This window comes from Psittacula echo, assembly GCF_963264785.1.
Source record: "Psittacula echo genome assembly, chromosome: 2".
Lineage (NCBI taxonomy): Eukaryota > Metazoa > Chordata > Aves > Psittaciformes > Psittacidae > Psittacula > Psittacula echo.
In genome coordinates this window covers 44,176,694-44,248,782 of record NC_137737.1, presented here as the reverse complement: position 1 = coordinate 44,248,782, position 72,089 = coordinate 44,176,694, and the positions used below count along the sequence as shown (strand labels likewise).

Sequence of the window (72,089 nt, the reverse complement as noted above, 5' to 3'; positions counted from 1 at the left end):
TTGCTGGGATAAAAACATACATTTGGGATCAAACTCTGCTTCTTGCAGTAGAAGAGATTGTTTTGTTTGACTTGTCTCTTACGGAGGTCAAAGAAGGGCAGTTATTTTTTCACAAATCTAAATGGGTATCAAAAGATGGTTAAAATAGGAGAATAACCCCCAGAGCTCTGGCCTCTCTGCATAGGTGCAATTCTGTAATTCAGCTGAACTCATTCCAGAGCTATATTAACCTGAGTGCAGGTCAGCAGATGGCAAGCAGGACACAAGGGCAGAGTGGGACAGGAGAAGAGACCTGTTAAACCCTGAAATCGCAAGCGGCTCTCTGCCAGTGGCTGTTCAAAGTCTCTGGACACTGCAGGCAAGCCGGGGGCAGGCAGGGCTCTGCACCAGCACAGGCAGAAGCTGAATCAGGGCCTTGTGCATTGGTTTATTTTAGAAAGTCCAGGATGCCATTACTGGACAGCCTAAAAATAACTCTATCAAAATGGAAAAACAATCTGGGTTCAGCCATGTACAATCACAGACCTCTTCACACTTCAAACACCAGGACATGCTGTACAACGTGCAAAAACTAGCTCTTTGTGAGGGCTGAGGAGGGAGGGAGGGAGGAAGGTGCCAAAGGAGAGAGGACAGACCCTGAGCAGGAACCAGGTCCCCCCAGCAAACACAGCAGCAGGTAGATGCAAGGGCACTTCAGTCTGTGGAGCAAGCTGGCTTCTACCAGAACAAAAAACAGCTGCACCCCAATGACCAACAAAAAAGAGAAATCTGTAGAGAACGCAAACGGTAATTACATGTTTCTAGAGCTCTGGTTCTCCAAAAACTTACTCTGAAGGAAATCTGTTTTTAACTTCTGCAAGCAGTCCTGGCCAAACATCTTCCCTCCCCCTTCGCTACTCGCTAGAAATCCCCTTCATTACTCACACACAAACAAGGCTGTTGCCATAGAAGTCTTCTTGACTTGGTTAAAAAGTGATTCAAGAGGATCACCCGGTGGCTGAACCGGCTTATGCTGAGAGTAAGACAGAAGAAACCAGGCCCTCTCCAGTGGCTGGGGCTGCAGGGAGAGCCTCAGCTCTCCCGTTGCAGCTTGCCAATCTTGATCTCTGGTTTTGCTCAGAAAGTGAAGCTGAACAGGAAATTATTGTGCTGCGTGACACAGAGCAGTGTATTATGCAGTATTAGGAGGATCATGTTCATGAAATGTTATTTTTCCACTTTAACAGTTAAACCTTTGGACTAGTTTTTTTTAATGTAATTTTCGTTTTTTGCAGTCATTTATGTTTTAATGCTCTCCTCCTCCAAAGGATAGCATCCCCTCCTCTTGCACTAGTGCATAAACTCTGTGTCCCCACGACAGCCCAGGGGCCGAGGGAAGGGAAGGCAAGTCCTGACACACGCCAAGTGTGTGGTAGAAATCATCCCCATGTGCCTCTTCACTACTGACTGATGCCAGGCTTCTGGTCATGTGTGTGGTTTTGGGGACACAGCGTGAGGCGTAGGGGGGAGGCAAAGGGAAGGGGCCAAGTGGGCCTTTCCTCCAGTGGGCAGAGATGTGGTCTCACCTCCTGTATCTTTCAGAAATGGTCTGTAGCAAAGTGCTGGCATTGCAAGGGGCCGTGTGACCCAGAGAGTGCAGGATGGAATAATTCATCCATCTCCAGAGTAAGGCTAAAATAAAATATACACTGCTCAGCTCACTGTAAACATTAATAACCTTCCTTGTAGACTTTCTGATGAGCTTCCTCTAGCCACTGCTGTGTGCTGGAGCAGCAGTTTGGCATTGCCATTGCAGATACATGCCCTCTCTGGAACATTCACAAGATTAAAGGTCCATCTTGCCTCAGAGAAATTGCACTTCTTGCATGCTTGTTAGAGACAGGGGCTGCAGGCTCCAGAGGTGGCACGGCAGCAAGCCTGCCCTGCTGTTCCCAAACACCCCTTTGCCAACAAAGTAGCCAGGCATAGGATGCAGCATTCTGCCTTTAATGGAAAGCGAAGGATAGAGAGAAATCCGTGGGTTCTGCCCACAGGAAGCGGGCAAGGGTGACACAGAGGAAGGAGCCAGGTTTGTTGGAGCGGATGGGGATACCTGGAGAAGGCGGGAGGACAGCCACATCCTCACCAGCTCTCCTAGATAATGGCAACTGGCTGCTGAGCTCCAGCTGCACGGTCTGTGGTCTGATCCTGCCCTAGGCTAAGCACACTGCAGTACCCAAGGTGCTGGGTTACCCTCTGAGGAACAGGATGAAACCAATCTTTTTATTAGCTGTTGGTTAATTAATAGTAACCTACCGTACCCTGGGTGAGACAGAGGTGCTACAGGATTTGTTGCTTCTGGCTGTGTGACCAGAGGCTCTGCCACAGTGCAGGACATGACACAAGGAGGCACAGGAGGGTAGGACAGGCACTGGATATTGGCCTTTCCTATCCCAGGGGCTTTGTTTGGTAGCTTCAATAGTAGGCATGTTTTTCTGTTATTTTAAAACACACCCTGAAGTTCAATATAAACCACTGTCACAGGCCTGAAGTTGAAAAGGAAGACAGGGCTCACGGTGTATTGCGCATGTATATGGATATAATTACTGGGGGAGCATTAACAAAATAATGTCTCTCTGCTGACTTTACTGGGTCTCCAAAGACATTGTCTGAAAGAAGTATTTGACATCTTTAGAGTGCTAAGGCTAAGGATGTTTCTTATGTTCTTTGGAACCTGAACATGTGGGATGCGTACAATATATTTTTCCATTCTAATTAGCATTTTCATTGGCTAAACTGTGCCTGGCCCTGATACTTTTAAGAGATCCACTGATTCCACATGCCACAAGGGCCGCTGAGGAAAACATATGCTAAGACAGTGTAATTATGCAGGATCTTAAGCAGCTTCCAGCTAACCGGTGAATGGCGTAATACTAATCTAAAAGCTTTAACCAGTATTTGATGGAAAATTTAACTGTTGAAAGAGGAAGACAGAGAGTGGAAGGAGGACAGAGAGAAAAGAAAAAGCCCTGAACAGACTTTGCAGAGTAGAGGAGCAGCATAAAACCCACTGATTGAAAGCTGTTTGATGAGTTGAGTGCCATGATTTGAATAGAAGAACGGAAGAAGAAAACTAAACCTCTGCTTGAAAGTTGTTCCTTCTGCAGATGCAAGCTCAAAAGATCACCTGTCCACTTGGTATTTAATTTGCAATATTGATGTGCTAAGCTGCTCCCACACACAGTAAATCAAGGAGCAAAGAGCAGAAGGTAACTGCCAGCCCATACGGACAGTGACTCACTTCATTTATTATTCAGGGAAGTGTGTCCATTTTGCAAACAGAAGTGGCATTTTCCTTGCTCGATGGCACTAAGTGTCTTATTACAGCAGGACTGTCAGGGAAAGAGACTTATTGACAGCTTGGGTTTAAAAGTGCCCAGTACCCCGTGACTCAGTGAAAGCCAGCCTGATGCAGATATGGCCACTGATACCTCTTTAAAGGACACGAACATACTACAGCGATGCCAGAAGTTCTCGGGCATTATTTATCTGGAAACAATGTTCTGAAAGGGAAAATAAAAGTATTTTGACAAGCTGCCCATGCCAAATGTGAAGTGCTTTGCTGTCTGCTGCAAGCAGGCAGGGTAAGAATGAGGAGGTACACTTCCCAGGCCTGCTGTGAAGCAGCTGGGCTGTCAAACCCAGCTTTCTCCTCTGCTCAAGAGCTCAACAAACAGAAAGCAAGAGATACCTGTTCTATCACTCACAGCAGCACTTCTCCACCAGCAGCTTTCAAGCAGCTAATCAAAAAAACAAGCACAGACTGGTAAAACACTTGAAACATACCATTGCCTCTGCATGTCACTGTCATCCATCCTCACGTGCTCCAAAGTCTACAATCTGGCTTTTAGGTGAGGCACTGGAAAAGCTACTGCTGGTGAAGCTGAGCAGATCAGGCAGTGATGAAGCCCTGCAGGACAGCTCTGCCTTTCTCAGGCCAGAATCTTCGCACTTAATTTGCAAGGCCTCAGGACTGAGGCTTTCTGCTCTGTCTGAACTCTTCTTGACCTGCTTGCAGTTTTGGTTTACTTTGTTTTGCTTCATTCAGCTGTGGCAGCAAGTTCTCCAAGTGACCGCGAATGCAAAGCTTATTTGTTTTACTTCTGTATATCTTTGCATGCTACAACCATCTATAAGCTTTACAGAGATTGCAGTTTTTCTATGCAGAATGAGATACTTATGACTAATAGAATAGCATAGTGTAGGGGAGGACAGGTCTGCTACAACAGCTGTTGAGAAGCGGAGAGACAGGCCAAGGTGCAGAGAAGCACAGGCGTGGGACGATGAGAGATGTGGCACAGGCTGGCACGGGTGATCCCACAGCTATAAACATCTCTCCCATATCAGTTCAATAAAAGTGGAGCTAGACAAAAATGGTTTTAGGGTAAAAAGAAGAACAAAGAAATAGTACTCAACATATGTAAAAGGCACCACACATAGTAAATTCCAATGAAACATGGAGCTGCAGACCAGTAGAGAAGGATAAATGTGTAAAAACCCATGTTAGCTTATGAAAATTACTCCAAGTGGATCCTAGATCAAAGAAGGAAAACCCAACAACCTGAAATCCCATCCCCGGCAGTGTTTAAGGCCAGGCTGGACAATGCTTGGAGCAACCTGGTCTAGTGGAAGGTGTTCCTGCTTGTGTCAGGGGATTGGAACTGGATGATCTTTAAGGTCTCTTCCAACCCAAACCAGTCCATGATTCTATGATTCTACAAACATCAAGCTCCTCTTCACAAAGCACTTCAGATTCCCCCGCTTCACTGCAATAACCCCAGCCCCACCAGACTGAGACCATCCACCTCAAGGCACAGAGGATCACCCTGACAACAGGAAAAGAGGGAGAAATTACGTGTGTAAAATGATTTTAACTGCACTGTTATTCATTCTTTTTCTGTAACAGATCTAGACTTGCAGCGATTCTTGAATTACTGCTAAGGTTTCTGCCAGTGTAAGGTGAGCTTCCTTTTCACCTGTAAACAAGACTTTTAACATAAAAATTGCTGGAATTAATGAAATGAGGTGACATTGAAATGACCAAGAGGCCATGGATAGGAAAGAGCCTACTGACCTTCTGTTGGCTTGCTGTAGCTGTCACAATTCCTGTGACTGAACCACGGTACAGGATGACTTCTGGAGGTCAGACGAGGCACGTCTGTGAGCTGCACAGCACAGCGTGTTCCTGGGTGAGGGACAGCTATTTCGGCAGAGAGCGGCAGCAGCGGCATGCTTTTGCCCACTACAAGCAAATCACTGTCTTTCCCGGGAAAGGGAACAGGAATTGATCCCACCAAGGAAACAAGAATTCTGGGACAGATGAACTGCAACACACATTATTTATGTTAAAATACTGAAGATCAGGCCAGAAAATGCTATAGCCAAATTGATTTGGAAGGGCCAAGCTGGATTCATGAGAAGGAGGCTAGCAGAGGACAGTATGTGTATAATTTGTAACTTAACCCAGGCTGCAGTGGTATGCAGACACCAGCTGTCATACCCTCCATGGACGCATAGAAAACATTTAACATGATTTAACAGGACTATTTGGATCAAGTGATGCTGAAGTTTGTTTTTCACAAGACCTTTGCTGATAGTGTTTTCTTTATGGACCTTTCCCTGCCAAACTGTCACTAAAACTCAGCAGGATGCAATTTCTTCTCCATTTTCCCTGGGAAAAGAAAAGCACTGCAGTTCAGTGGGGCTCTTCATACTAGCAGGTATCAAGTCCCTAACAGTCTTTAATCAAGTTCTCTTTCTTTTTTTTCTTCACAAATGGGGAAAGGGATATTTGCAGCTTCTAGGTTAAAGCACCTGGGAAACACCAACCACAAAACCCCAGAGGCTTGGGAGGCCGGGGCAGGGGGTAACTTGTAATGCACTATCATGGAAACTGTATCAGCATAGAGCACCGACTAGCAGTTCTGTAATCAGAGTTTTTATGAACTCCAGGAGTTGCAATGTGCTTTGGATGGATGTACCTGGATGCTGGATCCAAGTCCGCCTAACCAGCTCAGTGGAATGAAACTTATGGATATCATCAGGCTTTGGATCAATAGAAGCACAAGACTCTTGCAACCCTTCAGACAGGCAATATTTTCAAAGGTCATTGCCAATTTTGCTATACCAGATTTTTAGTCTAATGTTCAGACCTATGGCACCTGCTTTACAGATACACAGAAAAACTGGTCTTTGCTCCAAAGACCTTACTCTTTAAACACATGGATCTCATACAGGCAATGCTGCTGCTAGAATTAATAGTCTACTAATCATGTTAGCTTTTACTTTTCAGCATATGCTGATGCCATATTTCTGCAGCTGAGTTATCTATAACATGATGAATAGTTTTGTCTGCTTCTAATTTTCAAGTAATACTGGGAAAATTTTAGATTTAATCGGCAGAACTTGACGTTATTCTATGGTTTTGTTCTTAGCATTGCTCTCACAATTCAAAAACATTCCCAGTGCCCCTCTTTCAAACTCTTAATAGCGATTGGGGTGGGTATATCCCAGATTTCCTGTCTCCATCATTAAGAGTGGGACTCACTCAAGAGGTGAGCCAGTTTCCCATTACTTACTGCAGAGCCTGAACTACCTGTGTCACCAGCCCAGCACCCAGGCTGCTGTCACAGTGTCCGACACAGCAGCTACCCTGTGGCTTGGACAGGGACCATGGAGCAGGAGCCTTTCTGAGCCTTTCTGGAAACCAGTCTAACTCTGGGACCCACTGCACTGCAATATTGCACTTCTAAAGCAGCTGGTGGTAGGGAGGGCAGGCACAGTGGCTCTCCTGTGCTGTCAGAGGGGTTGGGAGGGTCTAGTGCCCTGCAGCATGTTCACAGTCCTTGCGTGATTTGGACCACGCACTGTTAAAGGAAAGTGCTGGGGCATGTTTTCCTGTGGTATGTTCCCTTTCCCATCCTGGCACGATAAGTCATATTGCATGGTGAGTTCATTATGTTCCATGTTTGTTGATCTAAGCAAGGCAGAATGAGCTAAGACTGATTTTATTTGGCTGGAAAGGGCTGAACAGCAGCTAATATTAAACACCTCTCATGTGAAACAGGAACATTGGTACTGAAAGAATTATAATGACTTAATGTGAACATTAATAAAGTGTTCATGAATAATGCATTTTAAATTATTACCTCAATATTGGCTGGCTGGAATACCAACCTTAGTCCATATTTCTCTGACACTATTAACCTTGTCACTAATTTAGGGAATTAGAGGCACTAGAAATCCTAGCTGTGGGGGAATATGGATAGACTTCATAGTATAATCCTTGTCCCACTCACACACTGTTTTGCTTTTGCTCCTATAGCTCCTGTAAAAGAGGGTAACAGATAAAATGAAATCTATGGATGCAGTCCATAAAACAAAGCCTATACTGAGTCTATCTATGGCCTCTCCACACAATGACATGGGGCTTCCACCAGCCCAAGCCAATGCACTGTTCGTAGGAGCTTGTCAGAAGTGCAGGAGCCATTTTCCTGTAAGGCTGCAAGTACCTCCAGCAGGACCCCACTAGTTCCACATGTTGCTGGTGTGGCCAACAACTTCATTGTGTCTGACGGAGCAGACAGCAAATTCAGCCCATCTCCCTTTGACTGTGAGAGTCAAGATTAGGATTCTTTTGGATTAGGACTAGTATTCATCCCACTAGCCATAATTTTGCAAGCAGTGGATGGAGGAGGCAGGTAACACTGTAATACACAGGCTTGTAAAGTGACACACTGGGCTTCTCTTCGCTTTCCCTGTTGGCTGCTCAAGTAGCTGTATCCATTTCCAGTACCCAGCACACTCCCCATGCACCTCCTTCATGAAACTGCACCTCTAGCAAGTGTGCTACTAACACAGGGTACAGCTACACAAGCAGTTTACTCTGAATGAAGGTGTGAATTTACAATGTAAGTGTAGCTGCTAGTGGCAAGTTCTCAGAGGCAGCCTCTTGCCTTGGAGAAAATTTCCCTCTATGATTAGGCAACTTTTCACTTACTACAGTCTGTGAATGGGACCTTGCTGTGGAAAACAAGATGTGATATAAATGCACAACTCCACAGTCACTTGTTTGTATAGGTGTACCTTTAGAAATGAGAGTTGCAACCAGAGTAGACCTTGAAAAGAGCCCTGCTGCTGGCCAAACAATGCTTTCAAAGGACTTTCAAACACTGACTGCCTCATGTGGGATTTGTAAATTGTTTTGCTGTATGAATCACTGCAGCACCGGAGCCTGGGTCTGGAGCAGTTTATAGTTAAAAACACCATGCAGCTGTAATATAATAACAAAGCAGTTCCTCTGACTAAAACTGGCTGCAGTCCTGGGGGCTTTTCTCTTGCTTTCTCAGTCACACCCTTCCCTTAAATCTCCTCCTGGGTCATGCAGCTGACCCCAAGTCAAGGGCCTTTAATGGTTAGTCTAAACCAGCAAAATGAATTTCCAGACCAGAAGATTTAGGGTTTGATATATAGATAAAGAGTGAGCTTTAGTACCGTCTCATTTTTGACCCATGAGCAATGCCTGACCTTACTGATGTGCCCCCAGCTGGTTTTCGCAAACTGAGCTATCAGGGAAAATATTCATCCTCAGATTCCCAAGCATCATAAGTATTGTGTGGATGTCACCAGAAAGCCATGCTGAATGCACACCCACACGCTTCTCCTCTGCCAGACCCCAAACCACTGTGGCCTCTCAGGAGCTTAAACACCTGCAGACTTTTTAGTGCTCTTGGGTACATCTATAGGTGACGGCTGCTGGAGTTCTTCTAGCAGTACAAACACCCAGAGAAGGCAGCCAGCAAGCACCTTATGCGTGATCAGGTATAGCCACATCTTCCCAGCCTAGCAATGCTGTGCAGGACTGTGCTTTAATTAGGATTGGCATTGGGGTAGGGCAGCAGAAAGGACATGTTCTGTTTTCATCTGATTTCATCAGGGTTTTTTTGAAGACTGAGTTAAAGTAAGGGTATGCATAGAAATGCATTTTTGCAGTAACACAATTTGAAGTTTTGAGTTTATGAAAATGATCATTAAAAAAAAATCCTCTTTTTTTTAAGAAAACCTCAAAATCTGCAGAGAAATGTTACCCAAATTTCCCCATATTTTACCCAAACCAAGACTCCTGTTCAAGCCAAAAAACAAAGAAACAAAAGGAGTTACAAAGCTGGATCATTAACATTGTGTAGAAGCCCAGTTTCAGCTGTTTGTATTGGAAATGTTCATGCTTGCTTTTTCTTCTTTACCAGCTCTAATAAACCACATAACTTAGGGGAAGGAGATACTACAACACCCAAACTCTTTACAGTTCTCAGTGATCAATGATGTCTCTTTAGCAAGCCAGGTGTCTGGTTTTGTCATCTATCCAGATGTCACCCCACCATGCAGTCCACCAGGCAGTACACAAAAGTGCCTATGTGCTGCACTAGCTCTACCTAGACCGGCATCCGCTTTAAGTGATGAAAGTCCACAGGACCAGGTGTCTCTAGGCCAAGCATTCCAGTAAGTGAAATTTATTGTTTTAATATTCCTTTCTCCTATTTCTCCATCAAGGGATCTTCCATCACTAAATCAACATGACTCAGCCTGCTGCAAGAAGATAGAAAACAGGACAAATGCAAGCTGCCTGAAAATAAAATGGATCCAAAGAGGTCCTCTGCAACACTGAGCTTTATTAAGCGCCAAGATGACTCAAAAGAGCTACTTTGTGAGGTCAACAGAAGCAGGTAGCAAGAAAAGCTTGTAATTGGTGTCAATATGACAAGAATGGGTGAAAATCATCTTGGACTCCATATTTGAGATAGAAAACTGAGGTCCTTCACACAGCAGGAGCAGGCCACCAGTTCCCTCCAGTCATCACAATGCCCGAGGAGGGCAGGAAGGTTTGAGGGTGAGCATTTGCCTTGTGCTTTGCCCTCTTTCTATGTCCAAGGCCAGAAAGATAAAAGCATCTCCTGTCTCACTGTCCACTGGCAACTTCTCACTGCCAGAGAAAAATGAACTCTGCCACACCCTGTCTTACAGATGGCCCAAATCCATCACCCAAGGGACAGGTCACAAATAGCATCTTTAGCCTTCCCACATCAGCCATCCATGTGGGAGCACTAGATCCACCCTTCCCTGTATGTGGTCTGTCCAGCTCCTACAGGACACCTAGAAGTGTTCTATTTCTAATAATGCTGAAGGAAAGTAGTCTCTGATGGCATGGAGTGCACAAGAACATGGTAAAAACATGATCCAGAGGGTTTACAATCTAATTAAAGAGTTTAATTCTTTATACACACTGTAAAACTGAAAATCCAGGGTAGGTCCATTTGAAAACAAAGCAAACCAGATAAATGTGAGCTGTTTCACACTGAGCTATGGGTATATTTATGTGAAAGACTGAACAAATAAATTAGTGGTTTCTTTTCTGATAATGTCAATACTCCCAAGAACACTGGAGATCCCAGTGAAGTCATCTGGACGGGGTTGTAATGCAGTGCAGATGTGAAAGTGCTTGAAGGGAAAGAGGGAGTGTCCAAGATTTTCCTGAGACTCTCCTAACACTCTTATGACAGTGATCTACCTCAGTGTTGTTGTTGGCATGGCTCGCTCAGCAGCCATCACAGCCCAGCTACATAATTGAAGCTACAGGCCCAATTCATTAAAAGAAGATTTACTGGTGTTAAGAGGGTTTTGTTGTAGATCTTGTTTTCATAAATGGGGCTCTATCGTGCATTATGTGTGTGATTTACAGAGGAAAGAAAAAACTCTGAATTATGGGGAGAACTGCATGTGAGCAAGTTTCTTGGAGTGTGAATAGTTTAGTATGGAAACAAGATACAGATCTAGGGGAGAAGGAATTCATTCTCCTGCTATCTGCTAGTGCCCCAGGAGATTCACAGCAAGACACGACCACACTGGCATTGTTGCAGTGCTCTGTACACCACTTTGCTCCTGCTACTGTCCTGTGTGCTCCATCAGCTCCAGGGAAAGTGGCAAGTAGCAGGGGGGCCCCAGCTCCCACTGCTGTCTGCCTCCTATGTGTAGTTTCTCCTCCTGTCTCGGAGAGCTGCTCAGTCAAGTGATGAGGCCCTGCAGATGTTTTCTACACTTTGAGTGACTTTTCAGCCTGACTTGCAAATACAGCCCAGCCTGGTTAGCACGGGGAGCTGCAGCTATAGCGCAAGTGACTATGGGAGCTGTATTGCAAGGGACATGCTAGACATTGTAGGTATGGCATAATAAATGCTGTTTAGCAAATAGAGTAATATTAAGTAGTGTAGTCTTGGGCATGTCATGTCTCATTCTAAAATGGATGCCTAAAAAAACATGATTCCCAATTGCACCCCTCTTCCCACTGACTACAAAGGGAGTGAGGGTGACTGGCCCCAGTTGAGACAAAGTGCCTCCACAAGTTCTAATTAAGCCTAATTGCAAAGTTCAGGTGTAGGTTGCCCACTTGGCTGAATACAAACAGCATGGCTACGTACAGTGCTATTTAAAAGGCAGAAGCAACACAATAGCTGGATCCAGATGGGGAAATCCTAAGGACAGAGCAAAACTCTTCTCCTTCTTCCCTCTGCCCATGAAATAGTTTGCACTTGTTAGCCTATATGCCTTTATGAGTGCAAAACAACTGAGTAAAATATCCTGTTCCTTTATTGAACCCTTTAGACTTCTGTTATTTAAAAAGCAGCTACATCATTTAATCAAAAAAATTGTGGAAGCTTTTAATTTTTATGGGTTTTGTCTCTCAAAGTGTATTGTAGGCTATTGTATAATTAACAAACTTAGTGAGTTTATTAAGCACGGCTTAGTATCAGCCCCTATGGAGCTGCTCAAAATCCAAGACAGCCAGGAGTTAACAGACCTATAGTAGTCAACAAGGGAAATTGCTGTATGTTTTGATTTATGATGCTATAATTATTTTGTTCTTGCAATATCTGATATGCTGTAGTGACCTACGAGTGACACAGGGCTCTTCCAGAGGGTGTTGTGCACACAACCAAGCAATTTTCCTGGCCAGATCTTGTGCATACAAATTAATTTCTGGAAACATTCATCCACATCTTTACAAGTGATTCACTTCCTATAGGGATATCATAAAGGCCAAAAAACTTTGTAGGCATTTTAATAAAGAGAAAGTGTGAGGTGAAGCATTTACTGCCTTTAATTTAAGTTGTTCATGTTTCTCCAGCTATCAGGAGCTGGTTTCCGGAGCCTCTGCAGGTGTTCAAGTGCACATTGGAATTGTCAGTGTCTATTGTTTGTGCCAAGCAGTAGATTTTTAAGCAACATTTGGAAATGTTCACAGAAAAGAGGAATTTTGGACTTGTACAATGGGAGTGATTGTGCACAAAAGCTGAAGCTAAGTTTCACTTGCCCAGTGGGAGAACAAGGAGCAAAACCATTCTTATGAGTCATAAATTCAGTCAACTCAGTCAGTGTCCAAATACTGCATACTTAGATATAGACTTCTCCCAAATTGCTTTTGAGCAGGGAGTTATTCATTGAGTAAGTTTGATTAAGTAAAAACGTTCTAAATGGTCATAACCTGCTTGTGGCCAATTCACAAAAACCCCCCAAAATCCCAAACATATATATATATATAATATCAATCTTTATTTCAAGAAGTTTATTCTGTTCTAATCACATGGCAACACTCAGATATATGCAACCAGTCACACTCCACTTGCAAGCCATCAGCAAGAAGACACCAGGAAAATCAGCCTTGATGCTTCAAACCCATGTTTTTAATTTTCAGACCTCTAAAGAAGTATGTAGAAGAGAGGGAGTCTGCATTTCAAACACTAGCTGGCTGACAACAAGCAGTTAACTTGGACAATCCCTGTGGGAGTAATTTCAGAGACCCACAGATGATCGCTGAAGAACATAGTTTTAGATCAATCATATTTGACAACCCAATTTCAGGGCTGGGCTTGTTCTGTGTTGGAACTGTAAAGTTAGAAAGAGATTAAGAATCTTGCCTAATAGCTGGCATTCCAGACTGTCAGAGTCATGTTATCACACATAAAACTTCTATTAGATGAATGATACAAAGGTTGCTGAGTATTCAAATGCTAGGCAGTGCCAGAAATAAGGATATTATGCTCTGTTTTAGCACTTCAAATGATGTGATCCATGTTGTCCTCCTGTGGCAGTCATCACTGTAGTGTCTTTCCCTCACAGAAAACAACTATTATTTTCAAGACAGCCTGTGAGATTAACATTTCCATGACTGAAGATCCCATCTATACTTACCCATGACAGCCACAGCTTGCCAGAAAATGCATTGATCTGTTTGAAGTGTGTCTCACCTGATTTTTCAGGATTTTTAGACATAGCACCTTATCTGCCCAAAGCACAGCTTCCACTGGCTTTCAGTGACATGACCTACCTCTTCAAAGACTATTTGAACAATGTGCATTGTGTCACCTGGGGACAGAGAGACAAGCACAATCCAGACCCCAGACAATCTGGGATGGTAATGTCCTTCCTATCCCCAATGCTTCCTTTCTGCAGTGTGCTTTGTTTTTGCTCAAAGATGGACCCTGGGAGGTACTAAAGTCTGTAAATGTACATTGAAGACTCCTCTGGTGTTTCAAAGGCTGTTCTTTTGCTCCATATTCTGCATTATAGCCAGTTCTTCTGCCACATTGCAAGCTCTTTCTGGGAGAGTAAAAGCACTGTCACTCATTTCACCCCCTATCCGAAAAAGAGCACTCAAAAATTTCAGGCCTTGAATAAAAAAAAAAAAAAAAAAAAAGGCATTTTTCATTCTTAACTTGGATCTTGGAAGCAGCTTCAGCTGGATGGGGGGTTGGAACTTGATGATCTGAAGGTCCTTTCCAACCCTAACTATTCTATGATTCTGTGTCTGGCATGGAAAATCTCCTGGCCAAACCTTTTCAAAAGTTTGGCAAAATCATGAACAAGGAAGACTGGGGTCTTATAAAGGGGAAAACTGTTCAACACTAATAATAAGTAGAGCTGCTAGGTCTCTCAACAACAGATATAAAATCTGTAAGAGTTTCTCCACATAGGGTTCATAGCTAGTAAGCCAAGGACTGGTGTTTTATAAAGACCTAGAGGGACCACAGAGAATCCTCTACGTTTTCCTGTAGACATTCACTGAGATTAGACTGACACCAAGAGTTGTACTGAACTAAGTCCACAGCCAGAAAGGGATAGTGTCTCTTGGTTAAGTGAGCAGCCAGTCTGTTCAGATTGAATCACTAGATTTCTCTTCAACACTAACAACCTGCTGGACTAATTCACGGACTATAATTGATCACTTATTAAATCAAGGTGACAACAAATATTCATACAAATCAGCTTCTTTCTTCTTACAGATAGTTTATTCAGAAATGTTACTGCTCAATTGCAGAAAGCCCTGTGAAAGAAAAGTGTTAGTTTGACACTGACTTCCTGTGTGAGCATTGCCCCTCTTTACCTGTTTTCCTGAGGGCTAAAATGTGGGAACTGAAACAGTGACTCAAAAAGGGTTTTAATTTAGATACCTAACACAAGATAGATAGGCTTAACTACTTATAACCCAAAATATTGTTTCAGATTCTTTGCTTTACGCTCATCTCTATTCTTTTGGATTTAGTTTAGATACATGTGTTCCCTGAAGTCTCTTGCACTGCAGGAAAGAAGAGCTCCCTGAAGCCAGTTTGTGTAGATCTTTAAAATAATACTGGCTTACACATTAAAAGACAGACACAGCTGCAGTGAAGGGCATTAGGCTTTTGATCTTGAAAAAAAAAAAAGAACCTGGGCTTAAAGAACATTCATTTTATGCAAACAAATCTGTGCAGAAAAAACAGAGTACGAGAAATCTGTGCCCTTTAGAGACCTGGGAAAGCAGCTGGCCTGGCTCTGCAGGAAGTAGCCTGCAGGTGCTGGGAACTGGCCAGAGGACAAGACTCTCAGCTGCCAGACTCAAACCTGGCCTTTGCCTCAGCTGGAGCAGGAGGATGTGCTTGAGGAAGTGGGGCTCTTATGATAATTGTCCCTGGAGAGAAGTTCACCTCTCCTGGCTCCAAGTGCATTAAGGGAGCTGCTTGGCTTTTCACATCTATCAGATGCAGCTTTCTACCAGGCTGGATGTTGTGTTTGTCTTTTCTTGTGAAATAAGCCTTAATTTTGGAAATGTTTTTTCAGAGGTAGTGCCTGGCAGGCACTTCCCTCTCGGGCAGCCTGTGCTCTGACTTTGGTCAGCCCAGAAAGAAGTCAGATAAATGCTTGGAAGAGCTGCAGAGGGGAGTCTGATCTACTACTCATTTGAAGCAAGAGGAGCTTCTACCTGCAGGACTTGAAGCCTTTTCAGTTTATTTCTCATTTTTTGTCCTGCTGTCATGACTATGGATTTTCTCCCTCTTCAGTGTCTTTTATATGAACACCCTGCTTTATAAGCAGTATTAGAAGCTGAGAGGAGAAGTGGAGACAAAAGGACTGCAATTACCAGGTGTTTCTTCACACCCAGGCAGATCCAGATTGCTTGGCCTTCATCTCCCTCTTATAGTCTGTAACACCAAAGGGATCAGTATAGGTAAAGAATGCTGTGTGCGTGACTTGCAAAGGGTTGGCAATTCCAAGAACTGTGTAATGAGTTGAGGCTGACACAGCACTGGTAATGTGACAGCACAGCCTTGTCTTTTGTGTCACCACAAAGAATGAGATGGACCAGAACATCTGCCCATCTCCCAGCTAAGACAGGAAAAAAAAGATGTGTAGGGAGCTGGGAAAACAAGCATTTTAAGGAAAACAGGTAAGAAAGAATGAAAAACACACTCACAAAGACGTAGTGCTAGTACCACCTTTTCTTACCTTTGGATCTCTTCACTGTTTTATAAGATGGGAAGCACAAAAAAGCACATTGCCAAGTTCATCGAACCTGTTTACATCTGAATCAAGGGTGAAAAATTACCTTCATGCTACTGCACTCTTGAAATGTTCTTCTTCCTTCCTCCCAGCTCATCTTGTGACACATTTTAATATAAATGTCCCCTTCCGCACAACTGGGGTTCACTGAGTTCAAAGGTTGGAGGGAATCTAAGGTATACGTGGGATGGAGATGTATTTCAGGAAAAAATGGGTTAATTTGGCAACATCTCTTTCAAACTTTGAGAAAAATGTGTAAGTGATGGGTGAGGTTACACAACAGCCAGACAATTAATTGTTCAGTTCAGTGGGTGTTCCCAGTCATCCTGGGGCCCATCTCCCCATGAAAGAAGACAGTTTTCCTTTTCCAGCATCAATGCCTAAACCATTCCCAGCTATTCTTTAACCATCTTGACACAATCAACAATGAAAAACAAAACCAACTTCCATGGATTTTTGACCTCCATGGATTTTCATTTTACTCACTGCCCTCAAGCTGTTTTCCATACAAGTGTGAAATGTCAAATTTGCCTACACTGGGTCTGAAACCACAGGTCAGATAATTCAGTTGTAGTGTCAAAGTCAAATGGGATTACGAGTTACATATTTGGGACTGAGGTATAGGATGGTTGGCATGAAAACAGCTCTGGAGTTTGGGCTGCTAGGATTTGGCAAGTGGGAAGCAACTGTGGTTAATCCAATTTTGAAAACAGCCTCTCGTTGCTTTGCCTCCATGAGAACCCTCAGACCCCAGGTCTTTTGAAATATGAATGGAAAATAAAAGTGTCCACTCCCAGAAGAGTCCAGCAATCTGGAATATGTAAACCCAACCTCATAAATTGGGTATGTACCAGGCAGAGCTTAACAGCACCAGATCCCACCTATCCCATCTGTCTCCCACTCAACCCCAACCTATCTCTGGATGCTTCTGCAAAATCCTACTACCCTACCACAGCCTGATTGCGTTTCAGCTGTCTCACAGGCCCCTTTAATCATAGGGAAAAGGTGCCTGGAAAGCACACAAGCCCCTCTCCGCTGCACTCTTCTCCCACACTGCTCAGTAACCCCAAGGCCAGGGAAGCACTCGCAGGGTCAGGGTGGCGAATGGCCCCCTGACAGCTCTGCCTGTCGGCGCTGAGCCGCTTGGGCGGGCAGCAGCTTGGGCGGACACCTGCCGCAGGGTCTCTCCTCCGCCCGGTGCCAGGTCAGCTCCCCAGGGACTCTCAGTCTTCCTGCACCCTCACTCACGGGTGCGCCTTGGTGGGTTAATCCTCAGCACCCCGACCCCCAAGACCCTCGCTTCGCGGCTGGCGGCACCTGGCGGGGCCCGGCGCTGCCCTGATGCCGCGGCCGGCGGCGGCCCCACAGGCTCGGGGTCGCCCCAGGCAGCACCCCCACTGTGATGCTCCAGGCAGCAGCGCGCCCAGCAGGTGGCGCTGTTGCAGAGGCTGCCGCCAGCGGCCGGTAGCGGCTCCAGAGGGCCGGCGGAACGGGGCAACGGGGACCGCTGATCCGCCACCGGCCTGCGCAGCGCGGACGGGGCAGCGGGGAGCGAGCTCTGCCCGCAAGGCTGCAAGGGAAGCCTGAATTTACCTGTATTTCCTCCTCTGTGATACAGCCTTGTGAACCTGAGGGACAGTGAGGAGGCTGTGCAGAGCAGGGGTGCTACAGCGTGCGCAGTAGCCTCAGAGACTTGATAAAGCATGGCCTTTTCTCGTCACGTTTTGCCTTACATAAAGAACACTAATAAACCAACAAAAAAAATGGAGTGGAATTCACTGACGGACTTCTGTCTAACTTCTGTGGAAAGCAAACAAATGAACAACTACGGTGGTGAGGCACTGGAACAGGTTGCCCAAAGACGTGGTGAATGCTCCATCCCTGGCGGTGTTCAAGGCCAGGTTGGACAGAGCCTTGTTGACATGGCCTAGTGGAAGGTGTCTCTGCCCATGGCAGGGGGTTGGAAATGGATGATCTTAAGATCCTTCCCAACCCTAACTATTCTATGATTCTGTGGTGCAAGCTGGAGGACAGCCTTCCCACAAATGAGAGACCCACAGCCCCCTGGACACAAAATAGCACCTTCAGGGCATGGTAAACCCTGGTGTTTGCTCACAGGTTTTGGCTTAGGGTCAGGGCACATCTCAGGAGGGACCAGGGCAGCACTGTGCGGGGCAGCAATGGCAGCCAGCTCAGCGGTGTTGCAGTGGTATTGGTTCCATGGCACAATGGCTGTGCCTGTGAAGGGATCTGTGGGGAACGGGATGCAGCACCTCCTCATCTCCACTTGGCTGCTCCGTATGAGTAAGTGAGATCTGAATCCTGTTGAAGGGGGCAAGCAGGAGCAGAAAGGGCTGACTCCCTGAGGCCTGTGAATAGTTGTGCCCTGCTGTGCAAAAAGAGGGTAGATAGTGAAAGAGGGAACAAGTGCTTGACAAACACCACTCAAAGTTAAGGAGACAGTTCAATGTGATTTGTGTTTCTGCTAATGCCTCCACCCTCAAGGGTGAAGAGTCCTTGAGGAGAACATTGTGGTAGGAGGTCTGCTGATGCCTTCCCAGGGGTTTCCACTGAAGAGCACAGTCACACACAGTCAGAACAAGAACAGTGGTTACGAATCGCCTGTAAAGGGGGCACGCAAGCCAACAACCACAGTCCAGTGAGGTCTGTGGGCTGACAGACCAGAGGTCAGCTGCAGGCATTTTAAGCAAGTGACCCTCCTGAAAGGAGCTCGGCTTTCTTACTGCCCTGCCTGCATGTAATTGAGGTTTTCGTTTCCCTCGAACTCTGTTTCACTGCTCCATGGCTATTATGAACTCCTTCATCTATTTACGTGATTCAAATGTACCGACACTGCCTAAAAAATTCCTTAAGGCAGAGTTTTAGGAAACTGGCTAGAAGTCTTAGAAACTGAGTCACTGGGGATGGGTCGAACTTTGCTTTCTTTTTGAGCTGCCTGCTGTGTGTTTGTCAGATAGCAAGTGAGCTGAGTCTCAGAGTTCAAATGCCTTCCCTACTGCAGCAAGGTGGAGCATGGCACAGGATGCAGCTAATCACAGATAACAGCTGTGTGTATCAGGGGTCTCCCCTTCCCTCTCCATGCTGCTTGCTCTGCTCCCTGCCTCTCCCACTCAGGCTGAGTGGAGGGAGGCCGGGGTAGGATATGGTTTTCAGGCCCATTAACAGCTCTTCAGCCAGCTAATGTCTGTGTCACAGGGCATATCCTGCTGATTCAGCAGTAGAGGGCAGTCCCTGTCTCAGAGGGAAGGAGAATAGAACTAAATCTTTGCTTCAGGAGGCATGACTTACACCTTTTAACCCGCCTGGGGGAAATGTGGACCTCTGCTACAAAACTCTACTGCTTCGCTCACGTAACCAAACCCGTGTGATTTCTAAGCAGTGAGCAAAACTGTACAGATATATATGCAGTCACCAATATTTATCAACCACTGAATTACAGCTTCAGCTGGAAGAGACAACTGTGCTCTGCAGAGCTGTGCACACCAGGCTTTGGTGGTTGTGATGGGAGAAATATGGAGGTGAGCAGATAACAAAAATTAAAAATTACTTTGGTGCAGGTGAAGGGGGTTTCCAAAGAGCATTTCAGAAGGTTTGGAATGTATCTACAATTGTTTCATTATCCCCCTTCCCCCCAAATCATCTAAATCTGTTATCAAAAACATTATCCAGGGGTTATTAAAACACCAGCCGCACAGCCAGTAAACATTCAATAATAAAACCGCACAATGTTCTCCATGAACATCCCCTTATTACAAGAGTTGATGACATTCATTAATTTTGTTTTGCATTTCTCAAGGGGAATAAAAGATGATATTTACGTAAGGAATGTGTCTGTTTAAAATCCGGCCCAGGAGCTTGGTGGCCTCTGTTTGACTGTCCGGATTCACCTCCCCGCAGTGACTGTGATTTCTGGGGGGCAGAGGAAAAGGCCTTGTATTTCAGGCATGGTGCTGTTTTTCTTCAGGGGAAATTCAGCTGAAGTGGCTGAGTTATATTGAGAGCGGCTTAGGGTAAGGAGCGTGTTGCAAGAACATGGAGGTGTGTCTGCACTGAGAGGAAGGAGGAGAGGAAAAGTAATGCAGAGTGGAAAAAAAGTTTTGTGGATACTTTTCAGCCTCGGGCACTCAAGAGGAGGCTGAGAAGGGAAGGAAATAAGAAAAGCAGCATATCATGAAGTGAAGAGAGCGGTGACATTTTACAGCAGCCAAAGATCTCCACAGTGTTTGTACTCCTTTCATGTGGTGTTATCAGAGTTCTTTGTGAGAGTTTATTATCGTGTTCTCCCAGACAGCAAGCAGACAGCCATCCTGTGACCCACATCCTGAGTTTTACAGCCCTCCTTGTTCTGTGCCATCTGGGGTATTTATAGTGTGACCCACCACGGGGAGAGCAGAGGAGTTCCTTTATACTCTAAACATTCTACTACAATATTAACGAGAAACTGGAACAAATGACAAGCCTTCATGCTCACAGAATGTCATAACCCTGCTGCTTTAAATGACTGAAGCTGGCTAGGCTACTATGCTGTTTGCTCAGCGGGTTTCGACTTACTGTGTGCTGTTGTTACTACAGTGAAACTGAGGCTAAAGGCTGTACTTGGGGCAGTACATGGAAAGAGTCTAAATACTCCACAGGTGAAATGGAATAGGGAAGGAGTAAGAGGAGAACCTGAAGCTACCTGGTTAGGGCAACATCTGTCCACCCAGCCCTTCCAAAGGACGGGCTGTTAAATCCATGGCAAAGTGAGCTACAGCTAACTGATGTACACTGCTACAGAGCAGCAGTGTAGCACCTCAAAGAGATTTAAAGTGGTTTGGTTTGTTCATTTGTTTTTTCCTATTGTTTTGCAAACATTTTTTGTGATCTTGCTTATGGTTACAAGAAGTGTTCTTATTTCAAGGGGTAAAGGAGGGAGTTGGCTTCCTTTCTGCATCATCCCCTGAGGTATGACACTTCCCAGGCTGGTGTTGGCACCTCTCTGCATATATGGTGCAAAGGAATTCCCAGGAGGCTGTGTTCTTTCCCCCAAGAGAGGGAAGATTCAGAGCAGAACACAGAGAGAATTTTAATTGAACCTGGGTATGCATACCATTGTTACCCAAAAAAGGTCAAATGGGCTCTAGGGTATAAGGGGTCAGTGAGAGAGATAAAGAAGATGAGGTGTGTGTAGAGTAAGATAAGAGTGAAGGGTTGTCTGAGATTAGCCAAGGGTCAGGCATGTGTGGGCTAGTGTGGCTAAGGGTGTGTGAGCTGGTGGCTCTCCAGCTAGTGCTGGAGAGGGGGTGAAGGGAACCCCTGCAGCTGGGAGGGGTTTTGATTGACTTACTTAGCAAGAAACCTTCTGAGTGAGGGCTGAGCAGCATCTGCTCAGGCTTAGCCACTTCTGTGTTTTCCCACTGACTTTCTTTGCAGGCCAGAGTGGCCCTGAGCACCTACAGATTTTTCTGGAGGAGCACAGACTATATTGGCCAGCCCCTGTCCTTGTCTTGTGGCAGACAGCAGAACATCTGCCTGCCTGAAGCATTTCATGGAAGTGTTGGCCAGGTAACATCCAAGAGCGAAAGTGATGGGTGGCTCCCTGCTGGTGTGGGCTGGCATCAGCCTTGATATAGTCGCCCATCTCTTTGAGAGAGGATGGGTGCTGGTGGGTGGAAGTGGAGAAAGGTCTTTGCCCTCCTGCCTTCACCTTTCCTACTGGGCTGTGTATGTAGGTTCCCAAAAACATGGCCAGCTCCTTGCTTTGCAGCATCAAGTCTCTGAATAACAGGACAATTTGGTCCCTAGATCACCCTGGGGACTTCGTCCTTTTGTAGCTGACACCAAATGGGCCAGTTCTGTTACATATATGGATACTCCTGGAAAAAGTAATGAACAGTATATGTGAATTGAGGCAGGGACGAAAACTAAGTTGAAGAGTAGAAACAGAAAAACCACTCATCAGCAACTGGAAAGAATTGAATGCTTGCCTTCTCCTACCAGCAGAAAAACATAGGAAAATCAGTTTCTCCACTCAAATTGGGTCAAAGTAGGATCATACTGGATCAGAGATTTTTATGCTTCAAGTGGTGGGGAAGGAGAGGGTGTAGTGAGATCAGATTGGGTGGATGATGGAAAGAAAAGAAAGCAAAACTGCCACAATGATTTCCATTTTCAGTCTTCCCACATCCGTCAAGTCTTCTGTTCCACAGGTTTGTTGATGACAGATGAGAGGTCCCAGGATGGATCAATTGCTTCTACACAGCAATATACGTGAGCATGACAGTGAGGTCTAACCTGCTTGTGGGCCAGTGACAAAAGACAGAGCTGCACATTCTAGCTAGGAGCAGCCTACAGTTTTGCCTGGAAAAAAAAAAAAAAAAAGAAGATAGATTTTTTATATTAACTTGAGAACTTAGATCTCTTGAAGTCCTATCAGCACAGATACAGAGCGTGCCATTCTTTACTGCAACGTAGCCAAAGTAAACTATCCCAGTGCCATATCATCTTGTGCAAAGGGAGTGGAAAATACTCACATGAAGTGGAAAATGCTCTGACACTGTAGGTTTACCCAGTGCAGATGGCTTGTTGCCAGGCAGTAAAGGAGGAATCGACTCTCACACAGAAGCAGAATATATCCTAAAGGTAGCAAACAAACAGAACACAACTTGGAAATAAGCAGCCTGCAGTCTGTACTGATCCAAGAAAGAGCAGATGTGGAAAGTGATTCTTTCAAGTAAACACAATTTCTGTACCTGGTGGTGTAACAGAGCAGCCACAATGTCAGGTTTTGAAGTAGCAGCACCCCAGAGAATACTGCAGCCTTTTAACACTTCACCAATATATTTATCTTTCTCAAAGGCAATGCAAACATCAGAGCACATGTTCCATTTTGTCCCATGATAACAACATCAACAACATCACAGGGGAACATATCCATGCAAAACCTTTATTTGGAGAATGTCTCCTCTTGACAGTGCCCCTCCAGTTTACACATAGGCCCAGAAACACAGTACTTTTCATTGTGCAGAAAAATTACAATAATATTCTTAAAACACATTCATTTTCTGATATCATGTAAATACTATTGTAATTGCTTACCCCATTTCCTCTCTTTATCCTTTTAAGTCAGCTCTTGGGCCAGTTTGAGCAGAAAACCATGGCAATGACATAATATTAATTTTGGAGATTGGCCACAGTAACTTGAAAGCCAGTGTGGAGAATTATCTGCATTGTATAAGGACAAAGACACAAGCAGACTGGTGTACTGTCTAGCACACATATCTCCTTGTTTTCCTTCCAGGTTAGGAATGGCTTTTAGAATGGTTCTGATTATTTTCTGTGATGGTCCAGAACTTGAAAGAAGGCTGAGATTACTGCTGCTGAGGGTGGAAAGTTCCTCCTTCATTTTATAATCTGTATGTTATTGAGGTTTCTCTTGGCTGGGAAATCTCATTTTTATTTCTAATCTCAGCCATGTGTTGGTCAATTGTGACTTATGTTCTCTTCACCCTCTCCCTGCTGTGCAGCTCTGCAAGCCATATCGCAAACATATTTTTCAGCATGGGTGGGAGGTAGTATTGTGGTTTTGGGCTTTGCCATAGATACCAGAATTTTCCCTTTTTCTTTGTTTGAAACATTTTTCTTTAAAAATAGAGTTGATGGTAAACAGCTTTCATTTAGTTCCCAGGGGGAGGTGCAGCGAACACTTTCATGCAAGTTTGAATAAGAATTAAATCACAATTCCCCAACTTTTCTAATGAATTCAGTGATACAGTCATCATCTCATGAAATCTTCAGCTTGATACAACATTGCGATGATGCAGAAGAACAGAAGTTTAAACTTTGTAGACTCCACTTGCAGTTAAATCTCACTCCAGTAAATTAGGAGTGCAGCATCATGGCTTATTGCCAGTTGACAGAAATTAGGGTATTGTTTGATCCTCAAGGAAGAAAATACCAGTGTCCTCTGAAAGAACAGCTTTACAGAAAGCGTTCAAAAGGCTGAGAAGCTGTCAATCCTTTCCATTCCATTTAACATGGGTTTGTCTCTCTTCTTTGAGTTGATGGCTCCTACCAAGTAAAGATTCACTTTTCACATGTACTTGCCTTTATCAGATCTTGAGCCTGGACAGAAGAGCTCACTTTGCAGTTGAAAGAACTTCTGCCATTTAAAATGCAAGAACATTTCAATTCTACTTTTCTCAATCACTCCGCTATTTTTTCCTTTGAAAATGGGCAGTGAAGAAAATATCAATATTTTAACCCAAAGAGAAGGTCAGATGCTATAAACTAACATTAAGCTGGCTGTCCACGTGGCAAAGGCAACAGGATATCAGCCCAAGATAATAATATTGATTTCTGATATTAAACAAACGTGTATTTTACTGAATTCCAATGTTTAAATAAGCTTGATGGGACTGGTTATTTTCTAAGGGTGGCAGATTAATTCAGTCATTCTTTACCACTTTCAGCATATGGTGTCCTTCACATTTTTCAAGACTTACTGAATGTTTCAGTACACAGGCTATTTGCTCCCAACATCAAAGGCCGAATCAAGGGAACCTGATGGTTTCGATAGGCAATACAGTGGTTTGCAGTAAAGATTAACCTGCTGTCAAATGCGTGATATGAAATACAACAGTCCTTATGCCTAGGGAGTTAGCTGCTCACAAGCGATGCTTAGTCAGGCATACCACTGGGCATTTCAGTTACTGATGATCTTGAGTTATTGGAAGACATTTCCTTCCTTTGCCTTCCCCATCCCACCTTGTTCAGCTGTGATGGCAGCAGGATCTGAAACACAAACTTTTGAGCTCTTCTCAGACCACCCCTTCTGCCTAGTTCAAAACACCTCCGGTGAGGAGGCTGCAGTGGGGTCTGAAAACAATGATTCCTTTTGGAAGCGTACTCCTAGTTCATGTTCAAGGAACTGCAGGAGGGAGCACTTCTCTCTTCCGAACCAACCACCAGTTCATGGCTGGGGAGAGCAGGCCTTGGACAGGTCAGCAGCCCTGAAGCTCATGGGTGACCTGTTTCTCAGACAGAAGAGCCTGAAAGTTTGTCTTCATTGTTTATCTATCTTCCTAGCACCTTAGCACTGCCACCAGTTTCTGTGGCTGTCACTAAGCCCTTAGGCTGATTGTCCATTCTGGATTTCAACATGGAAGGAGATGCAGGTCCCATTTAGCAATCCCTCCCCTGAGGAGTCTCCCCATTAAACATTTTTGAAATGTGTAAACCAGGCCCTGTTTTCTTACATGAATTTCCATGAATGCCCTTGAAACCAGTGCCTTCACATGCAAGCCTTTTGGTAACCTGTCATCTAGCCCCAGCTTCCCCTGCTACAGCAGTACAACAATAGCACAAGCTGGATACAAAAAACCTTGTAGCAATGTGATTTCTGAGGTTCTACCTCTGCCTTTATTCCTGAAAATACAGGTAAATGCACAGTTCATCAATGCTGCTCCACAGTCGTAAGACTGTTGCAGGAGGCACTGGAAACAGCCTGCCACATCCTCCTTTGCATTACTGACCTTGAGCTCCTGCCCTTGCTATTACCAACCCCAGCTGGTTTTTAACTCTGTCTGGTATAAAAAGAGCTTTTTGTTGAATGCCATTTGCAACTGGCAAAAGGTTTCTGGAAAGGTGTTCAGCTGTGCTACCATCCAGCCCATTCTGGTAGCTGTCATTTTAATTATGGCACAGGTACTGTAGAAACACTTAGGCACAGGAATTCATAAAACTATACTCCATGTATTTCTCAGTTGCCTGTATCATAGTATAATATGAAACAACAAATGTTGTTAGAGGAATACACTATTTTTAAAGCAGTACTGACTCTAGTCTTTCATCCACTGATCAGTCACATACTACTGCAGCTTACTAACTTCCTAGGTTTTAATTTCTCATTCTTGGCCAATAAAATCTTCCCTGAAATATTGCTGCTTTCTATTTCTTCTTTCTTCTTCTTTTTTTTTTTTTTTTTTTTTTTTAAGATCTTGGCTGTTTATGTACATTGGAAAGGTAATTACTTGACATGAGGGCTGACAGGCATGTTGCAGAATCAGTTAACCCTCTCTCCATCAGAACAACATACAATATACAGAAAAATCCTGTTGCACCGAGAAATGAACTGAAGGTAGGATGACTGGTTATATGGGACAATTTACAGTTCTCCAGAAACCAAGGACAAATTAAAACTTTCAATTTATTGCTAGGCATCACAGCTTTACTAATAAGTGGGATGATGAAGGTTGAAGCAGTTCCTTTTCAGAATTAGTTTTTTTATAGGCAGAATTAGGGGGGAGGCTAGGGTGGACAAAAAGTGCTTTGTAGCTATTTACTAGCCCCTAGATGTAGAAGATGGTGATGAAGAGAGGTGGATATAGTAAGAGTGGTGGGAACAGTTTGTCAACAACAACAACACACAGAAGAGTTAATAAAATAAATTATAGACCACATTTTCTTTTCAAACAAGCTTTAAATAGTCCATGTGTAACAGAATCATGTGTTACAGACAAGAAATTCTTTCTGCCAAAACACAGGATGAGTGTTTTTCCCCATCGTTCTTTCAAAATTACAAACTTAGGAAAAAATATTTCAAGAAACTAGATTTTTAAAAATAAAATTATGCTAAAAAACCAGAAAAGGCCAGTAAAATAGACTGGTGAAGTACATGAACAAGTCATCAGAAGAATGTCAGGACACAGATACTTACAAAAAAAACCACAGAAGTGGACATAAAGGCTTTAAAGATACACATACTGTGCAGGCTAATTTAGAAGGAGCAGAATGCATAGGCTTTATTGTAGCTTCTGTAATTCATGCATTTGTGTGTGCAGATAAAATACACTTAAAGCCATGTACTTAAATGCCATCAAGAAGACACCTGAACTCTTCCCAGCAACATCAATTGACTTCAGGGAAGAATTAAACCCAGTTCTGTTTATTTTTTATACACTGGCCCAATTCAAACCCATAATCTGTAAAAGAGAATAAAGTAAAAGAAAGAAACCAGGCATTTTGTCTGAGCCACTCGGAGACACTGGGACTGAGATCCAAACCCATGTTTTCATCATGGCTGCCAAGGAATATAATGGCAGCAACACTAGCCCAGACAGTTCCCAGCTGTGTTTCAGAGAGTGGCTCCAAGACCGATCCAAAGGTTGAGTGGGGAAAAAACACTGTAGTACATACATACATAGATGGCTCTTTTTGGAACAAAATAAGGTCTCACTACTGAGTATGTGGCAGTATGGAGTGTGCATTAAGATATACAAGTGAAATCTGCTCGGGGCACCTTCACTCAGAGGGGTAAGTCTTAAAATATAACAATAATAATAATAATACTTCTTTAGACTTGCCACTTGTTAGCAATTGTTTACATCGTAGAAAAATAGATAGTATTCTGTAACAAGAAATATAGTTACTTTGTTAAAATGGGCTATTTTAAACCAGCTACTATTCTTTCATATAAAGAATTTCTAAACAGCAAAACAAAAATAGGTAATACTGAGTGCAAAACAGCCAGTGGTATATTTTGCATTGGTTTGAAACACTAGTTGCCAGCTACTATAATTACACGTTCTGTACATTGTACTACAAAAGTCATCCATCTTTTAGAAGCTTTGAAGTTTTTGTTTTTCTTCTTTCTAGGTGGCAAGCAAGTATTTAATCTGAGTAAATTCAAACTCTGGAAGTTAGAAATAATTTCACAATTGGTCTTCGCTATCATTCTCTCACATTCCTTCTCCGACTTCGTGCAGCAGCACTTTCTACTTATGGCCAAAAATCCCTTAAGTTAAACAAAGTTTAGACTGTAGATACTTAGAAGTTTAGCTTATAAATTTACATTCTTTTAAAAATCATTTCACTAATCTCCCACGTTTACATTTACACCAAAGAGAAAGCTCAAAAGCCTCACTTCATGCATTTCATTGTCCCCACTGAAGACTGAAATAGAGTTCAGATAAAAACCCATTTCCAAGAGTTGGTATTAAGTTTTAATGCTACAAAGCCAGATGGTTCCAATGTATAAGTCAGATTTTGTTGTGGTCTCCGCAACAATTTCAGATACAAATAGCTAATTCCTAGTGGCAGTGGTAAAGGCATTATCAGTACACCATGAACACCACAAATAGAGGCAATTTCCAAGCATCAAAGAACAAAAAAACAAACAACGAGCACCCAGAAAAGAAAGAAAATACATCAGTGAAACATTCTTAGTTGAACAGAAGTCTCTCTATTGTCTTCATTCATCTCACACCTTTTCAACTTTGGTGGGGTCATATGTATCTGAAAAAAACCCAAGAAAATACTGTTAATAATGTATCGGGAAATCTATTCAACGTTGCTAGCTGTGGAAATGAGGCATCTTTTCCCTAGTTTTTATTTTAGAAAAGAAGCTAATACTGGACTTACAGCCTTAAGGATACATGCTACATTCCTGACCCAAATTCTGTATGTACTCAAGCGTAATTTGGGAATAACTTGGATCAAATGCATGGAGATAGCATTTGGAAAGCCTTGGGTGGGTAGGAACATGTGCACTGAATGCTAAGTGACTACTTCTAGTTTTCAGATGCTTTGACAAGGAGAGAATGACTTCAGATTTGCCCCCCCTTGTACTGAACACTAAGGACAAGTAAATGCTTCAAGCATCCTAGCAGGGTGTTTAAGGCTGGCTGAAGAAGTGATGATGCCATCCAACCATCAGAGTCTTTTCGTTCAATTGCAAATCCTTGGTTTCAGATTAATTCAGCAGAATACAGGAAAGCAAAGCTGTGTTGCATCACTATGGCTAGACTGTCTCACTTCGGTCTGCAGAACTGCAGCTCACGTTTTGAACATTATTCACTAAAGCACTTCACTGGCTTACTAGCACTGCTCTTCATTTTCAGCCCACCTCTTATCAGTTCACAGGACAGACCATATGTTGTTTTTCTTTTCCTGAATCCCCAGGCACACTCTTTTATCAGATTTTTTTATTGGATTCATCCCAACATTGGCCATGAAGTGAGTAGACAGGAGCCCTTTCCTTCACCTTTGTGACTTTGGGTAAGGATTGCACTGAAAGGGCTTTGCCTTGTGAGATATGCCCTCTGCCATCATGCATGCATCCGACTTATCCTGGGCTCCTGGGCAGAGGAATCGGTAGGCACACAGGGGCCTGGACAAACCAGCACTGCAGCCCGTGCTACCATGTGTTACTTGCTGCTCTTACGCAATCCGGGCATCTGCGCTAACCTTAAATGTCCCTCCCGTAGGCTGTACTCCCACAGCACTCGTGTTTAAACAGTTGAGCGTGAAAATAGTTGCACAAATAAGTATCACACTTTGGAGTAGAACAGTCACCCTCAGGACTTTTATGTTGATGTGAGTGAATGTCTTCATTCAAATAAGCATAAAAATCCTCAGAGGGAAATTTCTACTCCAATGTGCAACCATCCATCTACAGCATCCAGACTCACATCAAGGTGGGGCTGGCTAAGAAAGAACTTTTGGATTTGGCCCCAGTGCGTGGATTCCTATTGCAGGATCCTTTATCGCTTCTCTTGCCTACTCTCTTCAAATTGCTAGGTCAGTCAAGAAAGGAGTCTGTGCCAGCAATATCATGTTTTCAGAACTGCTTATCACTATTAAGCCTCCTCTGGTATTTCCGAACTTCAAAAAGAGATGCCATGTGAACGCAAAAGAAAAAAAAATCAAGGAGAAAATGTTTTTGAGGGTTAGTGCACTCCAGGATAATGCTGCATCTTTCTAAGCTTAATGAACTGATGGTGTGGGAAGATGTCTCTAAAGCAGTAACATCTTTTTCACTGTAAATATTTTGCCATCTAAACCGCTAGAACTGTTCTGAGTGAGGCTGACCTAACAATAAAAATGGATTTACATCCAGAAACCTGATTTTCCTAAGGCCAGACAAATTCACACTAATAAAACTCCCCCCAAAACTGCAGGTGCTCACTGTTTTGGGGAATCGGGTGGGGGGAGACAATCAGGCCACAAGACATGTAGTCTCTGTGTGGCTCAGTTTATTCCTTGGAAGCTGACCCATGCCCTCAGCACCTATACTAAGGACAGGAAAGGGCCAGGCTATGGCCCGGGCTCACTTCAAGGGAGACAAATATTGGAGTTCTAGCACTGAACAGAAATGTTTATTCAACATTTGGTAAAGCTCATTTTAAATGCTTTCTACAGCAACAAAGCCAGATCAGCAGCCTCATGGAAGCAGTCTTCAAACAGCAAAGGAGAAAATATACCCACTGCATTTGGAAAAATTTGGTGATGTTCTTCTAATGGCAGTATTTGCATAGTAAGATGAGCTGCTTGCACTGAGTTTCATCAGAGCTTTTACTCTGAGACGACTGTTTGTATGCCAAGCTGCATTATACATGTGAAAGCCTGTTCCTGCTAAGGGCTCTAGCCTCTATGATGGGCCCAATTCTGCAATTATAAGAGTAGCATCACCCTACCTCACTCCAAATAGAATGGCCTTTAGCAATATTTACTCTTTAAAAGCTATGAATACAAAGGTTTTCAACAAGAAATCTGGAGAGGGGCTTTCTTCAAGGGCATGTAGTGATAGGACAAGGGGGAATGGCTTTAACCTGAAAGGGGGTATATTTAGATTAGATATTATGAAGAAGCTCTTCACTATGAGGGTGGTGAGATACTGGAACAGGTTGCTCAGAGAAGCTGTGGCTGCCTGATGCCTGACAGTGTTCAAGGCCAGGTTGGACACAGCTTTGAGCAACCTGGTCTAGTGAAGGTGTCCCTGCCTGTGGAAGGGGGTTGGAAGTAGTTGATCTTTCCAACCCTGACTATCCTATGATTCTATGATCTTGAAGTCCCTTCCAACCCAAACCATTCTGTGATTCTATGCTTAATTCTCATTTCGTCTGTCAATGGTACCAGTAAGCTAATCTGGAAGTTGGAGTGAAAGTTAACAGTGGAAGACACAATATTAGACCTTTCCACAAACATGAATCTTCAGTCCTGCTTCATTAAGGTAAGGTGAAGATCTTGTGGCCATCAACAATTCAGGGTCTCTTTGGATTGGAAGAGATCAGTGGTGGAGATGCTTTCCCCTCCAATGTGAGTGTGTGCTACCCTGCGGTACTGGATGTGTGCAACAGGAAGAGACATCCACCATGCTTATCCAGGAATGAGGAGGGCTGTTATGTCTGTGAGGGAACTGCTGCAACATGAATACACTGCAGAATACAAGCCTGGCATTGCCAGCAAGAGGGATAAATTTAGACCTAATTTACTGCAGAATAAATCTCCAATAAACACACACAATCTGTTTTGATACATCCCTGAAGCCATGTCACCACAGCAGTTTATTTTCTTCACTCCAGCAGAAACCCCAAGGGAGAAAAGCATACAAAATGCATGTAGGGCATACTAGACCTGATGGGTACAAGCAAGCTGAATTAGCCTGTTTGGAAAATCTGGTCTCGAGAAATACAGTTCAGAACAGAAAGAGACATAGAGCTGTGAGATACAGAAAGAAGACGTGAAGGGAAAGGCTGCAAGACTGCAGGAGTCAATACTTAGAACTAATACAAATATTTCTCTTCAGACGGAAATACATAAATCCACTTTAAAGTATGCTCCATTTAGTTTCTGTTCCTCTGTACTAGAAAACTGTGAACAGATTTATATTGGTGAAGTTTAATGAATAACCTGCGCAGATTTCAAGGGAAAGTGTTAGCTGTTATGGAGAGGGCAGAAAAAGGAAGAAGGAGATTAATACTCATTTAACAACCTTCACACCATACATTCACTCACTCCAATTAGTTTAATGGATTAAACAGGTGGCTTGGGAGATTTATCCCTTTACACAGATCTACGGCAACAACTGATTTTCAGTGTTCAACACAAGGCCATATGAAAACCACTTTGAAGAGAGAACAGCTCATGTTACTTTGGGGATGCATCTGGACTACAAAGTTTCTATACTTCTGAGAGATGAGGAACATAAAAAAAAAAGAAAAAGGTGTTCACTGAGAAGGTCAACTTTCCATGTGACCTGGGGATAACACTTATTCCCAACATCTGAGCTGGAAAATAGTCATGAGAGAGAGAGAATTTTCCAGGCCTCTCAATGCAGCCATTTCCCAGGGGCTTCAGAGAAGAACATCAGATTTTTATTTTTAGTTTCTTCTGAACTCTGATACAGTATGTGTCTACTTAAGAGAGGGAAAAAATGGGTATTCAAGGAGAGGTTATGATTAAATCACCACGTTCCCAAACACTGGCACTAGAGTGACTATCTTTCAACTCTGCTGTTTGAAGCTGGCTGTTCCCTGAAACAATTAGACAGAGATGAGACCTCAGAGGGCGCTCCAGTCTCTGTGAATGAGTTTCAGTATCACAAGTGAGTTTTACAGTACCTTTTCCTAAAATGGGATCAGAAAACACTCATCTCTTCCACAAGGAAAGCAAAGGGGTGGCAACCAGATGGGGGTAGTACCACCTACAGCCTGTAACTATTTGAACAGCATTATGTGGGCATAAGCAAATCGATCATGCCCATTACATAAGAAAACAGCACCCATCTGGATCTCCTGTAATAGGGTCTTACCTAAAGAAAAGTCTTTGTCGATCTTCTTCTTGTCCATTCCACCTAAATATCCATTTTCACTGAGAGAGATGACACGCTTGGAAACAGCCCCTGAGCTTGCCAGTTTGTTTCCTCTTTCCTCTTGTACCCTCGACAGCTTCTCCTCATCCACCTCCTCTCCTGAGTCTGCGCTCTTAATGCTCAGACGTCTCATCCGGGACACAGAGTCAACTTCTTTCATTCGCACTAGGCGATCCATGGCAGTCCGGCTAGGTGGAGAAGCGAGCTTACCTTGGAGTGTCTCTATCACTTTTGAAGTGCTCCTCACTCTCTTTTCTGAATGCTGATACGCAGTTGACTTGCAAACCAAGTTTTGGTCCTCACCTTGGCTGGGACTCGCAGGTTGTTCAAGAACTTGCTCTGTTACCTGTGGTTTAGCACTGGTTTTCTGGTGAGCAGTCTGGCATTCATCAGGGTGTAAAGACCGGCCTCCTACTCTGACAAAGAGAGCACTCTCTGTCCAGCCACACTTTCGTCTGCCTTCATAAGAACCCTCTTCTTTTTTTTCTTTGTCACTTACTGTGCTCCCCACTGATGACCCAAAGTCCTGGGCACCATTTGCAGGGTTAGTGCTTGGGTGGGGCCCAAGGAGGTCATCTGGAAGGAGAGACTCCACTGCTATATCTATACCTAAAATTCTTGCAGCTCTTGCCTGCAGTGACTCATTCACAGGGATTTCCACTGCATTTGCATTTGAAGAGTAATCAGAACTGTTAGCCCCGGATCCTGGGGCTACATCAAGTCCCACTGACCTCAAATCTGGCTCTGAGCGCCCATGGTTCCTCTTCGTTAGTGACAAGCGTACTACCGAGCCTCTCTCTAATACTGTATCATTTGTGGGAGTTGCACCTTTGCTCAGCTTCACAAAGTCTAGGTAATTTTGGTCTTCACTCATAGCCTGCAAGACAGGGTTATTGAAAGGATTACTGTGACATGAACTGCTTGGGCTACTGGACAAAACTCTCTGGAGAGGGTCCACCTGACCTGGCTGCTTGGTTTTTATGTTCTTGGCTTCCCCCATCCTCATTTCTGTTATCAGACTTCCATCTGCTGGTCTGACTCCTTCACTGCTCCCTCCTGGCTGCAAAGAGCCTTGAGAGCCAATGCTGCCTGGCTCTCCACCATGCTCCGTCCCCAGACTCCAACTTTCAGACTTACTTTTAACTCTTCCTGACTTAAATACAGGCCCTTCTGGCACAACCATTTCTGATTTCCCACTGTGTTTTGGCTCCTGGTTCAACTTCCCATTTCTGGACGCCCTCCTTTGCCTAAGGGCACCTGCCTGTGGGGAAGCTGCAGCACTTTCCAAATCTTCTTCACTGCTTGTGCTCTCCTCCTGCTCTTGCAGCTCCTTGTTAAAACTTTCTAGCTCACTTATCACATCCCAGGGCCGGCGACTTACAGGCTTCAACAGAAACTGACCAAACAGCTCTTTACTGTTGCAGGGAGCACCTGGTTCTCCCTTCATTACATCTCCCTTGGAAATAAGGCTGGTTTCCCTCTCCTGGGCAGACATGGGCTGGCTCCGCAGCACTTTTGGGGAGGGGGCCTGAAGGACTGAGGTGGCAGTCCTGGAAAATGCGCTGTTGCTAGACTGGCTGAGGTACATCTGACCCTTCATACCATAAGTGCTCAGCCTGCAGCTTCTCTCATCAGAAGGTAACTCTGTCTGGTTTGACCCTATCGTGGATACTGTACATCCTAGGAGCTTTGGAGACAGTGGTTTGTTACTATTGGGCTGCCCAGGCTTTGTACCATGGAAAAATTCTGGGCTTTTAGGTTCTTCTGTGAAACTGGTCTGTGTCTGCTGGTCTTTGTACTGATCACCTGGCCAGGAGCCAGAGTATTTGAGCTCTCTGTGTTTTGCAGGCTGAATAAATCTGAGGTCATTCACTTGTTTGAACTCTTCTGGTCTCCACAGCTCTTGTTTTTGTAACTCATTTTTATTGGTCATGCTTCCTGTAAGCGCTTGTAACTCCAAGTCCGTTGAAGACATACTTAAGAGACTTTGTTCTTGCAAAGCCCCATTGTTATCAAACCCATTCTTACCAGGGCTCTGGGTTATGTTGTTGTTCCTATCTGTATCTGGCAGACTGGATTCTGATTTAACTGGGATAGATACCAAACAAAATATAGTTTCATTCATTTTTTTCTTTGAACTCTTTTTGCTCTGCATCCCAGTTCCAGGTTCAAACTTTTTCACTTTTGTAACAGTCTCACAGGTGCTGTCCATATGTGAGTTTCTTACAGGAAGTTTGCCTTTTGTGTACTCTGCACTGGCTTCGTTACAGGGGCTGTGATTAGTTGTGCTACAACTGTCTCTTTGGTCCAGCAAGGCACAGTTTTCCTGATCTCGGATGGACGGTGCCAACCATCTGTTGCTATGGGTGGAGCTGATGGAAGTTCTGTCGCCCTTTGCAGAATTGGACAAGTTTGATGCATCCAGAAAGGCACTGTTGTACTGCACTTCAAGATCCCTCTCTTGCAAAGCACCAGAACTGGGACTACGTGCATTTTCAGTGTATTTAGTGTTGTCCTGAAGACCTTCCAGTGGTGCAATTTTAATATGTCGTATACGAGGATCATCAAAGGGAATATACTGAACAGAACGCAGGTAGTCAGCAGAGCGCCTGACATGGCTTTGCTTCCCATGAGGAAGATGGTTGTCTTTGCAAGGGTCACCCCCTGCTTCAGAAGTATTCATGGCTGGTCGTTGGCAGGGGACAACCCGCTCTGCAGGATCCTGCTGATTGCTGCTGGCATTTGTGTCTGTGTTAGGCACTTCACTGAGAGGATGCGGGGTCACGTTTTGGTGAGGTGGGGATTTGTAAGAAGGAGGAGGTACATAAACTGGGGGCTCCAAACCAGAGTCTTGAATGCAAGCCTCTTGCCTTGGCTCATTAACTTTGGCTAAGTAGGAGATGGGTTCATCTTTCCGGTAGTGGTCCTGGAAACCCACAGTATGGGCAGGTGCCCTGGTCTGCCGCTGCAGTTCATAGGAGGGAGGCTTGAGAGGTCTCCCATACTTGGGTTTCACCAGGGGAAGGAGATGGCCTCCCGTTTCATGGGGCTTGGCTGGTTCCACACTCAGTTTGTTTGGGGGATAGGAGGGGGCTTTAGTTACACTGAGTGAGTTGTTACTGTTGGTCAGGGAGGGCATTTCCACACACCTCATGCTCTCGGGTGAAAGGACCCTCGGCAATGATTGTGATTTCCCCTTATTGTGGGTGCTCAGTACGTTGTCTCCCAGAGTCAGTGAATACAGCTCCTGAAGCAGCTTCTCTCTGTCACCCTCAGACATTTGCCTCCCTACCTTTTTTGGCTGGTTCCAGCTTTCCATTCCCATACTTTGCCACCTGCAGTCACTGGGCACTTCACAGCTCTCCTGCAAGCCGCGTCTTCTGCTGTACCCTGAACCTGTGCCCACCTTCAGCTGACTCTCCTTGGGGTGTCGGGGTGCCCCCGGAGCTGCAGCCAGGCCTTTCATTTCTACACCGGCTTTCTGAGAATAGCCCAGGAGCACACTGAAGTCCTGTCCTCGTCTTCTCCAGTAGGCGAGATCTTTATCAGTCTTGGGCTGGGAAGACCGTGCTAATTGAGGCCTGTCATAAACCCTGAAAAAGAAACGCAGTGTCACAGGCAGTTTGCACAGATGCCCGCTCTTTCTCTTATGAGTAAAGCACATTAGGAGGTCAAATGTGGAGTTATGCCAATGGGGTTTGTGTAATCTATTTGCAATCAGATGATATTATGATTTTAATGAGAGGATTTAAAAGTCAGTCATTAGTGTGAGTAAACGAAGGGACCAATGCTCTGCTGGCATATTGTTAGCTATGCAAAGCTGTTAGAGAAACAAATGCACACAGTTACATGCTGTGCAAGCATGCACAGCCCTCCTTGATGGACACTAGAAACCCAGACGTGATTGTGCTAAACTTATTTCTGCACTCTGCTACATCAAAATCTATAGATGTCAAGGGGACTACTGTGATACACAAGTTTAATAGTAATCCAAAAAGCAGAGGTAGGGAGAACAGATAGAGGGCTATTTCATAAGATATATTCTGTGAGAAACATGATCTGCATCCTACTGCAAGAACTAAAATTTTACATGCTGTTTCCAGTGTTGCTTCTTTTCATTTTTCCGAGGGAATGAATTCCTTCAAAATACTTTTGATTAAATGACACATGCCACAACAACGGTGATGCATCAGCACAATTCTGATTGAGGGAAACCAATATTTAAAATCTAAAATACCTCAAAAGAGGTATAAATTTCCCATATAAAAGAGGGATTAACTCCAACAATCCATTACTGAAATATGAAAGACATAAGTCACTTTACTGTGGATTAAAAATCCAGAACACAAATTCACATGAACAGAATAAGCTCTTTGTGTGTTCTGAATGGTGTAAACTGTTTTAGATATTACTACAGAACAAAATCGGTACCCTTCTATATAAATAATTAATAAATCTTCTACTTGAACTGTGTTCTGCTATTCTTGTACCTGAGGTGTCCAACAATATAACTGCTTTTACACTGTGTGGCTGCCACCAGCATAAGAGTGGAAATAAAAATCAAAATTGACAGAAATAGGACAAGTATGTAGATAGAACCCAAGAATTTCTTTCTCTTCCCTCCACCCCAAGGTACATAAACAGTCATCTGGCTCTTTTTAACTAAAAAACCCTGATCTATTTAAATAGTAGTTTGTAAAAATATAATACAACTCAAAATTTGGAATGAAAATTAAGCAATCCAAACCCACAGCAATTTTCTTTTATGTATATTAACTTCATCCATGACTATAAAAGTTTAAAAACCAAACTGGGATAACGAGCATCTTGTTCATATTAATTCAACTGGATTAAGACTTAACATCTGAACAAAATGTTCTGCTGCTGAAGCGCAAAGTACAGTTCAATTGCTGAACCCCAGGAAGTAACAGACATAGAATCATAGAATCAATCAAGTTGGAAAAGACCTTCAAGATCATCAAGTCATCTTCATTAATCAGGGAGATATAACAGAATACCTACTACATGGGAAAGTTGATTGCAGGGACAACAAACATTTCCATGCCCCTCTGCATGTGGAGACACAGAGTTGAACAAATGCTGCCTCCTTCTGAGATTATCAGATCTACCTATTCATCTCATCCCCACTCTGCTATGGCACCATTTTTACCTGCATTTACAAAACAAGGTGACAAACAGTGTCTAGCACTAGTGAGGAGGGAATGGAGAGACTGCTCCTTCTGTTTGATTTTATCCATTATTTTAAAAGGGTCTGCAGAAATTGCAGAAAGTACAGGGTCATAGATTCCAAGATCAGAAGAGACTGTTATGATTATTTAGTCTGACATCTTGCCCAACACAGACCATCAGACTTCTTTAAAATGATTCCTGCTTCAGTGGTAGCATGTCTTTTAGAAAAGCATCTAAAAATCTTGATCTTTATATTTCCAGAGATGATGTTGCAAAGCTTAATTCACCATCAAAAATATCAAAGTAAACCCAAATTCTTATTAACCTAAATATAAAAACATCCAGGGAAGGAGGTAAGGTAGACAATAATATTGAGATACGCAACAATTTCAACCAACAGCATGGGAATGGAATGGGCTATCTGTTTAAAGGATTTAATAGGAAATCAGGAAAGGGAAGGAAGCATTACTCGACTCTTTCCTAGGAAACCACTAAAACAGAAGAGTTTTGGTTAGTTTGCTTTTTTAAAAACAAACAAAATCCAAGCTCAGTCATTTATTAAAGTAAATTAGCCCAAGTTAGCGACAGCTTCAGTTACAGAAAGGATGTTTCTCCATTTATTAAAGGCTGTTTAAAAGATTAAATTTATTTTAAAGATTAAAATATTAATAAGTAGGCTCCAGTAATTAACTTCGGAACATGATACAAACCACCACATAACGTGTACTATGTCATCATTGCAACATGAGTGCAGAAAAGATACTGAAAAGGAGGTATTCAGAGCATTTTAAGCCTGACCTTTTCTATGATCTGTTCACAAGATGGACAATATCAGTCTCTCCAGCTCCTGGAGCGGGTGCTAGAAGTGGTTACAGCCAGCCTGTATTGTAGGCAGCATAAACTTTTGGAGAGGAGGGCACTTCACTGTGCAGTGCGAAGGGGATGCTCCACAGCCTTCCAAAGGACACTCCTGCTTAGCTCCAGCCTGAAGGCTCCTCTGCTTCCAAGGACGGAAAACGGCTCCTGCACATGTGCACACTGCAGGCATGGCAGGCAGGCAGCAGGCAGTGGGGCAGCACTGCACAACCACACTGCTTGCGGCCACTACTGCAGCAGAGAGTGCTGCCTTCTGGGATAGATGACACTTTTGGGCCTTGGGTCAATGAAGTGGTGGAAAGAAGAATCCAAGGGGCACCCCAAGTTCAAAATGCTCCACTACAGCCTCACCAATGCTACATTTTTAGATGGAAAACACCAGTCATGCTGCAGTCTTCATGTCCAGGACATATTATCAATGAAAAGACCCCAGAACCCCTCTTAGCAGTAGCTAGTCTCTGATCATGCTACTACAGAATTCTGTGTCACCCCATGACATCCCAGTACTGATGCACAAAGAAATGCACACCTGGACACAGCAGCCTGCAACTGCTTCACAGCTGTGAGGGGTGACAAGGATGGAGTGGTCCCATGGGACCAAGGAGGTAGATTTTAACATCAAGAACTCTTTTCTAACAGGGCCTGCTTCTAACGAATATCAAGTTTGCTGTCATGAAATGCTGTAAACTGAATCTGCATCTAATGAAAACTGTTCAAAAAACCTCCCCAAACTATTGCTAGCTTTCTATGAATTTCAGGTCTTTGCAAGAAACAAGGCCATCAGTCCATCCTGCACTACCTGCATGACTGCATTTCACCAAGCTGCCACACTCAGAGCAACGGGTGGAAGCTGCCCAGCTCCCCTAGGGTGACTGACCAGCAGGACCTCACATGATGCACATAATGGGGCCAGAAGTGAAGGAGTGTGGCACAGGCTTCAAGTCAAAACCCTGCAGAATGAGGCCCCTGCAGGGCTCTCCACGGAGTTTTTGTCCCTGTTTTTGGCTGCCTGTAGGCAAATGGTAGGCAGTAGGCACCCAGTAGCTCATGGTGCCTGAGCTGCTTTGTGCCCAACCAAGAGGCACTGTTCAGAAACTTCCAGGACTTGGCATCAAGGGGAAAACTTTTCAGAGGGCTGCTCTGGACACTGACAGCTTCTGTTCTGGTTTGGAAGCCTATCCTCACATACACTTTCCCAAGCCCTGGCACTGGGAAACACCAGCACACTTTTCTAATATTTCCAGCAGGTGATCTCATTAATGATGTCTATTTCTGCCTGAATTTGCTAGTTACCAACATACTTTCTCCCACACAAACAGCTGAGCTGCCTTTTCTCTCCACTCAGAAGAGAAGCAGGAGAGAGTTCTATGAACCCTGTCATCTCTACCAATAGCATCAGTTTTCCCATTTTTTTTTTGCCTCATCTCCTCTCCCAAACCTTTATTGTGAGACCTCCTAATGCTCAGTTAAGTAAGGACAGTAAGGACAGCCCTCCCATCATCTGCTTCCCCACACTTTGCCTGAAGAACAACGGGATGGAGCAAAACATTACTTCTCGGCTCCATCGGGGTGTCACTCTCCCCTCGCAAGCAGCAGCAGCGGGCGGTGTGATGTGCCCACATGCAGTTGCTATGAAGCCTGTCTCCTCCTCCTCCTCCACAAAGTTTCATCAGCATAACCACCCCAATGAGCGGAGACAACAGCATCATCTCCTGCCATCATGAAACACCCTGAGCTCTGCAAACCTGTCTGTGTAGGCAGCAACGAGGTGGGCAATGTCACTCGCTTCTGTGGTGCTTGGAAGGTGATTAGCTCTTCTATATCAGTGAGTGGTCTGGGCAAGAGCATGGTGGAGATAATTCCCTGGCTGAGGAGCCTGAGTCATTCTCTGGATTGCCATGGTCAGGGGCTAGTCAGGGTCTGTGAAGACAGTTGGGACACACTCTGCCTTTTCTGGGCCTCTCCTGCTGTGGTGCAGCACTGGGAAGGCAGTGCCAGAAAATGGCTGCAGGAAGCCTGCAGTGCCCAATGTCTTCATATTGGATCTTGCTGGGTGGTTGTCCCCTCTTCAGGCCTAAATGGTTCCCAAATCTCTGCAGCATGCAGTTCTTTCCCAGTCTGAGAACCAGGAATCTATTTCCTATGACAGCACAGAAACCAGACAGTGGAAGAGATCAAAATCCCCAGTGGGATTCACCATGGCCTACCTGTAAAAGGCCAAAACATTCCAAAGTGGGTCACCTTCCCTTCAGTTTCAAAACAGCTCACACTTGCATGGCAGCCCTGTGCCTCAGATGTGCCTCAGGGTCAGGAGGGGGTCCGTCACCCTGGCTGGGGCTCGGCAATTGAAACATGGGTGCTGCAGCACTGAAGCTGCAGCCAGCTTTCCCGGATCTGGCCCAGAGGGCTCGCTCCTCCCTTCCTGCACCAGCAGTGCAGTGTCGTGCTCTGCACACCCAGAGGTGGCAAGAAAGGCACGGCTCAGACAAAGGTTTTCCCTTGTTCATAGCTGCTAGTGCCTTGTAAGAGTTCCCAATAGGCTCTCTGGGAATCACAGTTTGCTGTAACAATAAGAAAAGAGTTCTATCTTTATGAAGGTGTGACAAAGCCACTTCCAGGGCTGTGTTCCCTATGTTATGTTGAAAAGACACTTTAAAAAACCAGATGACAGTATTTAACTACACTGTAGGCTGACAGGTTCCACTCCTTGCCTTTTGAGCTTTAGAAAGAGATGTTTAAATTGTCAGATTGTATTATTTTGTATTTAGCCATCATGAGCAGTTACAGACACCTCTGCCATGTCTGAAACATGGGGCAGGTATGTGATCCCCTACAGATGCACTCAGAGAAGAGGGATGCAGGGAGGCAGCAGTCCTCCCTTGCCACCATGCACCCACACAGGCTCTACCTTACAGGGTGTGGGAGCAGCAGCATGGGAGTAGCCTCCAGCCCTGTACAGCCATATATCTTCTTCACATCAACTTTTCTCCATACTGTAAACTCGGTTCCAAGGCCAAGCACCACCCTCCTCTGCCCCCCTGCACACCCTCTTCCCCGGCTTCAAAACCTTTTCCCCTCTCATTCTTTCTCACTGTCTTCCCTCACTTTATTGCTGTCCAGTTTACTTCACCCATAACACACCCTGAAGAATCCTCCTCATTACCTTTAAACCTGTGTCCTCTCCTTCCTTCTGCAGAAGGGCTGGTTCCACCTGGGGACTTTCACCGCAGCTGGGATGTGCTGCCCTAGGACTGCTTTGCAGAGCTCACATCTCTTCCTGCCCATTATCCTAGCTGGCAGCCAGGAGCCATTCCAGCTCCAGGCAAGCAGGCTTGCAAGAAGAAGAGACATGAAGGGGAAGAACAGACAGGCCCAGCAGTCAGGGCCCACATGCCTTTGCCACATGAAGGTCTTCTTGAGAGGACAACCTCCCAAGGCAGCAGCGTTTTGCCCTGATTTCAGTTTCAGGCCCACTAGGCAGGAGGAAGGGGCTTTTCCTCATAAACTATCGTCACACTTGGGCTGGCTTCCAGTCCTGCTCTAGCCCCTTTCCTTTGTTCATCTGCAGCACTCAAATAGCTGCAGAACAATGGCCAAGCGGTGGTGTGTACACACAGCTCTTCCTGCCCAGCCTGCCCCAGCCCCAGCACGCACGTACTTCGTGTTAAGCAAGCCACGGTTGTACAAGCACATTTTATGGAGTGACGACAAGAGCTTCCACTGGCTTGGAGTGGTTTTAAAAAGAAATGCACAGGCGCCTTCTCATGTTTACTCCACGAGAGCAGCCTCAAAAAACCAAGAAAGTCCTTGGTGCATTTAGGCACACCCTAATGTGCTCAGCACGTGGCTAAATCCACAGCAAAAATCAGGGTGTGTATATGGCAGAAGAAGAAGCTTCAGTTTTTTAAAACTGAAGCAAGAGCTTTTGCCTCCCCCCTTTTTTTAACCTGTACTTGGACTGAGCTTTTCTAAACCCATCAAAAAGGCTTTTCTAATACAGGCCACGTTAGTAAATGAAACATTCCACTTCCCATCACCCCAATATTCTCAAAGGCCTAGCTCTAAGCAGAAGATGAATGGATGTGCCACTGCTTCGTGTGGACTTGCACCGCATGGAAATGGTCACTAGTATGGGAGCAGAAAAGGAGTACAGGAAGGTGGTGTCAGAGGTCAGGGTCATGCTTAGTTAACTGTCAGGACCAAAAGGAAAAGAAAGCAAAGCCATGGCATGATGCTGAAACTTACCCCCCTTCTGAAGTATGAAAAGTGGACAAACCCTGAAGGTCATGGTGGTAACCAGGACCTGCTTGCCTCCCTTGGCTCCCATGGCTGCTTTCAGTGCCGCTCGAGTTGGTTTTCACCAGAGGTTTCTTGCTGTAAGCCCCAGCTCTTGATTCTGCCTCAAACCCGTTCAGCGTTCTCTGAGCAGATCTCTTCCCCGTGATTTCCTGCCGGCATCCATCATACCTGTTCTCATATGAAACAGGGGGATTTTTTGACAACTTGTATCCATGAGAAATAAGGAGGTCTTCGACACTGAACATGTTGTGCTGGTTTCACTCACAGCTGTGCCATCAAAAAGCTCTTTCCAGAAGGATCCATCACTGGAAAACAAAACCATAAACAAACGGAAGGCTGCTTTAAACAAGGAAAGATATCTTTGATCAGCTGATAGGCTACTGAAGCTGAAAGTCTCATCCTCTGGCCTCAGTCTTCCCCAGCACCAAACAGATGAAGCAAAGTGCATGCAGATTCTGATGAATCATGTGCTGACCTTCCCTAGGCAATATACCTCCATACACTCAGCCCAGCAGCAGATGCTGCACTGCTGCTGACTCAGTCCGTTCCACTGAAGAATTCACTGGTGAATTGCAGCTTTCAGATGTCACTAAGTGATCTCATAAAAACACTTTGCACTGGAGGTAAGCCCACACTTTCTGTAAAAAACAATTTTTTTCTAGTCATGGAGAGGTGTGTTCTGTATTACATTTGGAGTTGCTGCAGGAGGGGGAGGATTACAAGGCAGCATGCCTCTCCCTACAGCTCCGCATATTCCCATTAAGAAAAAATGTTCACATGAACAAAGACAAAATATGCATGAGAACAAAAATTAATTTTATGCAACCACATGAGAAACCCAGGTAATATCATGCATACCCCAGCTAAACAGTTTGTTTTTACAGATTTTACTTTGTTTTCAGCCTCTTGGTCTCCTGGAAGGAGTAATCCTCCAGAGTAATACGGAGTAATCAGTAATCCTCAACTAGAATAATACAAACCCTAAGATTTCAAGCACACTCTATTTATACAGCAAAATTGCACTGTGTAAAATGACTGGCAACAACCTGAGATGATCGTGTCTGTTGTGTCTCAATGACTTCCAAGTCATGGGACAGTCATGACTTTTCTTCCTGGTCACCAGGCCTGCCCTCAATTCTGCACTGACTAGAGCAAAGATCCAGTAAACTCAGTTAGTTGGCTGGCAACAATCTTTATTTTCTATACCACTCCCACATCTTTATGGAATTATGGCAACTATAGAATACCAATTCTCCCAGAGTTTTAAAATCCATGGAAGGTAATGATCTATTCTGTAGGTTGTGTGTAATGATGGACCCATTCTGATACATTCCTCCTTGCTTGAGCTGTGTTACTAGAAGAAAGAAATTAAAACAAAAGGTGGATAAAGAAGTGAAACACACAGAAATAGATCAGTTACGTAAAACACTTAACATGATTTTCCCCACACAAAGAATTCATTTAACATGCCTGGTGAGTACTCTGTGTCCTTAGAAGTAGTAGGTCTACCTGAGGGCCAGGAGCCCAGCATTGGCAGCTAGTCAAAAGGAGATAGTCTCTGCAAAGATCATGACAAGTAAGTACTTTATACACTAGTTTCTAATGCTCTTCATGGGCAAGAAGAAAGAACTCTGTTCACTGCTGTTTACAATTATTTACTTGAGATGAAGCAACTACTGATTTGGCTCCTGTGCGTTTATTAGTACTAAATCTCTCAGGCTACGTACACACAGAAGTTGATTGGGTGTCTTAGAATGTAAACCAGCTTCTGTGGTGCAGCACTCCATATATTATGGCCACTTTTTGCCTACCCAGCACCCCAACCATTTTCTGCTCCCACCCTGTCTCCAGGATGCTCTGCAGACTGTGGAGCCGGTCTGGCCAGCCGCTCTGGTCCAGCCTGGTGCGCAGCTCCCAGGCACACAGGGACACTCTAGCTGCCTCTGCCCTGCACTGCCCACAGCACTTGCCTGAGGACAGCCCACAGCATGGAAAAACATGCACAGTTTTTATGCAGAGCCACAGTTTAACTGGGAACCTGAACGCTGCAGAAGTGGCTTTTCAGCTTGAGAGCCTTAAACTGGTTTGTCTCTAGAGCTTTATGAATCTTCTCCCTTTTCACACACGTAACACTACACACCCTTTAAAAACAGAGATTGTTTATTTAAAGCTCTATGCTGGAGATATTTTAGGAGTATCCTTTGCTAGAACAGGACTCCAAATGCCCAATAAGCGTTCTGAGTAAGCGAGCCAGCAGTAAGTACAAGCAGCCAGAAAGCAGAGAGGAGCAGGACCCTTCCCTCTTGGAAGAAAGGAAAAGGTCCATGGGTTATTTTTGAATGCTGACCTAAAAGGCTGATTTTCCATCCACTCGCTGCCCCGGACTGTGAAAGGAGCCAGGTTCGAGCAGAGCAAGGGGAACAGCTGGCTGCTAGAGCTATTCAGCTTCTAACAAGAGAAAGATCCAATGTGACCACCATAAACATCAGAAAGCAGATCAGAGCACTCGCAGGTGCAAGGAAGAAATGTGCTTTTCCTGCTATTATTGTCAGACTGGCTTGGAGCGCAGCTTAACCCCCTCTCTGCCGCCCACTGCAGCCATGGTGCCATCAGAGAGGCAAAAGCAAGTGGATAAGAAACTTCCAGCCTGTGGGGTTTACTCTGAACCTCCTCTTGGTATTGGTAGTGAGGAGCAACAGGGTGGAAATACACCATGAGGAACCAGTGCAACTGTCTCTTCCTGCTCTGCAGACTTATCATGTGTGGACGGGAAAGCCCTGGGGTGCTATGGGTGGTGGGAAGGCCTGGCTGGGAGCAGGATGCTATCACTGTGCCTGTCACAGCTCCACAGTGGGAACAAGGCAGAGAAGCCTGCACCTCTCTGCCTTCACCACGGTGCCCTCAGCACCAAAGCCCCCAGTGAGCTCTCCCCAGACCAACCACATAGAGAAATGCTCCATGCCTATGGCACAAGCTGCCAGCAGCTGGTAGGAGTGGTGGCCATGGCCACTGGATGGGACGCTGTTAGGACACATAGAATCAAGTAATGGCTTGGGTTGGAAACGACCTTAAAGATCACACAGTTCCAACTCCTTGCTACAGACAGCGACACCTTCCACTAGGCCAGGTTGCTCAAAGCCCCATTCAACTTGGCCTTGAACACTGCCAGGAATGGGGCAGCCTGTGCCAGTGTCTCACCACCCTCACAGTGAATAATAGGGCTGTGTAGCAGTCATGGGGAGGTACCTTCCCCCACATCAAACCTGGCCAGGGCAGGGGAGCCAGAGGCTCCGCCTGAGCAAACCCTGCAGGACATAGACCATATCAGCACGTAATGTTCACAAGGACGCCGGCCAGCTTCCCAAACCTGGCTGCAGTGCTGGGATGCTCTTCCCACCCTCCCTTAGATAAATAAATCTAAAAAATAAAATCAAAGGGATTGGATCAGCAGGAGTAACAAAACCATCGCTGCAGTCCTGTCCTGTACATACTCTGTCAGACTGGGCCAAAAGAGTAAAGGCTGTGCAGAGCTGCTAATTTGAGGGAAGATCAACAACACTGGAAAGCAGTTTGTTTTTCCAGCAGTCATTTGTTTTGTTTGCCAATGACATCAGTGCTTTCTGATAGGGTTTGCTTCCTGAGGATGCCTGCTATCTTGCCAGCGTTTCCGACTTGTCCCCAGCAGCCGGTACAGCTCCGCATAACACTGGAAACAGGGGCCAAGCTTTTCTCTGGAAACTTCTCAGCAGCACTCTTGGATGCAAAGAAACAAGCATGAATGGCGGAAATCAGCACCGGCCCCCTTGTATGCGGACACAATGGGGATCCGCAGCCTTGGCAAGCGGGACACAATGAGACCACCAGACGGAAACGTCATCAGAGCACCTTGTCTCGGGGTGCTCTGTCCAGAAGCAGGGATCTCATCCTGGCCCTGAGAAAAGCCACAGTACTCCTGAAAGACACTCTGAAGAAATCTGTTGCTAGAGTTTCCTCTGAGCTGCTTTTAGAGCCCATTCTCAGTGGGGCAAACACACTGTTTTCTGTTGATAGTCTGCCTTCAGTTGCAGGTTTCTTTAGTGGCAAGGGTTCCCAAGCCTTATAATTTTGGAGGGTGGTGGGGGTACCACCACCACATGCACAATGACCAGTACCAGTGATGATGAATGCCAACACTTCCAGCAGTGGCAGAAGCAGCTCTTACCTCCATGCTCTGAAATGGTTTGCATGCCATTCCCACTCTCCCCCTTGCATGGTGTTTGGAGCAGCCCATCCACCCTTTACAATCATAGGTTGGAAAAGACCTTTAGGACCGTCAAGTCCAAACTTTACCCCAGGACTGCTTTAGCCCTGGTTCCAGAGAGTGTCCTGGCACAGCATCCATGTACTGGGTGGGAGACCAGAAGACCTGTCTGCCCTCTATCTCCTCACTCTCTGCTACTTGAAATAAAGTAGAAGGTAGCAATCCTTCAACGGTTTAAATACAACCACTGAAGTCCTTCTGCCACATGATTTGCCTGCCCCACCTCTGCAGAACTATCTCTAACATTTTTTGTAAGTGATTCTGTACAACTGCACAGAGGAGAAAACATCGAAGGAACATGATTCATACTGCAAAATGAAGCATACAGACATCATGAATTGCCAAAATCAAGGCACCCTGCATGGATACATGAGTTGCTGCAGTTTGTAATTATGTGACTTCAGGCTACTGAATTCTGCAGGACTCATACCTCAGTGGATGTGCAGGCTAGGTGATGCTAGTCTTCCTGGGCTTTATCTACAGCAGCTATCCAAACACTGCTCTGAATTACTAACAGGCTTCTACATTACAAAGTGCACTATCTAGATAACACATTAAACTAGCTTATCTTCACTCACGTCTGGGTGATATTATTCCCATTTCATATCAGACATGTGCCAGACAGAAGCATTTATGCAGACAGACTAATGTGAAAACAACCCTCTCCATTCTAGGCACCCAGTCTGAAGTGCTTACAACCTGATTATTTTAAAGCCCTTAGCCTTAAAAGTAAGCTAGGTACTTTCAAAACAACTGCTGCAAGAACCTAGTGCCTCTCCACATCAGCCCAATTGTGGTAAGTCAAGCTATCTGCACTGTGAAGACATGCGATGAGCCAAAAAATTGGCTGCAGTAATTTATCTGCCGTGCTCTTTTCCATATCTGTGCTCATCAAATCCAGTACAATGCCTTTGTCTAGGCAACCCCATATTCCTTCCACCTCTGCTAATTCCTCACCACTACGCAGCCCAATGCATTTCCCACTTCCCACACCCACCTGTCCTCACTGCCCTGCAGATTCCCTTCCCTGTCTTCCCATCTCCTGGTCCCATCAGTCCAGCCACTCTTCCCACCCGCCCACCATCATGCTAGCTAAGGGTACAGCTTGCCCTGACTTCCTGCACCCCTAACAGCTTCTCCTGGTTCACATCCATCACCCCAATTTCCTCCTTCCCCTCCTAATGACCATCTTCTGTCCCATCGACATTTCCAGCAGAAGCACCTTTGTGACTGCTTTCTGCTTCCATGTGCAAGACCCCATTTCACTTGTACCTGGAAAATGCAGGAACCATCATTATGGAGACAATCCAGCTCCACTGCCGCAGCCTTGGGCAAGGGCACCATGCTGGGGATGTGCAGGGATGCTCTGCTCACACAACTTTGGAGTCATTAGGGCACGAGCGCTGTCCTTGCACAGGGCTGGGTCACTGGTGGGCTGCTCAGCACCAGAGGATGTGGGGTTCTGATGGGTGGGAGAGAAAAATCTTTGGAAAAATGGAGCACCTAGAAACAGAGGCGAGTCTGCCGAGAACATGCGCAGATGTCTCTGAGCCTTGTCACCACAGATCCTGTTCCCGAACACTGAACGTCTCAGTCAAACAGCTGGAGGATTTCTTTTCTTTCCCCTTTTTAATGTGGGCAAAACAACATTCCTTCTCCCCTCCCTCCTCCCCCCTAAATTATCTTGGAAACGGCTGAATTGGTTTAGCTGACAATATTAAAATAAATTTCGTCTGTGAGAGAGGCACAACCTGAAAGTCTCAGATGAAGTGATAAAAGCCTGACAGACTACAGCAGTAGCAAACAGGTTCTTGTGGAAGAAGTTTTAATACGAGATGGTACTACTCGCTCAGCCTAAACATAACCCCGAGCTACATCTCAGGAGAATACCTAAGTCTTTGGCCATTGTACTTCCTCCTGTTTTCTCACTCTGTCTTTGCATGTGTGCATATGAGAGAGCTTATCAAAACCAAATACATTAAACGAGGCTTTTACCTTCATAATTTCATCTTTTTGGGGACAGTAAAGTCAGATGGGACTGTAAATGGCAGGCAGCCGTGCATGCAGCTGCCCTGGCACGCTGTGCCCCTGCCTTCCACTGCAGAAACCACATTCACTGGCTTGCAGACACATGCTCCATTGGGAAAGATAAAATTCATGTGCTTGAAGAGCCGTAAACAGCAACGTTCACTGTGATCAACTATTAGATATTTAACACAAAGATAGTCTAGAACACAGAAAAAAGAGATTAGAGGTATGTTGGGTGTATTCAGCTTGGCAGGGCTTAACTAAGTGTAGCCTAGGAGTAAGGAAGGAGCAGGGAACTAGCCAGTGCAGCCTCCAAGCCATGAGTAAATACCTCCTAGAAATTCTCAAGAGAATTTCAAGAAACACTCAAGGGAAGAGTGAAGGGCAAATATATTCTCTAACTTCAAACAAAAGAGGGAAGAAGACAGACCTGAGGTATCAAAGACCAAACAGCCTGGCTTTGATATCAACTCAGACAAACTATTATTTGACCCACTTGTAAATACTTATAACAGGTGTTGATTTATCACAAAGCAGGAGGGAGCAAGTGTGTGATCCAGGAGGAGCAGCAACATTTCCATCACCCTGCTTCCTGCCCTGCACTGCAGCTGCATCCACTCCCACATGATAAAGTCATGAGAAAACAGAAAACACAGACTTGTCAAGAACAAATTAAGTCTAATCAATTTAATTTTCTTCTTTGACAGAGTTGGGAGCACAGTGGGTAGCAAGGAAAAAACAGTAGAAGTCGCACATTGGAACGAGAAAAGCTTTTGATGGATGCATGTGATAGCCTTATATGCAAACCAGGTGAATACAATTTAGGTATAATTTACTCTTGGTGGGTATACAAATGTTTCACATCTGTACTCATAGTTATTAAATTCAATGTCAACCTGAAAAGGCACATAAGGGCCGTGCCTGGGGTCTTGTTCTGTTCAGTATTTCCATTAATGACTTGTAAATTAGAATAAAGATTACAATTACAAATCTGTAGGGAGTGCTTCCAGCATTTTCAGGGATTCCAATTAGAATAAAATCTTAATAAATTATAGACCTAGTCTGGAATGAATGAGCGAGATTCAATACAGGCAGGTGTAAAGCACCATGCTGAAGAAGGATGCAATGCAAAAGTGCAAAATGGAGTGGTACAGCAAAAGAGTCTCTGGGGCTAGAGCTGTAAAGAAGGAAGACATCAAGGGTAGTGCAGAGCTTGGTACACACAGGTGAATAGGCCTGGAGACAGATTAAGAGGAGCTTCACATCAGGCTCTTTACTCCTGTCAGCCCTATATCCAGTTTTGGGCCCTACCTCAAGCAAGATGCCGCTCCCTGCTCCTTGCTCACAAGAATGGTAAGACGTTTGGGAAGTGTGACCCCTGGAGAAGAAGCTACAAGAAGTGGGCTTGTTTAGTTGGAAGAGAAGGAGGGAGGAATGAGGGTGAGAGAATGAGAGATGATAACAAGTTTTAAATATGTTAGGCTGCTAAAAGGCAGTGATAATCTTGTCCTGCTCCCTGTGGCTGTGGAAAACTGAAGGGACTGGTTTAGCATGCACCAAGGGAGATATAGGTTAGATATTAGAAGGAACTGTCTAGCCATGATAATAGTTAACCACTGGTAACGCTAGGAAGCTCTGAAGCTCTATCAATAAAAGTTTTCAAGAACAGGCTAAATGAAGATCTGTCAGGGATGGAGCAGATGAAGCTGACTGGAGGCTCAAGAATGGGGTTCTGACCAAAGGACTCATATCAGATCACGGACACGCACCAGGCAAAACTTCAAGAAAGTTCCCATTATGGCCAACACCATACTGAGGCCTTCAAAGCCACTAGTACTACATACATCTCTGCTAACTACATGAGACAAAACCCTGCCAAAGCCATTGCTGGAAGATAAGCCAATTTATGTCTTCCAAGGCCACTCTCTCCTATTAATCTCACAGAAATTAAAAAGAAATCTGTGAATTTCTGTGTTTAATCCTCATTACTGGCAGGCAGGAGTTCACATTTTTTCTCTAACACAGAGATTCACAGCCAGTGAAAATTACAGTACACATCCTCTTTGCATTCTTTGAGCAAAAACCCCTCACTGAAATCATCGAGGAACTGTGCCACAGAATAAATTAATGATACGTGTCTCCACTAAAACTAGGAAGTGGGGAGGAGAAGAGGAGTTAGTCTTAAAGAGTTTATTTAACCCTCAGAAGGTAGTTACTCCTGTCTTGTATCTCACCAGTGCAGATGTATCAGCAAACGCACTGTGGCATGAGAGAGAGTGCAGAGCATCTCCTGGGGGACGCCTTAATGAGTGACGGCTGCTCTCCAGGCATTGCCAGCCCTGTTTGTTAGGAGGTTTCAGGTCATATTTAAAAGTTTGCTTTCTCAGGTTTGCCAAGAAAAAATGGTAGGGAGATAGTTTGGGTTTTCTTAAATAATGTGGGTGTTTGAATACTGGGTTCACACAGTGCTGAAACATGTGTCTGACAGGGTATGGATAAAAGTTTGTATCTGCAATAAGGTTGATATGTAAATTTGCCATGGACCGATCCAGCAAAGAGTGAGCACTGATTCACTGAGGCTCATAAGCATCCAAACAGAAGTAAACGCATTCAAGGGAGGGAGGAAATGTCCAAGCATGCACAGATACCGCTGTTCATATTAGCTGGTTTTCAAAACGTCAACAGCTTGCTTCCACCTATGACAGAGCAGCACATTACTCCACTGAAATTGGTGCAGATTTTTTTTAGAGAAGGAACAATTGTTAAAGAGCGCTCACTGCTACTCTGTGCTCCAGATATAACCAGCCCTTAGACCAATTGCCAGCATATGGTGTATTTCCTCAGTTGACAGCTTTTGTTTGTCACAACAGCAGAACAAAATAGTACATTTATTAAACAAAGCATAATTAGCCACCTCTTTCTCTCCCAAAAAGGAACTGCAGAAGAGGATATTCTTTAGGACTCGGATGATGTTTCCATACTGATTACAATGCTTTTGTATGGAGCAATCCACTTCAGTGGAACAATGCACATGGAAACATATTTGCTGCTCACATCTGAAAATCAAGATGTTAAGGGCCAATAATCCAACCTAAAATATCTACGGTCAAGGTGCTCATAAGCTACTCCTATGCTAGGACTACACGGATCATTATTATTGCCTGCATTTTTTTGAACTGAAAAGTATTCCGTCTGTACAAACCAAAGAAAAGAAAAGTATTTCAACAAAACTGTATTAAATCTTTCCTCAATAACTGCATTATATCTTTCCTCAATAATAACTGTATTGAATCTTTCAAAGTACAAATTTTTAATATGGGATCTATCACATAGTTTAACTTCTTTGAGGTGACAGTGACATGACTTTTAGAGCCTGGGCTCTGTGATCAAAAGGATTACACACATTAGCATCCTACTAATCACAGCAGGACAGGCCTGCTCATCAGGCCAGGACTCACAGAGGAGAGATCCGTAAACAAACACTTTCTCCCTCTCACAAATGTGGCTGAGAGCAGAGGCCTCCAAGGTTGGTGTGGTCTTCTCCTCTTTCAAAGAGATAAGGATTGTGTCTGCTGGAGTAAATAAATTCTCAGCATAGTCTTACACTTCTGTTTGTTTACTCATTTTCAGACATTACCATCCTCTCCTGTGTTGTTATCCCTTTTATATTACCCTTGTATGTATAATCAAATGCCCTCTCTTCTGGATTGACCCTCTGCTTCTTCCTGTATTATAGATGCCTTTGATCTATCTTTCTTGCATCTGTGTGTCCTGCCTTGTAGTCTCAGCAGGATTTCCCCCTGACCCTTTGCTCTACCACAAAATAAATGCCAAAATAGCATTTGTATGCATTAGCGTAGAACAAAAATAAGACAGACACTCAAGAAGACTACACACAAGCGCCGCTGTGCTGCTGAGGCACTGAATGTGCTGGGCAGGGCTGTTTCCTGGTAAGGCAAACCCAGGCTGGTGAAAGGTGGCCCAGCCTCTGAGCATGGCTGAGCCCCTGGACCAACAAGGCAAGCAGACATCATCACGATGGGGGAAGAAGGACCATCCTAAAATTTCAGATACGTCTGTTAACTTCTCCCCCTTCATTACACACTCAGTGACCTGCAGGGTGCCCTTGCACTTCCAAAAAGCAGAACTCGGACTTTAGCTTTTTTTCCCTTTTTTCAACCAGCTCAGATTTCAGAACCCCTTCCCTTGCCCCACCATTTGAGATGGTCCAAGTTACAGCTGACAAATTCTATTAATATGCTAACTGTAATACACCTGTGTGACAGAGAGGCTGCTGCTGACTTTTGTTCTCTGCAGGCATAGCCAGTACATAGGTAGATGTGAAAAGATGCCATCCATTCATAAAGAGACCTTAACAATTGCATCAAGACCACCAAAAGGCTGACCAGCCCCTTCCTTCATAGCTGGAACTGGTGAGTAAGCTTCCCCAGCATGCTTGAGTCCACTGGCTCTTGAAACAAAGCACAATAACAAGGTTGCAGAAAGTGAGATAACCCTTTCCATTCAAGAAGAAGGAAAACAACATCTGTTAAAAACAAATAAACCAGCGCAACAGCCTCAGCAAGAAACCCAGAGGATTTTAGAGATGCAGCTCATGGCTTGGTCAACACATTGTGAACAGCAAATTACAAGACAATTGTTTCATACTACGCTCTCCCACCCCTGAACTCCCTCAAGGTTAATTAGGATGGCCTCTGACCAAATTAATTAGAAGAGAAGATTTGGGCAGGACTTTGCTATGCACTCGTAACTAGTTCCAAGGTGACTGAGAAGTTCAGAAACGCCTCACCTTCCAAATAAAGCCTGCTTGGCAAAACCGGAGCTTACATGTGCCATGTCATTTCTCTGACAATCAAGAGAAACACTTAAAAGTAATCTTTTCCTTACTGACGGCTAAGGCAGAAGAATTTTCTGCATCCTTCCCACCGAACAATATGCCCTTGTTTATTTTTTGTGTCCGTTTTAGGTCATAACAGGCCAGTGAAATTATGCATGTAAAGAACAATATACTACTGTAATATGGTACTTGATACACACAGCCTGGCAGACTCTAAAAGATCTCTTTTCCAAGATCTGGTGCATGCATGTTGCAGCACAGGGCTATCCTGAACATCACTGTTGGAAGGGAGAATGCAGAAGTGGGTGCAGCCTTTGAAACAACAGACTCAGTTGGTACCTGAGTTGGTATTATAACATGCTGCGGTGGCACAGCTCAGGAGAGCACCCTGCCTGGAGGGGGACAGCCCAGCGCAGCCCAGCTTCTCCGTCCCGTGGCAGCAACCTGCTTCAATCTCCTCCGGATTCTTGGGGCCCGCAGCATCCTTGGCAAAGGGAATAGCTGGCAGGACCACGCTTTTTTCCTCCATGGTGAGTGGCAGAACTGCAAGAGCATAGTCTATGCACACAGTCTGCACAGAGGCAGGTCTAGCCTCTGTGATTACAAACTAAGCACTGGCGCAAATTGAAGCTCTTGCAGTGGCTGCACCTCTGAACTGCAGAGTCCTTCTCTGTCATTAGTCCTATATTCTTTAGTTTGAAGCTGGAAGGCTGCTATTTTCCGTGTGTCTGTTCCCCACAAACAGCAACAGAGCTTCTGGACAGAATCAGAACTTGTAAATAAAGAAAATGCTTCAGCTCTTGCAAAGAAGTGCAGCTGAATACTTTTCAGCAGGACACAATTCTCAGTGTCACTAGCCAAGATTGAATGTCTTGACAGCATGGATCAGACGACTACTCGGAAGAGTTACATCGTTATTTTCACTTACAGACATGGGCTGGAGCTGCTTAACATGTAGGGTCCATGCCACTAAAAAGCCATTATTTTCAAGTCATTATTCTCAACCTTTTTTTTTTTCCCCCTCAAAAAAAGGAAAGAAGAAACCCCCAAACCCTTAATAGATGCAAGAGTCCTTTGGCATAGATCCAGCGGGAGACTAAGGCCGTAATTTGTAATTCTGAGGCAATTATGAAATGACATAACAGCACAAATCTCCTTCTGACATAACAGCATTTTTCTGCCTCCCTTGCAACAGTACATGGCTTAAAACAACCACCATAAACGAAATAACCCCGAAGATCTCCGTGACTGCTTTGCAAATATTGGAGTAAGACTGAACACCAAGAGGGGCAGCAGCTGTTGTTTCAGACCCTGATGCCACATCCTGGTCGGGTCAACGGGAGCCGGCACCGAGTCGCAAGCGGCGCCTGGGGCGCATTGGAACACAGAGACGGGCGCTGCATGAAGGTGAGGGGATCCAGCCGCGGCACCCAGGAATTTCCCTGGGACTCCCGCTCGCGGCGAGCTCCAGGGAAACTGGACCCTGCGCAGGGCTAGGGACGCGGGCGGAGAGATAGGAGCGATGCCGGGAAGGAGAGGAACAAGCAGGTGCAAAGCGGCCGGAGCAGGGTCGGGCACCGGGGGGATGCGCCCCGCGGTGCCGCGCATCGCCCTAAGGCACCCCTCCGAGCTCCGCTGCCGCCCTCGCCCGCTCTTCCAGCCGCCCACCGCGCCCTCCGCGCCCTGACGGGACTCACCTCTCCGGGCGGCCGCGCAAACCCCTCCAGGGTCGGCCGGGGCCGCCGCGCTCAGCGGCCGCGGCAGCCGGGAGGCTCCAAGCCCGCTGCGGGCGGGGAGGAGCAGGGCGGGATGCGGGGGGGCGGGACGAGACAAACTCGGTCCGCCCCGTCCCGCCCCCCGGGCCGCTCTTGCGCTCTCCCGGCCGCTAGCGAGGAGCATCCCAGTCGGGGAACGGGGGCTGCTGCACAAGAGAGAGGTGGCGGGGCTTCGCTCTTCTTCCCCGTCCCTTCCAGCTGCGGAGCCGTGCTTCGGCCTGGGGAAACAGCTCTTTGCCCTTAGCGAGCCCGAGGCACCAGCTGATCAAGCAGGCATTGCACGCTGCCTTCCCACACTGGGATCCGCTGATCCTCCTTTAATCTGTCCCTGGAAACATGTTGGCCTGTTCATTGGGGAGCCGATGTCCTGCACTGGCAGTAAAACGTGTGTGAGGCACTTGCAAGATGAAAAAGCCAAGCCTTGGGAGGTCTGGTTACCATCAAGTACCCACCCGTCACAGGCACATGAGCTGGGCACTTAACTGTGAATCATAGAATCATAGAATGGTTTGGATTGGAAGGGACCTTAAAGCTCATCTAGTTCCAACCCCTCTAGGCAGGGACACCTTCCCCTAGACCAGGTTGCTCAAAGCCCTGTCCAGCCTGGCCAGGTCAAGGACATGTCCAACAGCAGACAGTGCGTCCTTCCAAAGAGATAACCCATAAGGCCCTGACTTGTAAGCCCACACCAGCAGTGGCAGTTCTGCCAGGAACACGCTCTTCCATGGGGCAGGTTGTTTTCTCCATAAAGCTGAACAGGCACCTGCTGCCTCCCTGCTCTGCAGCTGAGCTCAGAAAGACAACTTTCTCAGCACAAGGAATATCTGCAGAAGGGAAGGCTGGGGTCCATCAAGGGTGGAGAGGGACCCTTTCAAAGCTTGCTGTGACTGGTGGCACTTGGCTGCAAGCCTGAAGGGCTTGTCCTCATCATGGTTTTCACGGTGTAATCTGCAAGCCTTTCTGAAACATAGCTAGTTGCCTGCTTCCCCACTTCTTCAGTCCCTGGCATTTATTCAACCTCTAGAAACAGGTGAATAATTTGCAAATCTGTTTTGGTTTAATGACACTCTCAAAAATTATGTTTGTGAATTATTTACTTCAGCAATTGCTTGGGCCCATCAACCGCTCACCATGCCTTAATTCACTTTTACCCTAGGCTATCAAAGTGCTTTATATGTGTTCATACACTGATTCCTATTCAATATGTGCTCTGGTTAATAGTGGGAAAACAAAGGTATAAAGCTACACAATGAGTCCAAGGTCACAGGAGAATTTTGCAGGAGAGCCCAGAACTGAGTACAGGTTCCCTGATGCCCTGGTTTTGTAGGGTGCTGGGAATAATTGTCATTGTCCTGCTTTTCTACAGACATCTTTTATCTTCCAGCTATGAGCCTCTGAGCTTGCAGTGCTGATACAAGAAGCATGCATCAAGGGCAATGCCATCAGCAGCAGGGGGACTTCCAGCAGGATGCCTTACACTCCATCCCTGCAGCATTCTCAATGGCTTTTCTGGTTGGGAAACCCCTGTATTTTCCCATGGTAAAACCTTCTATCTGACACAGTAGAAAGTTTGGGTTTTGTCACAGAGCAACTTCTTGTGGGTGTGATGATAGCACAGGTTTCCATTAAGGAAGCTGTGCTGGCACAGGTTACAGTTCATTATTTAAATATCTTGACTCTGACAGGCAAATTGGGAGTTGTGGGGGTTTAAATACCTGTCTCTATTGTCTTGTATGAAAAAGATTTCCAGGATGACTTTTTCATCTGCATGGCTGCAGCTTGGAGCTGTTTGCTCTCCTTGGCTGTAGGAGACAGTCCTGTTTACATCCCTCCTTCAGAGCAAAAAAGCTTTTTCTCCCTGTTGGGTAAGTATGAGGCACCACACAGAGCACGTCCTTGCTGCCGGAGCTCTCAGCTCTCCATTGGAAAAGCTACTTCAGAACTGGCTTTGGGCCGGGAAGAGAGGGGGCAGAAGCTGAAGCTGCCACTCCAGTGAAGGAAAACTGGATCATTTACTGAACAGTGTAAAGGTGCAGGGGAGAGGCATGTTTTTGCCTGGAGGAGGTCACGGGCTGTGAAGTGTATTGATAAAAGTGCAAAGGACAGCCCACCTCAGAGCTGCCTCTCTGAACCTGGGGGTATTCTTTTGTTACACTTCTGAGCACACTTCATGGGCTGCAAAGGGATGTACAGCCCTTGGAATGACTTTGGAGTGCTGAAGTCACTGAAGATTTCCCTTGAGTGAAGTCAAAGGAACAGTTGAGAAGCAGAACTTTCCTCCTAAAAAAAGAAAACAGCCACCCATGCTTCTAGCTCTCCTGCTACAGTGAAAAGCCTGAAAACCTCAGCTGAATGCACCTCCGCGGTCAGACACCAGAAAACAAATTGCATGATTTTTGAAACAATCTAGGGCATCTCTCAGGCTGGATTCACAATTAACTACCAATGAGAGCTGGCAGCCCCACCTTGTGTCCAAGCGGGGTTGCCCAGAGGGCTAGTGTAACACATGAAGCCGTTGGTCTGTGATTTGGGAAGTCTGGGTGCTGTGCTCCTCAGTGGCAGCACGACCTTCAAGGGCTCCCTTTGCTCCTGCTGCACCTTGCCCACTCCCTGTTAGAGAGCAAACTCTTTGGGCAGATGTTGCTCCTGGTTTTGCCTTAGCTCAGTGCCCACATCAGTAAGGCTGTGGTCTCAGGTGGCTACTGCAATGCAGAGTGTGACTGCCAGGAGAAGGGTGAAGATGAAAAAAAGCAGAGGAGGCAGGAAAGCAATTCTGCTTTTCAGTGGTTGGAGTAAATGGTGCACAACCTGCAGCACTGCTCCCCTCCATAGCCCACGATCCTGTGGCCACCTGGGTAGATCTCCATTTCCTGGCTCTTTCTGGAGAAAGGGCCCATTGACAGATAATCTTCAGTTTAGAGCTTCAGCTTTGAAAAGCCTGGAAGAATTAAGTGTGGCTACAAGAGAAGCATACAGATAGGGTTTGTGGAAGAGAAAAGAGTGCTAAAGCCTCTGCCTTGCTACAGAGGATTCCTCAGATGCATGAAAATCAGTGTGATGGGGCAGGGTGACAAAGTCAGGCAATTGTTGAGAGAGCTGTTATTGCCCCTCTGCTTTGCATGGCTTGCAGGAGGCAAGAAGAAGGTCAAAGAAACCATAAAACAAAAGCTGGTGGTGGCTGTGTGGTGGCATCAAAGGTGAGCAACTGCACGGGAGCATGGAGGGGCGGCATGAACCCAGCAAGTGGTAAGGCCATCCCATGTGTCACAGCAGTCACGTTCAAATCAGCATCCCACGGAACACAGTAGAGCGGGTCCACATGCCTATGCAAGCAGGGAATGCCAGGGCTTGGCTCCTCGGGAGATGAAGAGCAGCGCCTGCAAGTCTGAGTGAGTGGCCATTATGAACAGAAACTGTGGAAAACAGAAACACACAAACACGAGAGAGGCAGGCCAGATGAGGGAAAGACAGATGAATTAATGCACAGGGAAGGGAAAAGGAAAAACACACAGGCGTGCTGCACGCCAGCCAGCTCTTCAGCAACAGCACTGCTGCGTGCCATTGCCGTGATGAGTGAATGGGAAGTCCTGCTCTGCTCGGTGCAAGTTACTGCTGCTTTATGCCTTTATAATTCTCTCCGGCCTCAAAATCTCCCTCCTTGGGAGCCTTCTGTTTATGTTTTATGTCCCGTCATCAGCGTTGCTGCAAGGAGCCAGAGCTTTTGTGCCGTTCCTGCCGAGCTTGTTGCAGGCTTGGAGACTCATTTCTGGAGTAATCCTGCATTAGTGGTTTTTACATTGAAATCAAGCAGATTTCTTCATAATTTGGTGTGGTTTGAAGTGACTAGGTACATTAATTTTTCCCCATAAGACTGTAAGTTTTTTGTCTTAGATCCAGTTGCTGGGAATGTATTTAGGAACGTACGCTGAAATCACCACATACCTGAAGTTTACCATAACTAACTAGCCACAGATGTGCTACTAAACCTGTGCTTATTATATCCTCTTCTCCATCCTATATGGCATATTAGAGCCCTGATATATTAAAATTTCTCAGAACAGATGCTAGTCATAAACAAAACAGCCATTACCCTTTTGCAAGAAAACATGTCACATTACCTATCCGCCAGTAATCACCTGTTTATAGAATTGGCACCTCTTCTTAGTTTGGAACACAGGAGCTTCAGGTATTTTATTGCTACATCAAGGAAAACACTAAGCATTGCCGTGGAAAGGGGATGTTCTCATTTGCCAGTTCTTTGGTGCTTCTTGAGCTGTATTTTGACCTGGTATTTGGGGATTCAATTCTCAAACTACTTTATTGCTTTGTAAGCATCCCAAAGAAACAGATGGAATGGATGTATGTGTATTGAATAGAGGGAAATAGCTCATAACGCCAGGTGGTGACCATTCTGCAAGGACGATGTAATACATAGCAGTCATGTAATACACAGTGTCTGTGCAAGGTGTTGGGCCACAGGCTGCTGGGGAGGAGTAATACTGCACTGATGGAGAATATTTTCCTTTAGATGTAAGGAAATAGATGTTCAGCTATTCTTTCTTTTAGATATACCTCAGAGTCCTAAAGTATGACCACAAATGTGTGCCAGAGGGAGGAAAAAACGGGGGGGAAAAAAGCAAAAAAATGAAAGACTAGTTAACACAGAGATAGGGTGCACCCATTACGGTGTGTGTTCCTGAACATTGTGAACAGTGCTGAAAAGGCTAAGAGGTGTGGCACACGAATTACCCTTCAGAATTTAGCTGGTTTACATTTGGGAAAATTAGGTAGTGCTTCCAAAACTTCTGAAGTGCTAAATAGTGTTAAAATAATCCTTACAGCTCTTTACACAAGAACTTGGCTCAGGATACTCAGCAAACATTAATGAGTTTCTCATCATAACACCCAAGAGAGATGGGAACGTATCACAGTAATTACCCCCATCACCCAGCTGAGGAACAGAACAGTTAGCCCTCATTTTTCAGGAGAGTTTCCTGACCAAAATATTTGTACAGTCGTTCAGATGAAAAGCTCTTGGGAAGGGCCGGGAGCTCCAGCTGGCCTCAAAGCAAGGCATCGGGACTGGGGAGGGAGAGGATCACTCCTGAAGGTAAAGGAAGATGAAGGGGAATAGTTATGCAGTGGCTAAGCATGTTGGTGTTGGATCTATCCTATTTTTCCTGTTTAAAATAGGGATGCTTACTACTCTAGAGAAGGCTAATCCCTGCATTTGTGTAATGCATTACATACAAGGGTACACAAATGGTACAATGCAGATTGTTACAGCAGCTCCATCGATCTCCATGAGGGTACATGAGGAGGCTGAGCTGTGGCTGCCACGTTGTCATTCCTGCTAGTGGTATGAGCTTCACTCATTAAGGAGTGAACTCTGACAGACAAGGGAAGTATGGTCATGGCTGAGAGGTATGCAGCCGGGAAGCAGTCTTTTCAAGGTTTTAGCTTGATTTCTCTAATCAAAAAGAGGGGGCTAGCAAGAGCTGTGGACCCCATTAGCATCACCATGTAGATTAGTGCTGGTGGAAAACACACTTCAAATGAGGTAAGAGAAGAGCAGGCCCTGCTCAGATTTCATGTATTGCAATCAGATGTTGATGATCTCCATGGAAATGCCCACTTCCATGGGCACTTCATCATTACTTGTGAGTGCTCAGCAGCTCACAGCCAACACTAAGCAGCCCATCAGGTCGTGCCTGATACCTTCTGTAGGTATAATCAAACATAAGGATCCACCCCATCCTGTCACCAGATTTCTAGCTACAGCTCAGTACCGTTCTGCTGTGACTCCAGATTTACTGTGGCAGGTTTAGATATTGACCTGTTGGAGTTACAGTGAAGGATGAGAGCAAATTCAGGTTGCCCACAGGCATTAGCTAAAAATTCTTTGCCTTTTTCATAAAAATCTATTGCAAATAAATTGCAACTCTACTTTGAAAGAGGAGAAAAAAAAATGGAACTTCATCTTTAAAACAGCTGCAAATGGATTCTCAGCAATATAGATAATTTAATTCACAAACACATAGCATGTGCTGAGCAGCTCTCTAGGAGAATAGAGTCTGAAATAGTGGGGCACCTGGGGGAGGACATGCACAAGGGGCCAGGTGATAAAAGTATGTGAAGTAATATAGAAACAGCAGAGGTGGTTCAGGAATGTCTCCCTCCTTTGCTGAACATATGTGTATAAATAATTAGCTGGAAGATGGCAAATCCAGTATGGATAAAAGGATTCTTATTTGTTTCCACTGATACAGCTAAGCTGTGAAAAACACTGCTGTAAGATACAGCTGAAGCCCCGAGGTTTATAAGGAACAAACAAAAATATATATACCAATGGCAAAAGCAGTAAATATCAAGACATAGGGTCTGGAGGGGTTACACTATTCGAAGTCTTCAAAGCTCTTTGACCAGGCTGTATTTATTGGGAAAATAAAGGAAACCTGCCTGGGAGCAGGTTACCTACCCCCTTCCCCCAGCCTCTGCAGCAAGCCCTTGCCTGGGGAGCACAGGTTCGCACTGGGGAGAGGGGAGCATCTTTGAAACGGTGTGTTTTATTGTGAAACCACAGCACATGATAACATGTCTCTTCTTATAAATGCTCTGTGGCATAGTTCCTATTAGTTCCATAAGAAGTGAAATAATAGTTATTTAAGTTTAACTCATCAATTTCAGCTTTTAGCTATGGTAACATTAATTTTTAAATCTTACATTTCAAAAGGCAGCACTATCTTTTCTGAAATACTACCTCCCTTCTGTAGATCTACATGAGCTGGCTTTATGAGATCAAGGGGAGAAAACTATCTATAGTAGGTTGCTTGTTTTTTCCATAAGAGAAGTTGAGTACAGTAGCAAGGGCAGAGCATGATGAAAAGCTTGCCTGTAACTGAAGTACTCAGAAAGTTCAACAAGAGTTTGCAACACCCCTTCATGCCAGCGCATTCGCACAGAAAGCCTCACCCAAAAAGCTGAAATTACAGTCCTTCTCTGTTAAAGAGAAAAGATGTGAGAATGGCTTGTAATTTTTGAACCAGGAAAGCTATCTTTATCTTCCAAAGAACAGCCCCTTGAAGATGTGACTGTCATCCAGGGTTAAAGAGCAGGCAGAAAGCCCACAGAGGGATGGGGCCTCAGCAGCTCAACACTCAGCACCAGGCATCTGTCTCCTCTGGTGAGGGGATGCTCCTGTTATCTCTCTGATACATACCAGTATCACAGGTTTCCGTATCCAAACACATCTTGACACTGGAGATTACACAGATCCCAGAGCTCTGGAGTGAGGCCAGACACATGCACCCGCCCCAGATCAGCTCACCACCACAGGAGCAGGCAGAGGCAACATGAAGAATCGTTATCAGAGAGCAATGACTTGTCACGGCTGTCTCGAATGAACCAGGGGGTCAAAAGATTATGACTCAAATCCATTCTTCATAGAAAAATCTTTTCCAAATGCCTTACTTATGAAATGACACAGGGAGTGTGCTGTTATCTGTGTGGTGGTACAGAACCACCTCTGTTTCAAGCAGGAATCAAAAAAACCCTGAAATACAGCTGAGCAGAGCATTCCCATTGCACAGTCATGCTTGCCGAGTTGGTTTCCTTTCCCCTCAAACCCGCTGGTGGACACAGTTAGAGGACTGAGTGGAGATGTGTCTTTAACCCTACAGTAATAAATTTGACTTGTGTATGTGTATTTTAGTCTTGGATTTAACTCTTATTTGCTCCTGTATTATTTTACATCACAGTATGCACTTCTGCAGTTTCTGCTGTCATCCTCATTTCTTACCTGCTCTCTACTGGAAATGCTTCTGGAGGGAATGGAAAGGAGACTGTTTTCTGGAAAAACTCTTTTGCTGAAAACTTCCCTAAGCAGCATTATGGAAACATGTTTTTCTCAATAACCTTTGAAGTTACAGCAACTGTGCAAAGGATAGCAGCACCAACACCAGAATGTCCGCCTGCAACATAAAGGTTTGCAGGTCTCTAGGGACTATATTGGAGTTGAAAGTTATTGAAATGTATTAATTATCTTGTAGAAATTGATACTGATGTTACAAAGAAATTTTGCTTGGAAGATAGAGAAATCCAAGTTCTCATTCCAACATGCTTTTCTTGTCAAACTGAATTCTTCCATTTCCCTCCTTCTATCCAGGACAAGAAGGAAAAGGGAACCAAGGTCCAAAATACGAGGCGAAGCCTCATTCAGATTAACGTGAAGGTTTCCTTGTGCATTTTATTGGTTTTTTTTGTTCAAAGGCCACCTTCTGTACAATATAGGCAGCCCACAATTCACTAGAGGGCTTCCAGACTCATCGGTGGAAATGACACCTCTACCTCACTGTATTTTCTGTGATTCAGATCAGAAACAGCCACAACGGAACCTTAAATTTATTACATCCTTTCTTTCACTGGCTCAAGCTTTACCCCCAACGTTTGGGCATATTGCAGCACTGTGATACAGGCTCTCCTTCAGAGGGATTCTCCTTTAAGGACTGGGGTGCTGCAGGACATTTATACCCTGCACATTCTTAAATCTCATCACCACCCTGTCCAAAACCAGTCACCCCCTCAGGCAAGTCCCTGCACTAGAGGTTCCACATCTGTCTGACCAGATGGTGTGGGACCTCACAAGACCTCCATTTACCTCACAAAGGCTCTGGGAGAAGAGCAGCCAGCCAGTCTCCAAATGAGCTGCTGTTTGAAAGGAGAATAAACCCCTCCCTGCACATGCAACTTATAGTCAGGCAGACAACATCAGAGAAGCCAAGCTGCATCCACTCCAAGGAGAAAGTTAAAATAGAAATGAGTGTTCTTACTTCAGCTCTGCCTTTTGTTGTGCCTTGCAGGCAGCCTTTACCTGTGATCATGTATCCTCCCAAGTCAGAGTAGGCTTGCTTAAAGTGAAACCCAGCACACTCAGCCTTACCTTTAATTCCGATCATTTCTAGATGAGCCTCTGTCTCCTATTCAACATGAACTGAGTGGTCATGAGCAGCACCACAAGTCATGTAGGTGCTTGACACATCTCAGAAGCGAAGCTGACGAGTGAGTTGCAGTTAGTGCATAGCTCAGGTTTCAAAAGTGGCCACTCCATATTTGAGGCAAACAGTCACTACAGACATACCACTACTACTATTTTAACACATTGTCCTCCTCTACCCACCAGGAGCCACCTTCCTCTCTAACAATGTCAGATACAGGGATGATGGGAGCTGCAAATCTATTTCAACACCAAGTCAGTGGTCCTAACCCGGCTAGGTTTCTGGAGTACACTAGGCTGATGGTTTTGCGGTGAAAGCACTGAGGAAAGTCCTGCTGAGGGGTGTTTTCTTGTGGAAGTCATGAAGGAAACAGCTTGGGGCAATGACACCATAACCCAGTACAGCTGTTTCTGCAGTGATCATTTGTTCACATCCTATGATGCATTAAAAGAGCAGCTTGGAGCATTTCTGTTGCTGCTTATCCTCTGACTGGGCTGTTGTTAATGCAACACTCACTCAATGAAGTGTTTGGGATGAGGTCCAAAAAAGCACTTAGGTGCCTAAATCCAAGACAGTGATTCGCAGCTGCCTAAGGACTTAGGTTCCCCCTTTTGTACGCCCCATCCCAGAACCTCTTTAAAATCCTGGCCTTCTGCAATGAGGTGACTCTAGGTGCTGCCATCTTAGCAGGGCTTGGCCACCAGAGCCTGCCTCTCTGCCATCCAGCCCTGCAGATGAGATGGTCGTGTTCAGGATCACTCAGATGCTCTGTGGCTATGTCCTGAGCTCTGAATTCATCAGCCATAGCTGCTCTTGCTCAAACTGTGGCTGATGCTGCTTTTCCCTATTGGTATAACCACCATGGAGGGAGAGCTACTAGATAGGTAGCTCTTTGCAGCCAGATAATCACAGCAAGCATGGCACAAGAGTGACTTTATGCTGGTGAGGGAAGATGCTGCTATTTTCGCCCATGTAGTACTCCCCTTCTCCCACTCTTTAAGAGGGGCAGAACACAGATATTCCCTCTTCTGCTCCCTTGCTGCTGATGGCCTGACATGGAATGATCTAGACAGGTGAAATCTGCAGTCTGGTGAATGCTGCATGTGTGGAAGCTGGATGGGTCATGGGATGCCAGGCTCAAAGCCACTCATACTGCCATCAGACAATAAATCTGTACAAGAACAGCTTTAAGTCATTCCTAACACGGTATAAAATTCCTCCATCGACCAACTCTTCTATTACATTTCAGAGTGTATCTGTCCGTGTGCCTCCTCCTAAAGACACAGCTCAAGAGTTACAGAAACTGGTTACTGAACTCCAAGGAGTTTATAGGGAACAAGAGGGAGCGTAGTTGCTCTTGTACAGCTTATTCACCTTGCTTCTGAAACAGTCAGTTACCTCCAAGAAGGCTCTTGGGGTGGATGATGAGCTGAGGCGTGTGTGCTGGGAACTCATTAGTTGGGATGGCAGCACCCTTTTCTGTAGCATGAGCATCTGTTTGGGTGATCCGACAGACATCCTTCAACCATGTTCACATGTCTTGCCATGAGATCATTAAGCTTTGCCAGGTTTCTCCTGTTGTCTGATAAAGCAGTTAGGGATCTGTATAACAGACACTTGCACTTTTCAAATGTATGTCTCAGGTAGGGCTCTACATGCACAAGCTGTTTTTCTCATTAAGTCCTTCAGTTGCTGCAGTTTACCTAAATCCATGCTGGACTGGAAAAGGCTTAATCGATGTAACACATTCGCTCCTGGTGATGTCAGGGAGCAGTTATACCAACCTAACAGATGAGCTGATCTGATAGCAAGTAAATTTGGAATGACAAGCAAGGTTTATCATGTTAAACCAGATGCCATCAGGACCCTTCAGTCCTGCAAAAATGCTCTAATTCTTCATAAAGCTATTACTGAGACACGTAATAAAAACACGAGATCTGAGCTACTTCCTGCACCAGCCTTCTGCTGCTGGCTCTTCTTCCTACAGTCAGGAGGAGAGCCGGATGTGGAGGCATGTTTTGGAAATTATTTCAAAGATGAGATTGGGTGTCTTCTCTGCCTACGTGTGTCCTCAGCAGGAAAACTGCAGAGTGGCAGAAGAGAGAAGATGAGGACTACTACAGGGTGGAAAATGAATCTTCTGTGGATCTGTCCGTGCGTGTGTATCTGGCTGGGCTCCGGCTTCCAGCCATGCTGCGATTCCTATTTCAAAGGGACCATGATTCCCTCTCACATTACTGGTGCTGGCAGAGCAGCAGACCTGGCAAGTGAGCTTCCAGGAATGTCTTATCCCTCACAATCCATATGAAATAGGTCCAAGTGGTAATATTCTTGGAGAGCCAGATACACAGATTTTGCAAAGTTTGGGAGCAGCAAAGCACACTATTAACAAAACAGTCACAGTGCTCTTGGTTTTGTTCTCATTGTGAAAATTACAAAGCAGAAGTTTTATTTTGTCTAGGTCAAAGTCTCTGTGCTTCAAGTTTAGAGCTGTCAGAGGCTACTGAGCAATGGGGCTTCATTCAACAGATATCAGTATCCGATCCAGGAAGTACCATCAGTCTGCTCTGGTAAGTTCAGTGGAGGAGTGAAGAGGAAAGCTTGTCTGAGGACCCAGTCTGCGCTATTACCACTACTGCAGCTCAGAGTAGCTTACCAAAGGTGTCTTGGCTTAGAGGGAAAAAAATGTAGGCTTTTGGGGATGTTTACACGCACATACATGATCGTATACAATGGTAAAAGCTAGTATTACCCCAATTGTCGTATTTGGTATTCTAGTAATGCTGGCTTATTTTAGTGGGGTACCTTTAACAGGGAGAAATAAAGGAATATTCTGAAAATACTGGAAACCAGGTACAAGCAAGAAGCTGCTCACAACTGGGGTTTTTTTGCTTAGCCAAACGTTGTGAAATGAAGTTGGTGCCTTCTGGCAGTATGAGCCTGCTTGGGAGGGGAGAATTTCTCCTGATAATCAATACATTTTCCCTACACATTTTCAACAGGTAAGTCTCAGTGGCTGCCATTAAGAATCAAAGTCTTCATGCTCCAGAGACCAAAGCACCCAAAACTTCACCTCATTTGCAATTTAACAGCTTTATCATTTACACTATGGTGTCTCTTTTAAAGGAAATCCCGGTGGAATTAGCCAACATTAGATTTCAGGTGCAGCTGGAAAATGTGCAGCAGAACACATTTATGATAGAGGCAGACTTCTGTGGCTAGGTGCACTGCAGTGGATGTTGCTGAAAAGGGCAGCTTTTCTGCACAGTTCTGTTAGATCCCCTCAGCAGGAAACAATTATCTATAATACCAATTTCCTGCAGAATTTCACAAATTCTTCCTTACAGGGATTTCACTTTTCATTTTTTACCCTGCACAAGACAGAAAATATAACTGCAGTGGTACAAAATCACATCTCAGGAGTATATTTTTTCTATTTTGGAGCACTTCGGCATATTCAGAGCTACCCTATACCAAGATTTCCTTGCAGAATCTACCTTTTTCTACCTCTACAGAAATTTCTAGGGGGAGTGGGGAAACAAGGACTTTGGCTATGTGGTTAGGGGTGCAGGTAGGATGACCCTGGGAACACAAGACGGTCCATTTTGCTGTGCCTAGTACCTGGCAGCCCAGCAGCAGCAAGACCTGGCCTGCTGACTGACATGTACAAATAACCAGTTAAATGTTTTAGCTGCATTTCCCATCAAGAGGATGCTTGTGAGGCTGTGCTGCCTGCCATATGCCCCTGGCAGTGTGTTGCTCCACCAGCCACTTTCACCCAGTCCTGATGGCAGGGACATTTCAAAGCCATCAAGTCCCCATGGGCTTGGGACAGGCAATGAGCTGGGTCTGTTCCCAGCACCAGCCGCCCTTGACCCAGGCAACTGCAGAGGGGGCAGTAGGAGCTGTTAAGGCAGTAGCCAAAGCAGTGTCAGACCCTGCCAGGGTCAGACCCTGCTCAGACTCTCAGACCCTGCTCAGACTCTCAGACCAACCAAACCAACCTCACAGGCTCTTACAAGCAGCTCCATCACTGTTCATCCCCATTCAACCCAAGCTGTTTATTAACTCCAGCCTGGATGACCTGATAACTCAGGTAAGCCGAATCTGATTTTCCAGCTGAAGAAGCCCTCAGATCTTCACTGTTTCCATCGAGATTTCACTGTAGAAAGCACATTGCCCCGAGGCCTGATCTTCAATGCCAGCAGCAGAAAGCACTGAGAGTGCCCAGCTGCCAGCTAGAGGAAACTCAGACTTTTGCTAAACTCTGTCTGTGGAATAGGGAGGAGAAGGAGAGGGGCAGCAGCCCCCGGTCATGCACCCAACTGGGCATCTGATCTAGTGTGTCCCATTGGTGCTCATGGTGACCTAGAATGCAGCTCCTCCCCTGCATGTCTGGCATGGGAAGATGCTCCTCTTTCCAAAATGCAGGCTGTGCCAGAGGGACATTGGTGGTGAGGTCCTGGTGCCACTCAGGTGAACTGATTCAGCAAGGCAGGGGGGAAAGGCAAGAGGCACCCAAGCAGCTGCAGAGGCTTTTGAGGGTAAGAAAGAGGTACAAACAGGGGGAAAAAAATCAAACAGAAAAAACTCTCTTTAACAGTTTTGAGTTCTTAGGTTCCTGGTACTGAAGATGGACAAATAAAATTCTTTTTTCTCAAGGTATTTTTCTTTTAAAAAATGAAAACTTAAAATACAAGTGTTTTTTTAAATCAAATGGGGAAAAAAAGAAAAAAACAACCAAAAATCCAAAACTTGTTCAAAAATTGTTTTCCTGCAAGAAATGACTAAAAAAAACCCCAATGACAAAACCTCTTGTTTTAGGAAGAATATTTTCAAGTCACATAAGTCTGAGTAGCTCTGCTCCCCAGTGCAGATGCTTTCAGACATGCCCAAAGCACGTGCATGTGTATATGGAGCTGTGATTTGCTCTTCTTAGGGATGTCTTCATTATTTGCCTTGAAGCTACAGAAGAGCTGTCTTGTTTTCTCCTCAGCAGAAGGGGATACAATGTACGATGCTACTGTCCAAAAAGCGTTAGTGGAAGCACACAGACTCGCAACACTGAAAATTAAAGCCATGAAGCGATTCTGCCGGGCTGTTGGTATAATTTTGTATTCATCCCTGATCATCCATTTGTATTCATGGTCTTTTTACTTGCTAGAATTCTCTAGCAAACTTTAATAGAAAAAGAAGGAAATTCATTTCCCACTTGAGATCTCAGAGGAACGGGGTGAAAATGTAATTTGCATGATAATCAAGGCCTCCTTCAAGCGAAGTGTAGGATCTGGATAAATTAGCCACAATCTAGCATGAGTGGGAATATCCATCAAAAGTTTGTCTGCTTAATTCAGAGTCCAGGTTATCACAAAGTGCGTGTTTTGTAGAAGCCAGGAGAGCAACAGCCAAAGTGAGCTCTGCACAGCAGAAAGCCCTGCTGAATGGGTACAGGGAAAACAAGGATCATCACAGGCACTAGCGCCCCTCCCTAGACTGCAGCTCTCCAAGCGGAGGTGCTCCACCTTGCCTTTATCCTCACCTTGCCAAAGTCTGGGAAAGGGTTTTGTGGCACCAAGTCTCAGCACCTTCATAGAGGATTTCTGATTTTCAGCCTCAGTGTTTAGTTCTTATTTTAAGTTGGACATTTTTGATTCGGTTGCTGCGTAGCTGTGATGTCCCAAACATGCCACAACATTTACAAAATTCAACAACAGCCAAGTCCTTCTTGGACTTGGAGCAGTCCTGGTTATTTCTGAGTGCAACAGGAGAAGCAGGGATCCTGGCCTTCCTCTGCAGTACATCCCTGAGGAGGATGTAATTACTGAATTGGGTTTTGTAGTCTTTCTGCTGGGTGCGCTCTGACTGACAGCCCGGGCCAACCCACACTTCTCTCCTTCATAACAGTGGAAGCTGATCTGCCTGCAGTGCCAATAAAAATAAATCATCTGGTTGCCTTATGCTCTGTGTGGATGAAAGCAGTCATCAGTGGTCTGTGCTCTTCTGTGCTAACTTTACGCCCACAGCATTCTTGTTTTTAAATCAAATTGCAGGATTTTGAAGAGGCTACTATGTGCTGGAGGGGGACGGAGGGCTGAGGCTCAGCATGAACAAATGATGAGGTTACAATGCATTCATTGTTCAGTTTAAATAATGGTTTTTCAAATTAGGCTTGCGTGTATGAGAGTAATGTTCTCATTGACTAGAGTGATGCACAATAGACCACCCACAATTTGGGAGAGCGCTATGAGTTTGTCCCTCTGTGGGCAGGCATCACTTAGTTTTCCATCCTGATTCTGTCAATATATTTTCAGCCTGGCCTTAATCATTCCTTCTAGATGAGCTGGAAGCGTATCTGGATCACATACTTTTCTGTGGTGGCCTCGTATGCAGTTAAAAGATGATTTCAAGTTGAGAGTCCTCAAAGTCAGGAGTGTTAAGACCTGCACCACTGATTCGAAATCCAGCTTCAGCGTTTTCCACTCATACAGTGTGGGAGTAAATCAGGATTTATTCTGAAGGCAGAGATTTACATCACTTTAAAGCAGGAGTAAGTGAACATGCCTTATGGGGAACCATGTGGTAGGTTCTTCTTTTACGATATACTGGGGTCTCAGCTACTTTGCAGTAGTTTTGTCACCATCCCTACTACCAGTCCCCCTACTTTCATAACAAAGTGACTGTGCAAGCAAGCCAAATACGATGCATTTTGTGGAGGAATCACTCCTACTCAGGTTGCATTGAGATAAAATTATATAACTTGAAGCCACCAAGGGCACAACCCCTGGTTGTATTTTCATCTGGAACATATGTCGTCCACCCTTCCGCCATCACTTGTAGCAGAGATGCTTGGACAGGTTGTTATTTATGTCGGCGCAAACTGGTGGTACCAGGCATGTCTCCGCCGTAGTGAAGGGAAGTATTAGCGCCGTCATCAATGCACAGCATATGTATGTGATGAGATAATAGACATCTGGTACTGAGAGGCTACTGGGGCTCTGTAAATCCCTTGTTTTGTAGTTTTGTGCAGAAAAGCTACCTCCAGCACTGTATATGACTGTAGAGTCTCAACTAATAAATTATAGATTGCATTGGTCCTTACAAAGCACTGAGCTCTGCAATGCTGCTTTCGGGTCCCCAACTTCGAACTTGTGCCCACATGCCCCAAGGACGTTGGTGCCTGAAGAGGACTCAGGAAGCTCTCAGGTGTCTGTGG

The 72,089-nt window shown here is 45.0% G+C and overlaps 1 protein-coding gene across 2 annotated transcripts; it reads right to left on the bottom strand.

Moving 5' to 3' along the window:
* Positions 1-27,862: 27,862 nt before the first annotated feature.
* Positions 27,863-43,167, bottom strand: JCAD (junctional cadherin 5 associated; the record flags this gene model as incomplete). 2 transcript variants are annotated; one of them, XM_080610469.1, is made up of 3 exons in its annotated part: positions 27,863-28,200; positions 32,498-36,150; positions 42,869-43,167. In XM_080610469.1, 3 exons carry the CDS (start codon positions 43,165-43,167, stop codon positions 28,166-28,168), a joined length of 3,987 nt encoding a protein of 1,328 aa, XP_080466595.1. The 2 variants fall into 2 exon arrangements, with proteins under 2 accessions (XP_080466595.1, XP_080466594.1); XM_080610468.1 differs by lacking the exon at positions 27,863-28,200 and having other exon boundaries at positions 32,403-36,150.
* Between the last annotated feature and the right edge of the window lie 28,922 nt (positions 43,168-72,089).